At 42.4% G+C, this 72,089-nt stretch overlaps 2 protein-coding genes across 2 annotated transcripts; both read left to right on the top strand.

The window, feature by feature from the left end:
• Positions 1-28,836: 28,836 nt before the first annotated feature.
• Positions 28,837-36,104, top strand: LOC308295378 (C-C chemokine receptor type 3-like; the record flags this gene model as incomplete). The annotated part of the gene is made up of 6 exons (XM_080738433.1): positions 28,837-29,030; positions 30,032-30,157; positions 31,416-31,532; positions 32,702-32,953; positions 35,034-35,208; positions 35,838-36,104. The coding sequence occupies 6 exons, from the start codon at positions 28,837-28,839 to the stop codon at positions 36,102-36,104; spliced, it is 1,131 nt and encodes a 376-aa protein (XP_080594559.1).
• Positions 36,105-40,419: 4,315 nt separating this feature from the next.
• tent2 (terminal nucleotidyltransferase 2) lies at positions 40,420-68,908 on the top strand. Its single transcript, XM_080738264.1, has 16 exons — positions 40,420-40,511; positions 43,227-43,401; positions 47,660-47,812; positions 49,626-49,812; positions 50,503-50,617; positions 52,719-52,798; positions 53,147-53,218; positions 54,079-54,148; positions 57,802-57,868; positions 58,999-59,075; positions 60,174-60,302; positions 60,606-60,649; positions 62,142-62,278; positions 63,489-63,574; positions 66,351-66,430; positions 68,097-68,908. The coding sequence occupies exons 2-16, from the start codon at positions 43,286-43,288 to the stop codon at positions 68,181-68,183; spliced, it is 1,500 nt and encodes a 499-aa protein (XP_080594390.1). The 5' UTR covers positions 40,420-40,511; positions 43,227-43,285; the 3' UTR covers positions 68,184-68,908.
• The last annotated feature ends 3,181 nt before the right edge of the window (positions 68,909-72,089 follow it).

The raw sequence follows: 72,089 nt of genomic DNA, 5'->3' as shown, positions 1-72,089 counted from the left end.
CTCCCCGAGCGCCGTATATGGCTGCTCACTGCTCCTAGTTGTTATAGGATGGGTAAAATGCAGAGATAAATTTCACGTATGTGCAAATGTACGCGACAAAAAAAAACGTCCCGAAGGCGCGGGGCCATATTCTATATTCTATTCTAACATGTTGATCTAATATTGATCTAACTTAATAAATCTACATCTGTAATCTCAGCTGCTGACCTGGTGCTTTGTCCTGCATGTGGCTCAAAGGTTCACTCAATATTTCATGTCAACACCAAAGAGACAGTCTGCGTTTTTCTTACAAAGATATATACATGAATCACTGAAGCTGCTATTTTCCAATAGCCAGGGTTGAAGTGGTTATATTGTTCCTCGTTTTGCAGGGGATATTATTATTCCTGTACATCTGACCACTACTGAAACAGTACATATCCCAATAAACTTCTATTTGTTCATGTAATAAGCTTCATTATTATAGACTTGAGACCATGTTTCTGGAAAACAATGGTCACTTATCAAACCTTTTCACAGTTGAAGGTACTTTGTCTTGTAGAATCAATTCCTGCTTAGGCCTTTTTTGTATTGTGCACATTTAATTAAGTAATTTGCATATTTGAGCAAATCAGTGGAAATAAGAGTAATAAATGAACTTATAATGATACTTTGGGTGTAGGTAGACCAATATAAGTGGTATTTAGGACACAAAATATTCAAATTGTTATCAGATCATGTTTATATAAATACAATAGCCTAATAATGAGGTATTGATGTACAGTAGGAGTTTCTCCTTTTATAAGAATGCCAAAACAAAGTAAATTATTTGACTGAATTAGCCTAAATAGTGTGGGTGTCCAAGAGTGTGCATAGGTAAGGGGGCACACCATAATGCTGTACTTTCTGTAAAACTAAGAAATATCAAAATATATACACTATAACGAACATGTCAAATTAAAGAGGTGGTGCCATAGTTTTGTACTTTTTCTGTTTTTCATGTGTCTAGGAGGTTGAAAGTACTTCATTAGACCCCCTGGTGTGTTTTTTATGAGCAATTATGTATTCTCTTGGTATTTGTTTGTTTTCTCTTGGAGGCTGCCATCTTGTGGTCAAAAGTGTCAGTTAAAAAACACACATATTTATTACATCACAGAATCAATTCCTTCCCTAATTACCATCCACCCAACACTGTGGGGTGTGGCTAACTTCAGCTGGGTCACCACCCACCATGACATCCATGCATACTTAATGAACTGGGGGTGTGGCCACATAAAAACCCAATTTTAACTCTTTCTGTATACTTTTTTGGAAAAAGTCTTCCTCCTAGTATAATCATAATACCTGAAAATCATGTTTTAGAGGGGGGGGGGGGGGGGGGGAATCATGGCACCACCTCTTTAAGCAGTCTTAAAGGAGTAGTTCACCCCCAAAATGACTTTTTTTCTATTGATTAGTCATGCCATGGAGACTAGAGTTTAAAATAGAGGACAAAAATGTGATAACAATAAATGTACCCCCATTCATTCCGGATGGTGACCCATTTCGAAACGGGTCACCATCCGGAATCAATGGGGGTAAATTTACTCGAATCAAATTTTTGTCTTAGGAATGTGACAAAAACCAAAAAATATTATTGAACTCTACTCTCCATGGCATGACTAATCAATAGAAAAAAAGTCATTTTGGGGGTGAACTACTCCTTTAAAGTGGTCAGGGTCTTGATGCCGTTATTGTGTTATTTAGTATTTCTATGGGAAAGGTCTTGGAAGGGATTCTCTGGGAAAAGGCAGAGAGAGAGCTGGATGCCAGATGGTGACAGTACCATTTTATACCTCAGAAGATGCCACCCTTTCTTACCAGTGCAGCCAATGAGTGCAGTCATGAGTGGGATACAGGGAGCAATGACTCTGCATTGGGAATCCCACTGGTAGCGCATTACCTAGATGATGTTCCATTTTACCTTGCTATGGAATGGAAATGGGCCTATCAACATCTACTGCCTCCAGGTTGACACTACATGCACAGAACAGCCATCACAGATTACAGCAGGTGTCTCCTGTCTCTATCCGTCAGTCACAAGAGAGACTGGCGATGTAGAAAAAAGACCTGCAAATATGGATAACCGGGGCACATGTAGACATTGCAACAAAAGTCACTGGTCAGTCTCCTCCTTGGATTGCAGCTTCCTGGGCCTGATATATTATAGCCTGTTATGTGCAAAGATTTGCAGTCAACACCGGCTCCTTACACAGCCTGACACACAATGACAGGCATAGTTTTGGGACAAAACATGCAACACTGGTGCCTTGCATCAGCTATGGAAGGTACTCATTAGAACCTCAGTCTGGGCATATCCTGAGTGATGGGGGCCTGGGTGGCATTGTGCTGTCTCAGGAGGAGGAGAGCGGAGAAAGAACAGTTGGGTACTACAGCTGTTCTCTGAACTTTTCCAAGATAAAGTTGAGGAACTTATGCCTGACCCAACCAGAGCTGTTGGTGGTGGTGCAGGCTGTGAAGCATTTCCACCTGTAGCTTTTCAACTGTCACTTCTATGTCCTGACTCTTAAATGATAGAAATACAGATTACCCGGGGGCATGAAACAATATTAAGATGGCCATCAAGCAGGCCATCTCCATAGCAACACGTTACAGTGACCAATCAGAACCACAACAGCCCCACTGCCCCCTGAAACCCATCACCCACACAACCTGCAATGAGAACAGGACAGTGAACCACATTCAGGCATTGGATCAGCTGGACAGTTCCTTGCATGATCTACAGTGGCACCTTTGGGAACAGACTGCTGTTCGTAGCTACAGTGGAGTCAGTACTGCTGTATGGGACTGAGGCATGGACCCTCACAGCACAACAGGAAAGGGCCATAGTAGGAGTCTACCGGTACATAAGAATGATACAAATGGCACTAGGTGTCACATCGACTGACCACATCAGAAATGTGGTCCTCTACAGAGACCTACCATGGGTCACAGATACAATCAGAGAGAGAAGAATGAGGCTGGCAGGGTACTGCGTCAGGCAAGCAGACTGACACTATGGGAGCCAAGCCAGGACAAAGCCAGAAAAGGCAAGAAGTGCACCACCTATGTAGATTTACTGAGGTGTGACAGCTCAGCTAACAACACTGTAGAGCTCAAGACCCTGATGCTTGATAGGAGAGCGTGAAGGGCAGTGATTCAGGAGTCCAGAGTTGGGTTTGGTTAGACCACACTCTCGCATCACATGGGCAAAAACAACAATATTTACAAGCAAATATTTGGAAAAAAGCCAGATAGATTATCCCACATCAGAGGACAATGGCTGGCAAAAGCAATTTATTCTATACAAACACACTTAAGACTGCTTAACTATAGTAGTAAAATTTGACATGTTCGTTATAGTGTATATATTTTTGATATGTCTTAGTTTTACAGAAAGTACAGCATTATGGTGTGCCCCCTTACCTATGCACACTCTTGGACACCCACACTATTTAGGCTAATTTAGTCAAATAATTTTCTTTGTTGTTTGTTTCTTATAAAAGGAGAAACTCCTACTGTACATTAACATCTAATGATCTAAATTGTATACAAAATCAATACCTCATTCTTAGGCTATTGTGTTAATTATATAAACATGATCTGATATCAATTTGAATATTTTGTGTGCCCTAAATATCACTTATATTGGTCTACCTACTGTACACACAAAGTGTCATTAAGTTTATTTATTATACTTATTTCCACTGATTTGCTCAAATATGCAAATTGCTTAAATATTAAATATGCTCAATACAAAAATGTCCTAAGCAGGAATTGATTCTACTAGACAAAGTACCTTAGGATCAACTGTGAAAAGGTTTGATAAGTGACCATTGACCATTGTTTTCCAGAAATATAGTCTAGAAGTCTATAATAATTTATATACAGAAACTATTTTATGGCCATATTAGCTTATTAAATGGATTATACGTAAAAGAATTACATAAGAGTCAACTGAGAGAAGTTTGATACACCGTTTATTCAAGTTTGTATAGCTTATGCCCTGTCTATATACACAAAGAGGCCTGTAAGTGGCATTGGTTCCACCCACAAGTTTGTACGACAAACGGTTGATGAGTAAAGCCAAATAAAGTTTTGGCCAATCGGAGGAGGGGGCGCGGCTAAGGTAACCCAATTAAGGTGAAGGACCCTTAATCAAGTCAATTGACAGCACCCACAAGTTTGTACGACAAACGGTTGATGAGTAAAGCCAAATAAAGTTTTGGCCAATCATAGGAGGGGGCGGGGCAAAGTTAAACCAATTAAGGTTAAGGACTCTTAATCAAGTCAATTGACAGCACCCACAAGTTTGTACGACAAACGGTTGATGAGTAAAGCCAAATAAAGTGTTGGCCAATGAGGGGAGGGGGCAACACGTTACAGTGGACTGTTGGAGCAGCAGGAGTCGGTGGTCCCCGGGAATTCCCCGTGAGTAGCCCAGTTGGGGTGTTGATTTGGTCATTTTGCACTATTTGGCGGCGGTGGCAGGGGGTCCCTGGGAGGCAAGGAGTGTGTGTGGAAAATTTCACATGGATAGGGGCAACAATGGCGGAGATATGAGTAGGGCAAAAGTGTCACGTGACGTGACGTGACGTGACGTGACAGACAGACAGACTGACTGACTGACGGACAGACGGACTGACAGACAGCCGGTGGAGGTTTTGATAGTAAATGCGACCTGACGGTTGCAACAAATTAAATATTGGCCACATTTTCAAATATTAGAGGCAGAAATTGTGAAAATAGCAGATCTACATGCTCAACAACGCCTCGCAACGCAAAATGTAAGGCCTCAACTCTTAGTGCTCGTCAGGGTTGGGGGGTCCCCAGTTAAAATATGAATATTTTGGGGTGACTGAAGTGACTGCGATCCTCAGGTCCATGGCTGTGTGGAGATGATGGTTCAGGAATCCTGTTGAGACATGTTAGGGGGGGGGGGGGGGTGTGAGAAAGGTTTATCATTTTAGAATCCTTCATGACTAAAAAGCTTTCAGACAGTGACTATATAGGTAACATTTGAAATAGAAACTATTGATTCCTCTATTGAATCAGTCTCAAGACTGTGGGAAAGCAAGATTAAAGAATATATTTTATTGTTAACCCCCTAAAGTACAAGACATTTGATTGCTATTTAATTTTCTATGTTCTCTTTGTTACTACAGCTCAAACCCAACCATTTACTAACAATAGACATAGCAGTAAAATAGTACCAAAATATAATACAACAAATATAAGATATCTTTTATAGGTGCTCTGTGTGTGTGTGTGTGTGTGTGTGTGTGTGTGTGTGTGTGTGTGTGTGTGTGTGTGTGTGTGTGTGTGTGTGTGTGTGTGTGTCTTCCAAGTTCCAACCAGACTCAATCTTTCTCTGTGGTACCAATTCAATTCAATTCAATTCAATTCAATTCAATTCAATTCAATTCAATTTCAATTCAATTTTATTAAAGTGTCAAATCATAACAAGTTATCTCAAGAGTCAAGACACTTTACACACACACACACACACACACACACACACACACACACAGGCATCAATGATGCCTTTTCAGATGTCACAGATAATACCGTACGCCAGATGTTGTTGTTGTTGATAAGGACAGGAGAAAAGTGACCATTTTGGAAGTGGAATGTACATAATGACCACAGTATGGAAGAGGCATTCTTACCAAGGTGCTTATCAACATCTGAAGGATGCTATCATACTTGGTTACAAATGTAAACTTCTTGTGTTCATATTTTGAAGCCTCGGTAATGTCCATAGATCAGTTCTGAGAGGCCTGCAGCTTGCAGGAATGCCCAAGACAAGAGCTGATAAGGCATTGGCAAAATTCGGTTCAGTGTCTGTGATAATTGGCAGTCGCCTTATATGGAGGAGGCGATGCTTCCTGTGATCGGATCCTGAAGTTTGTGCATCTGTGTTCAAGAATTTCTTGTTAAATGTGTGTGTGTGTGTGTGTGTGTGTGTGTGTGTGTGTGTGTGTGTGTGTGTGTGTGTGTGTGTGCACGCGTGTGCGTGCGTGTGTGCATGCGTGTGTGTGTGTACAGTCAAACTCTATTATTCATTATTGACTCTTTCTTTCAACTTTAATTAGTAAAGCAGGTACTAATTTGCAGAAATATATCAAATAATAATAATAAAAATCTCTCTTACTGTCAGTCAGTGGACACAGCATGCAGTTCAGTCATGGTCTTTTCGATCCTTCTTTTTCTTCTTCTTCTTAGCAGGGCCTTCAGTGTGGAGACTAGCAGAATATTGCACAGCACAATAGCATATTAGTTACAGAACATGTAAACAATGTTCCACAGAATATCACAGTGTTAAAGAGGTGGTGCCATAGTTTTGTACTTTTTCTGTTTTGTATGTGTCTATGGAGTTAACATTACTCTAATAGAACTCCCGACCTACAGTACTTGTATTTTTGGTTACTTCCTGAAAGCTGGAAGCCTTGAGTCAAAAGGCCCAACTGAAAAAACTACTGACATCATAAACTCATCCCCTCCCCTTTTACCATACACCCAACACTGTGGGTATGGCTAACTTCAGCTGGGTCACCACGCACCTAGTAGAGAAAGGTATCTGCAATAAAGCCGACAGCCTGCAACACTGCAAGTTAGATGAAGGCTTTTAGGTGCACGGTGCTTTTAGGTGCACAGCTTCGGTCTTCTTCAGCGTTGTATACACTGAAGAAGAGATGGAGGTAACGCTAGCTGTAATGTCCTTTGTCCATAGATTACCCTCTCATCCAGAGTAAGGGCATTTAATAGCCAGGAACCATTTAGACCTGAGGCCAATTAGCCAGTAGCTATGCCCCTCCCCTAAAAGCTTTTGTCCAATGTGAGCTTAGCAACCGGCAGCTTGCAAAAGGCTGTTGCCAAGGCAAACCTTGGCAAGCAGGAAGTTATTCTAAGCTAGCATTGGACAAAAGCTTTTTGAGAGGGGCATAGCTACTGGCTAATTCTGAAAACCTAAAAAAAAGGGTAAAATAAAAGATGTTGTTTCAAAGGTAAAACAACTTATACCGTAGGTGGTGGCACCAGGTCTAAATGGGTCTTCACCCATATTCAACCCACCTACCTTCACTAATGCTCATTATAAGATGGTTTGATTTCTGTTAGGGATGCAACGATACAAGTTTTTTCCATTTCGGATTTTGGATGTTTCCAGACTACTTTACCAATACCCAATACAGTAGGCTACCTAGCAAGCAGACAATTGTACAAGTCCCTCTGATCCGAGTCCAAGTCGAGTAGCAAGTAATTTGGTCCAAGTCTCAAGCAAGTCTCAAGTTTTTTCTGTTGGGGGCAAGTCAAGTCGAGTCGAGTCACAAGGTTATGTCAAGTCAAGTCGAGTCGAGTCACAAGGTTGTCATGTCAAGTCGCGTCGAGTCAAGTCGCGTCGAATCAAGTCACAAGGTTGTCAAGTCAAGTCACAAGGTTGTCAGTTGAGTAAGTCACACGCTTTTCAAGTCGAGTCACAGGTTATATCTCAGGTTTATATCTTGAAGAGAGAAACCTTTCTTCCTAAAGTAAATGTCAAAAAATAGCATGCAGATTAGTCTGCAACTCTGCATGAATTAAACCAGTATACAGCTTAAAAGCTATTCATTTATCCATTACATGTCTGATCATTTAGAACCTAGGTAGATGGCAAAGGATACATTCCATTAAAGAAATGGCATGTTTGACAAATGTTTATTTTCAACATTTTGCAACATTTAATACTTCTACAGGCCTATTGCTTTAAAAACAAAAACAAACAAGACACAATAATCTTAACGTGCATGCTTTGTACTACTAGTACTGTATATTAATGTCATTTCTCATCAGGCACAAATTTAGCTGCCTATACTCCACTACACATGCATTTGTTTGGGGTCCCACCATGTTCCAAAAGGATACGGGGAAATCTCACTTTTCCGAACGGAGATTATTTCGACCATAGAGTCGGGTGTCGAAAAGATGACATGTAGTAACAGCGACACGCTCCAGGGACAAACTGGAAAATAACAGAGAGTGGAGTGAACTAAATTCAACTCTAGCTAAGCAAAACTTGTCGGAGGCTAAATGAGAAGGAATAAAGCTTTTGCGTGGGAGTTATTTAGTGAAGTTCTTAACCCTGCTGACGACTGGATGTATGTTATGAAAAGTGATAAAGTGTTGGAAGACGGAGGCTTGCTACCATGATGGATAATTGGATATTATTATTTATGCAGTCACAGATCAACGTTCGTGACAGTGGTGAGTGACATTGTTGTCTTATTATTAATGTTCAAAAAATTATCGACCGACAGTATATCACCAACACACACATGCACACGCGCACACACTTCTAATAATGTTATGTTCTTATGTTTGGTTTCACTTCTCTTCATGCGCCGTCTTCAAGTGGCGGACAAAGTTTGACGTCGTTCCCTCTTTGTCTTTGAGTTTAGCGTTGCATATCTTGCATTGAGTGTTCCTCTGTTTACCATCGGAGTGGAAGTTTTTATATGGAACTGCAGCAGCAGAACCTGTAGTGGCTGTATTAGGCTGGGGGGCAGCAGTGCCATTCGTGCTGTGTGTGTGTGTGTGTGTGTGGTGCCTCCGTGGCTGCAATCAATCAATGAATAAAAGTGTGAACCTATAGCGTGGCGTTCACGACTGCTTTGGTGGGTGGCGTAGCGGCAAGTCGTCCGAGTCAGCGTGTCTCAAGTCGAGTCGAGTCGGGAGTCATTGTCTTCCAAGTCAAGTCAAGTCTCAAGTTTTTGTCCAATATGTCCGAGTCAAGTCCAAGTCGTCAAAATATGACTCCCAAGTCAAGTCAAGTCGAGTCATCATGACTCGAGTCCAATTGTCTGCTAGCAAGTATAAAAAAAATGCATCACCTTTCAATTAAAGCCATTTATTAATTATAGAATAGGCTAACACAGGCAACACGTGTCTCGTCTCAAGAGTGGAGGAGCAACGAAAAAGGTGTGCTGGATACGATTGTGGGATATTGTTTATTTAATAAGTATATGCTAAAACATTTGGTTATGGGCGTACAATTGCATGATTATATTGCATTATAAGCCAGAGACCTTTTTTATTATAATTTTTTATCTGTGACTTGGATCGGTGACGTCGTGTCCGATATCCTATATCCCCAGTGGTGTGTTCTAGAATTTTTTTGAAGGCATAAGCTCCACGGCTATTTGTGCGGCCCCGGCATACGCCAGTGCATAATGCCTATCATATATGCTACTTTGAAAGGTTCACGAGGGCATACGCTATTCATATTTTTTTCCCCTGACAGCAGACGCCGTATACGTGCGTTAAAGGCAGGGACGTGCTGGCCATTGGGAAAAGCGGGACAACTCCCGAACGGCCGGTTCATTCCCGGCCGGCCCAGGACGGCCATTAGGAAAAAAGGGAAAATAAAATGTCGGCCTTCGTTCCATTTTGGAGGCTGGGCGGCCAACAAAGTAAATCGTCACTGTCGGGCAGAAACCTCGTATCTCCAAGTTTCAAATGTATACATTTTTTCGCAAAGCAAAGCCCTGCTTCATCATACAAGGCCGTTACACACAAGTAGTGAAAACAGCAGATCTACAAGCACACAACGCCTCGCGGTGCGAGGCGTTGTGTGCTTGTAGATCAGCTGTTTTCACTAGTTTAAATCATTTTTAAAATGATAAATACAAAACAAACGGTCTTGGACAAGGTTTCCACCCGACAACGACGAAATTTAACTCATGTAATTGGCCCACTGACTTGTCACTTGTCATGATCTGAAATGGCAAAGTAGCAGCAGCGCTATAGAGAGAGATCTCTCTCCATAGCGCGCAATGAGGGCCTCTCCAACTCTTTTTCCCGGGCTGAATCAGGGGCCCAGCACGTCCCTGGTTACAGGTAGAACACAGCACTGTATATCCCAATATGACTTAATTAAGTCATATCGGGACCCGATAAGATATGGGTGCATCCCTAATTTCTGTCTACTTGTTCTGTCTAAGGAATGCATTACCTGCTGCAGGAAGAAGCTCTGGGCTCAACCTCCTGGTCCTGTGCTGCATCTGACCCTGAAGGACACAGCAAGGTCATTAGAGTCAATGAAAACTGAAACGGAAAGTAGCAATGAAAAGACTGATTTGTAAACTAAACAAGAATGAGAAACAATTGTATCTGAAAAATAAGAATTATGCCCAATGTAAGCATTGTTTTACATGTGATGATTATTATTATTTATTTTTAAGTCTCTCGCTAAGTTTGTGCGACATTGTGTTTTGAAGGTAAGGTCAAATAAATGATTATAGTGAGGGGAAATTTACAATATGACTTCTGGGATTGACTTCTGGTCATTAACAATGGATTTCTCGTACCCCGGGGGGTGACCAGTGTTTCTCAAATGCTGGTAAAAAAAAGAAAAAAGAAAAATGAAAATGGGAATATGTATTTAGTGTTATGGTCAATGATAAAACATTGACAGACCTTTTGTGAACCTGCTCATTTGTAAATGGTCAAACCAAATGACATCAATACCTTGATTAGCACAACTGTTATTGGATAGAAAGCAATGTTTATTTGCCATTATGCTGTTTTATTTGGAACATATTGGCATTTTGATGACCCTGCCCTAGCTAAATCATTAGAGCAAGCCCTGGGCTACATCTGTGCAAAATTTGCTGCTTTTAAGGCCCATTCCCACCGGCAGCGATAACGATGACGATAGCCATAAAATATCGCAGCGATAATTATGCCTTCACATTGATGTCTGATCGGACATCAATGTGAAGAGGCGTCAATTAACAGCCGCTCGCACAGAGCGCATCGCCGTTTGTCAGAGACTCAGTTCCATATCACTGTAACCACATCGTTGTTGATCCTAACGATATAGTTGTCGGCTATTGTTGTCTTTATCGGTGTTGGGTGGATGCTGCCGATCCACTTCAATTGAAAACCCACTTTTTTAAATTGTTATCGTCATAGTTATCGCTGCCGGTGGGAATGGGCCTTTAGACTTATTAGCCCGAAATAACCATTCTATCTCCCAAAGGCAACCAAAAAGGTTTGAGAAGCACTGCACTGACCATTGAACTCCACACCCCTGAGAGAGTGTGTGAGTGAAGTGTCAAGGCAATCAGATGAACCGGATGGAAGTAGGAAGCAAAAACCTGAATTCCAATTATTAAATTGGAATTCTGTGGGACCACCCACCAAGTTTGAGACCTGTAGCATACTGGGAAATGTATGGCTTTTTAAAGCCCAGCCAATAGGAAAACAGAGGAGGCGGGTGGAGCTTAAGCAATTACAGCCCGTCCCAATTAGTGTCCGCAAACCAAGTTTAGATAACCTGACTGCGCCCGATGATAGCAGCAGTGCGTATGCCTGGCTGCATATCGCTCTGCTACCTTTATCTGGGACCTCTCGGGCAGACTCGATGTGTGATTGGATGTGGCCGTCTCTCTATCACAGTCTGGGAGTGCCAACTCCAACCACTCATATTGGCCTGCCTGCATCCACGTGGTCTGCAATCAGACTCTATTGGCTCAGAGCCGCTCAGAGCCCGCCCGTAGCTGCCGCTGATTGGTCCGGCCCGGGGCTTTACGAGCGTTATCAACTCCCCCCCGAGAGATCTCAGATGGTAAAGTAGGGCGGTAGCCTACGCACTACTGCCACCATATGACGCAAGTCAGGTTAAAGTTTAGAGATGTTATGGTTATGGCCCAGCCAATAGGAAGACAGAGAGGGGACCCCTGGGGGTCCCCAGACCACGCTTTGATAACCATTGGGACAAGATGGAATGAGGGGAGAGATGGAATAGCCGATCTACAAGCTCACAATGATGAATGGGTAACGATTCATTGTGTTGATTAAATTTGGTCATGTTGACTTCATCAGATTGTATGACTTTTTACTGTATTAGTGAATTATATATAATGAATGATAATGCGTTTGTTGTGTATGAGACATTATGTTTCAACACAGAAATATGGAAAAGGCATCTTACTGTTCAGCTAAAAGATTTCTCCCCTGTATAAATCTTGTCTTTAGAGTTGCATTTTAAACAATAAAATAAATAAAAAATTCAACAGATTAGACAAAGATATTTTTCTCACCTGTATGAGTTTCCTCATGCCTCATCAGGCAATGCTTCCGAGTGAAGCTTTCTTTGCAGACTTTGCAAGTAAAGGGGGTTTCCGCTATATGAGTATTCATATGTGCCTTTACATTTCCTAACTTTTCTCCACAAAGAGTACATGTATGAATCTTCATGTGGCTGTTGAGACCACCCTTTTGACGGAATCTTTTTTCACAAACTGTACAAGTAAATGGCATTTCCCCTGTATGAATCCTCATGTGTATCTTCAGATGACTCCTAGGATAGCTTTTACCACAAACAGTACACACCAAGTTCTTCTTCGATTTCTGGTCCTGGCACAGTTTGTCGCTCAAGGCTTCCCTGGTTGTCTCCTCCCACTCGTCACTGTCTTCAGTGATGTCAGATTCAGAACCGTGTGAAGAGAGGATCTGGGCATCACCAGTTGGCTGTGCTGCTCCATAGCCCTCTGCCTCGGTTTGTGTGTTCACGTGTTCAGTTGAGGTGCTGGCTACAGGCTCTGTGTCTCTGTTTACATCTTCACTTTTCACGGCTAGTAATGTCAACGTCGACCCAGGAGCCTCCTCTGGTATTTTCAGTAGCTTCTCTGGTTCCTGTTTCATCAACTCTGGACAAAAGATGAAATGAGAGTTAACTACATGTTTCCCTTGTAGTTATTAAAGGGGAATTTCACTGTAAAACAATTCTGGGGTCATGTTAATTAAACAATATTATCAAGGGTGCGAATAAGGCAGACCCTCGAGTGTAATATTGCGATTATACAACAGTTGTCCTTTTAAAAAAAACACGTCAACTTCATTTTGTTTTAATTAAGATATTCAATAGAAATTTGTAATTTTTTAATACCCCATTTAGCTACTATGTCCCTGAACTTGACATAAAAACTGCTAGCCTAGCCGCCTAGCATAGTGTGGGGAGAGGGAGAGCGTCAGCTCTTTCTCAACCAGCCCAGCTGAAATCTTTGTTTGATGAGACCGTGCAGTAGTTCTCATTATTTGCACAGGTAGAGAGCCATTTTAACCAGATTGCTTCGTCGGAACTACCTGTTGTATTAAAGTTATACTATGAAACTTTTTTAATAAAACAAATCTTAAAAATGTCCTAACTATTAAATCGCTTAAGTTTTAGAACACCCACTCCGTTAATTTCAGCCCAGAAAGACTTTTCTTTATATGTTTTCTACTGAGCCGTGACAGTTCCCGGCAAAATTACGTCATCTGCATCATTCCGTATACGTGTCTCCCAGATCATACACTACCAGCCAATCACAGCGCGGATCATACACTGCCGGCCAATCACAGCGCGTCTTGCTGTCTTCTCAGGAAGTAGCTTGCATCAACATAAAAACAGCATTTACTCTGGTGAAGGAGTCCGTATCTCCGGAATGCCTGGACGCACGGGAACCAGGGACCCCTCTAAAGATGCATCTCGCGAGGTACAGGCGGACGTGCTATACCGCTACTGACCACTAGTTGAGCAACTTATACAGTATAGCTTTAATGAAAATGAAAGATTTAAAAAGAAATGAAAAAATTAAAATAAGAAAAAAATCTATGAAAAGTTTACTTGAAACGAACATGGCCCTCGCATGTATTAGAAGTGCAATATCAGACCCCAGAATTAGAGTATAACATGGTTAAAATGTGTTTTGAAGTTCAAATAAATTCAATTTGAGTGTCTGATAGATGAATATCAAATATCTATGGAATCAAGCAACATCACTGTCTGGGTGCACGCAAAAGCCAGAGTAGACGTTAAAATGAGCCCTGAAGTGGTAGTGAAATACCCCTTTAAAGGGCGAGGTCACTTAGGTAGGTATAGGTTTGTGTTGGTTTAGTTACCTTCCCATGTTGTACCCCCAAAGGTGCTGGCGAAATCAAGAACTCTTAAATCTGTCAAAAAAGAACATGAGAACGCATTTACATAACCTGACACTCAGGTGATAGAACGTTCCCTCCCTGGGTAAACGAGGATAATAATAAATCAATAAATGTAATAATATCCTGAAAGATGGGGTGCCATGATTTTGTTTCCCCCTTAAAACATTATGATTAGCTATACTAGGAGGAAGATTTCTTCTAAAAAAGTGTACAGAAAGTGAAAATTACTTTTTTATGTGGCCACACCCACCAGTTCATTAAGTATTGCCTGGCTGTCAGGTGCGTGGTGACCCAGCTGAAGTTAGCCACACCCACAGTGTTGGGTGTATGGTAAAAGGGGAGCGGATGAGTTTATGATGTCATTAACTCAGTGTTTTTCCGTTGGGCCTATTGACTCAGAGGCTTTCAGCTTTCAAGAAGTAACCAACAATGCACGGGGAGGACAAATTTGCACATTATAACCACAGCTGGGGGTCTATTAGAGTAATGTTAACTCCATAGACACATACAAAACAGAAAAAGTACAAAACTATGGCACCACCTCTTTAAGTTGTGTTTCTACTACCCAATCAAGTGACTTTGATGTGAAAGTAGATTTGTTTAAATTCTTCATACAAAATCGTCTTGGAGATTTTGTTATGCCAAGTGCTGATTCTGATGTGGTTTCTCTTGACTCTAATGTAACTTCCATGGCTCTTAGAAATAAAAGTACCTTAACCACAATTTGTCTATCTATGTGTTTCTATAGTAGACTGGTTTAACAAAACCTGACTTCACTCTTGCACGGAAAAATATATCTATATAAAAATCTCGTTGTAATCTTAAAGACGAGAAGCAAGCATTGCTTGATCTCAAGTCTGATAATTCCATTGTTCATTAAGGAGGCTGATAAAAGGTGACGCCGTTGTGTTGCTCAACAAAGGTGTTCAAAGTGCGGCCCAGGGTCCAAATGCGGCCCTAAATTTTATTATAAAAGGCCCGCCAGCACCGTCAAACAATACAATGTTATAGTATAATTTGTCAGGATTCCTTGTTTCATGTTCTGAAGGGGCAAAAGAAAGGCTATTTTGTTGTATGTTTTACCTTTTTACCACATCTGGTTACATTTGGTAATGCGAGTTATTCGTGTTTTGTTCAGCGCACACACCTGACAAAAGACCTTTGATATTAAATATTGATGATAATAGTTAGATAGTGGGCGTGTGCGTGTCCATCGTGCACGATGGTGCTTGGATTTCATTCATGCGCGCGTGGCGTGGCCATCACCGGCCGATGTTTCGTTATCACTTCATTAAGGAATAAGAACGCTGTCAAAATAGGGCCCTTAAGACTCTTGAACATCCATGTTACACTTGTTACAGTAGATTAATACAAATGATTTTATTTTTTTTGTACCTGAGAGAGTATCGCAGCTGGTCTGTGGTAATGTCAATGTTGACACATCAGCCTCCTCCTGTTTAATCTGTGGAGGTTGTGGTTTCACCTGGACCAGACTGGGGCTCCTCTCCTCACGTTGTGGTTCCTCCTTGACCAGACTCTCCACATGTTCAACTGAAACAACTTTACACACAGATTAAAAAATAAAGAATAAAAGAAAAAAAGAAGAAGAAAATCAATAAAAAATTAAAGTTTGAGTTTTCAAACGCTTCGCATAGCGCCCCCCTTTGGCCAATTGGAGTAAGATTACTTTCAGTGATATTTGGACTAACCCTCTACATATTTGCCAAATGCCATGAACGTGTCACTTTGCATGTATGATTTAGAAGGCAGAAGAATAATTTGCATAAAACTGCAATATTGAGTGAATTATTAAAAAATAATGTTTTGCTTTAAAATAAATCCGACCAGACAGTTTGACCGTATTGGTCCAAAGTTCATGTAAAAAAAAGTTTCACGCACGTTATGCGAAAATCCCAGGAGGAGATTGTTTTTCATATAATTCAAAATGGTGGGAGAAGTAAAGGTCAGAGGTCAAAAGTCAGAATGTTAAAGTTGTTCGGCATGAGGAGACGCATAAGTGTATACAGGCTTCCTACAGTGCCACCCTTTGGCCGATTGTTGCGAGCTTCGCGTTTTAGCCGTTTGGCATAGTCCTTTGCCATACTGCCGAGTTTCGTAAAAAGTGACTGCACGGTCTAGCCGCTAGAGAAAAAGTGGTGGAATAATAATAATAGTAATGATGAAGTCCAATATCAATGAGTGGCCATTTGCCACTTCGTGGCCTTGGCCACTAAAAATCTATGAAAAGGTTACTTGAAACAAACATGGCCCTCTCAGAAGTGCAATATCAGCCACCAGAATTAGGGTGTATTCAATGAGTATCAGCATAACATGGTTAAAATGTGGTTTGAAGTTCAAATAAATTCAATTTGAGTGTCTGATAAGATGAATATCAAATATCTATTGAATCAAGCAACATCACTGTCTGGGTGCACGCAAAAGCCAGAGTAGACGTTAAAATGAGCCCTGAAGTGGTAGTGAAATACCCCTTTAAAGAACGAGAACACTTTGTTAAAGTTATACCATGTAACTTTTTTTATAAAACAAATCTTAAAATTGTCCTAACTGTTAAATCGCTAAAGTTTTAGAACCCCCCACTCCGTTAATTTCAGCTTCTAAAGCCTTCTCTTTATATGTTTTCTATGAGCCGTGAGGGGGGGAGAATTTCGCGGCAAAATGACGTCATCTGCATCATCTATATACGTTGTGTATACGTTGGCCAATCATATCGCTGATCATAAACACATGGTACACTACCGGCCAATCACAGGCGCATCTTGCTGACTTCTCAGGAAGTAGCTTGCCTCAACATAACAACAACATATTAGTGATGGGCAATCCCGTTCATTTCAGTGATCGGATCATTTCGTTCACGTTCACGGTAAAGATCCGTTCAAAAGATTCGTTCAAATGATTCGTTCATAGCGTGATTGTCCCGTGAAAAACACAATCGCGGGAGCGTTTTTATTACATCGCGAGTACAGCCCGCCGTCGCGTCCTGTCTGCCGGCCGGGGCTTTTAGGGGGAGGGGCGGGGGTGTGAACGAAAGTGTGAACGACCCATTTCAGGGATTTGAACGAATCGTTCACGAGTCATGCTAATGATTCGAATCTTATGAACGAATCACTCATGAACGACACATCACTACAACATATACTCTAGCATATCCTCGTGTGAAGGAGTCCGTTTCTCCGGAATGCCTGAACGCACAGGAACCAGGGACCCCTCTAAAGATAGATCTCGGCGAGGTGGAGGCAGACGCGGGTGTGTGAGGCCCGGTCCGCGGCGAAAAACAGCCGAAAGACGCGGACGCGACCGCGGTTTGCTATACAGCTCTGACCACTAGTTGAGCAACTTACACAGTATAGCTTTAAGTAGGTTTGTGTTGTGTAATGTGTAGTTACCTTCCCATGTTGTACCCCCAAAGGTGCTGACGAAATCAAGAACTGTTAAATCTGTCAAAAAAGAACATGAGAACACATTTACATAACCTGACACTCAGTGATTACGTAAAATGGTAAATGGTGCATTTATATAGCGCTTTTATCCAAAGCGCTTTACAGAGATTGTGCATTACATTCACCCATTCATACACCGGTGGCGGAGGAAACCATGCAAGGCACCAACCAGCTCACCGAGAGCAATGTGGGGTTCAGAGTCTTGCCCAAGGACCGTTTGACATTAACTCAGGGGGAGCCCGGATTCGAACTGGGAACCCTTCGGGAACCCTTCGTGCTCTAATAACGGTTTCTCTACCCCTGAGCTATGCCGCCCCACTACGACAAGGCATCATCCCCAGGGGCCTGGGATGGCAGATAGCACCTTCCCTCCCTGGGTAAACCAGGACTTTTATGTGAAATGTAATAATAATATCCTGAAAGTACAACAGGCGTTTACCGATAAACTCTCTATTAAAATCAAAGACAGACAAACACAAATTAATGAAGCAGCAGGAGCATTTCTGGACAAATGCTGAACCCCAAAATGCAGTGACACCATCGGCACCTTCTAGAACAGGGGTTCTCAACCAGAAAATAGCCGATCTACATGCTCACAACGTATGCTCGGTGCGCTGCGAGGATTTGTGAGCTTTTAGATCTTCTATTTTTGGCTTCATTTCTCAGAATATGGACACTAGGGTTCAAGTGGTTAATTGCGACCGAAAGTCGCAGTTTACTATGAGAAACGTGACAGCTTGTACAGTCCGTCTGGACGTGTACAGTCTATGCGTTTGCCGCTCTGACATCATGCTCTGATGTCACTGTGATGTCAGGGGAACCACTCTTAACGGAATGGGTTTTGCCGCTCTGACATCACGCTCTGGCTTCACTGTGATGTCACACTAACAGAATCCCTTTTATGCCCATACATGATGTCATCAATATTAAGCCCATATCTAACAGAAATCCATATGGAGGCCTCATCGGCCACATACCACACTAACAGAATCCATATATGGCCAAGACAGATGGCAAAGACAGACCATATCTGTGTGGCTGGTTCTACAGATAGGGATCTCCATGTATGGGCATATGGGGTATGATGTCAGATGTCATAGTGACTTTCACATAACGAATAACTGAGTAAGCATGTTTGGGCTCTCACAGCATAGCTCCATATACAGTACATGGATCTCCATATATGGGTACCAGGGGTCTCCATATATGGGTAACTGGTCCGATATACATCACTGGTCAGATGGTCAAGAATTGGCTTAACCTTGCCCTTTAGGACAGGCGTCTCACTAGTATAAAAATATATAGACAGTATATCAAGGTTCAAGGTTTGTTACATCTTTTGTACAGGTACATAAGAGTAAAACTTATTTTTGTTGTATATATAGACAGTATCACTCAAAGATTTGGAGGACCCCCTGTAGTAACTCTGAGGACCCCCTAGGGGTCCCAGACCCCCTGTTGAAGACCCTTGTCAAAATTGCTGGAAGACACAGCTTACACAAAACCTCCCAGTAATCCTGTTGTTAATTTCAAGGCCACAGTAAATGATATTCTACGAGTCTTCTTACGTTCTAGTTTCTCGTGGACCAGACTGGGATTCCTTTGCTGCTGTTCCTCTTGAATTTGTGGAGGTTGTGGTTCGTCCTGGTTCCTTCCTTCAGGACTAACCTCCGCTTTACACACAGGAGGGAGGGGGAGATCTAGAAGGAGAAGAGAAGAAAGCAACTTAATGTGTTTTCTGTTTGCAGAAGAGTACAATCTTTCATCCCACTTAATAACTCACTTAAGGTGGTTGCACACTGCACTGCGTGTTTTCGTTGCGTTTTGGAAATCCGAAAGCCGTAGGCCAGGGAGAGAGAGAGGAAAGAGAGAGAGAGCAAGGGACTCAGTGCAAAAAAATCGGAGCTGTGAAAATCGGAAAAAATCAACCCTGGTCCGAAAATAAATACGAAACCGGCGGCAGTGTGCAAACGTGATTGACATAACGTGAGGTTGATTTTTTTATTCACGCACTCCGACATTCACTCCGATATTCGTCCCGAAAAACGCAGCAGTGTGCAAAGACCTTTAAACATTTTCTGACCTCTTAACGTGGGCGCGTGCGTGTCCATCGTACACGATGGTGAGCGGATTTCATTCATGCACGCGTGGCGTGGCCATCACCGGCCGATGTTTCGTTATCACTTCGTTAAGGAATAAGAACTCTGTCAAAATAGGGCCCTTAAGACTCTTGAACATGCATGTTACAGTAGATTAATACAAATGATTTTCTTTCTTTTTTTCGTACCTGAGAGAGTATCGCAGCTGGTCCTCCTTTGTAGTAACGTCAATGTTGACACATCAGCCTCCTCCTGTTTAATCTGTGGAGGTTGTTGTTTCACCGGGAACAGACTGGAGCTCCTCTCATTACGTTGTGGAGGTTGTTCTTCCTTCTGGACCAGATTGGAGCTCTTCTCCTCACGTTGTGGAGGTTGTGGTTCCTCCTGGACCAGAATCTCCTCGTGTTCGTGTGAATCAACAACTTTATACACAGACAGATAGAAGAGGCATTCAGCATCAGCACAACAACTTCATTGCATGACATTATTGTCCTACTTATTCATTTGTTTTGTCATGATCACATAATATGAGTTGAGAGTTGAGACCTTCTATTTGCCGAGCTGCATATGGTACCACTTAAACCCTCTATAATTGGTAAAACTGACCTGTAAAGAACATAGGCCTACTTACAGTCTCTTTTTTTTCACTCTCTACCACATCCCTTTGCCAAAGAATGAGTCACAAGTTAACACGACGCGTTGTGAGCTTGTAGATCTGATATGTTTTGGCAAATGTTCTGCCCCAGGATAATGGATGTTGGGGATATTTTGATTATCGCGATAATATTGTAAATCGCAATTGTTTTGTTCACAATAATCGTGACATGAAATGTTTATATTGTCCCATTACTAGTTGTTAATCTGCTTTTAGCTTTTATTAACCTGAACTGCAAAACTACAAAATCAGCCTGTATGGAGATTAATGTTGCTTTAAATTGGTAGTTTAGCCAGCCACTCTAATCTGGTTCTTGCAACTACTTAGGTTTGATTGAAAAGTTTATTAGCAGTTTGCAATAGGAAACATTTGTTTCATGACAGCACAAATCACTGGTACAAGGTCAACTAAAAGGAGATCCTAATCAGCTTTACAGCTTATTTACACAGGAACCACTTTATGTATCTCATATAACACTGAAAGACAGACGGATAGAACATAGTACTTTACATAGGATAACATCAATTACAAAAGCAGAAAAAGGGGAGAGAAAAAGGGAGGGAAGGTGGAAACATGGGGGCTTAGTTTATTTACAAGTCTCGAGTAGCAGCCGCCTGAAAGTGACTTTTCAGACCAATTTTGAAGGAGGCTAGGGATTTGCACTCCTTTAAGGCTTGCGGGAAGGGCGTTCCACATGTTGGTCGTATACCGGTAGCTGGAGAACGAATTAGAGCCTTTTATACTGTAGTGTTAAATCTAGGTTGAACATGATTAGTGGAGCTGCCTCTGGTGTTGCGATGGTGGACATCCTTGACCTTTAGGAAGTACTTTGTCAGGTACATGCCCCAGTGATGTTGCTAGGTTCTCAATGTAATGGGTCCCGGGACCCACAGGTGGTCATTCCAATGGGTCCCAGAATGATTTTATGGGTCCCGCAACGACACACACATTATGTATCAACGGTGAAAACATCACAAAGGACTTTGATTTAAACAAATGGTGGCAAATAGCTACTTGTATGTCGTTAATAAAGGACAGAAGCATGGATTTACAAGATGTTCTCAATCATCTCATAAATAATGCCAGAACGCACAGCTGTGGAGACTCCACCACATGCAGCTCAGCTGGTGCAGTGAAATGAGCAGGAAGGATAGAGTTTTATGCATCCCCGGGATGCAGTGATGCTTAGTTTAATGCGTCCTTTCAAAAAAGTATGCGTCAGGGACGCAGGATGCAGGGCTAGTAGCATCACTGAGTGTAGTGTATCTTGTACACCAGGCTCATTGCAAGATGCTACACTCTGTCAGCTACTTTGAGCCACCCCACGCTTTCATGGTGATGAACGGTAAGGTGGGCCCGAGGAGAAAGACCAAGCACGACCCTAATCAGTTTGTTCTGGGCTGTTTGGAGCTTTAATTTAAGGCAACAGGGGCATCGCGATACCTTACGAGGATTTCGTAATCAATGAGGGGCCCAATAAGAGCACCTCCTAGGGTCTTTCGTGTTTTAATATTGATTAGCAGGGCAACCCTTTGCAAGAAACACATTTGTTGGTTGACTTTATTGATTACCTTGGTACTAATTTTTTCAATGGATAGGTTAGCCTCCAGGATGCAACCCAGGTAGAAGATGTGGTGCCTGGGTACATCATCCTCCCAAAATTCTCCTTGCTGTCCCTCCAACAAATTCACCCTTTGTCACACCCATTGGTTGCTGTGTCTTGGTGGGACACTCGTTGGGACACTATATCCACTACCGCTTTAATTCAGTTGCTTTGTGTTGTTATTCTGTGTGTTCAATTCTAATTTCAAGCTTGGTTTCAGTCAAATGGAGCTGCTCAGTATAGTGACTCAGCAAGTTTTTAAATGTTTGTATTTCTCCAAAAATTCTCTCAGAAAGCCTGGTAGGTGAGGTTAAAAATGTTTTAGCAAATTCAACATAAAAAAGGCGGAACCAGGGCAGGACAAGGCAGATAGAGCCTGCTGGTTGGTCAGTCACCAACCAGAAGGCTAAAAAAGGGTGTCAGTAAAGGCACAAAAGTAAAGGCAGCAAAAGTAATTGGCCCCAAACTCAAACACAATCTTCCATCATACATTAAGTCCTGCTCCACCATTGAAAGTTTTACATTTTTGTGTCAACTACTGTTGTTAAATGTGCTATACAAAATTACAAATAAAGGTGACTTGACTGTGCAACAGGTAGCCTAAACAGTTTTTGGAATAAAACGAACCAACCTCTGTGTAGTTTGATTTGTGGCTTCAGAATCACGTCCAGCAGTTTGTCTTTTGCCTCCAGCAGAGTTGTTTTGGTCTCCAGCAGAGTTTCTAGTTTCTCTATCTCTCTCGTCTGGAAGAGGCTGAAGATGAACCCTGCTGCCAAACGGAGGCGCTCCAACACAAACACTCTGACATCGCCACCATGGTGTTTCTCCAAGAAACACAAGATCTCCTCTCCCACCGAGGTCAGGCGTTCAATTATCGACAGCCGTACAGTCTCCATTTGACACGTTATAGGCCTAACTCCCTTACCAGCCATTTTTCACCTGGTCTTTGTTGCTACAACCATGAAAGAAAAAAGAATTGAAAACACAGGAAAAACAGCACGCTCTTACAAGAAAGTTATGTCTGCAGCTGTGTGTAGTTTGTGTGTGGTAGACACGTTTTTGACGGTGACCTCTGACTGACCTGACAACGGTGAGTTGATGCTATACCGCCGCCTGCTGGTGAAGATGTGTACAAAAGTGGGTCAAACTGAAAGATATTGATCTTTTAAATAAGGTTTTAAATAACATTCAAAACGTGTAATTAATACATTGGAAGAAGAATTATGCTTCTTAAAGGAATTAGAAAAAAAACAAGGCATTGGACTTTTGGTTGAACATATTAACGTTTTGGTATCTTGCCTTATGGGGAGTTACATCCAACTGAATGGTGAAGAATCTTTAACTGAATAAACAAAAGTAATTAAACACATGGACTAGTCATATAGAATTCAGTGAATTGACAAAATATATTTTCTCTGAACCCCAACCAAAATAGCCTTTAGGCCTATTCTGCTAATTCTGCATTGCATTCTCCCAATTATTGCCCACAGTCCCACACATGGTGACATGTGACAGTTCATATTTCACACCCAGAGCGGCAATGAGAGAAATGAGTGCATATATAATCATGGGTGCACAACACATGGCTCAAACAACCATATAACAGCAACTTGCAGCATAGACTACAGATGGAGATTTCTTCTAAGACTATTATTGATCCTGTGGGGGAAAAAAGGGTAGGCATAATACACAGTTGCTGCTGTGAAAGTCAACAAAGACATTTTAGCTTATTATGCCATTAACATAGAGACAAAACCCAGTACACACATCACACACCTGCGTGAAGTTGGCACCCCATATGATGAAAACATATATAAAAATGGTGTCATTATTTAGTGCTGAATTTGTGCTGAATTGTGCCGTAAATTTTATAATTTGTGCTGGTATCATTTTTGAGATATTTCAAGTTATAGTTTTGCTGAGCTTGCACCCCCAATTTTCTGGCTCCAAATCGGGAAAAAAGGGTCTCATTCTTTAGTGCTGGATGTGCTCTAATTTGTGCCGTTGAAATCATCAATTGTGTTTTTATATATATTTATATATACCAGTAAGACTCCCTAATCGGCCGTTGGCGTGGTCATTTGGTCATTTTTGCACATTTGGTCATTTTTTACATCTGGGGGTCCCCCAGGGACCTGGGGGTCCCTGGAGCTCCGGGGGTCCTTGGAGGTTGTAGTTTGGCAGGCAAGGAACGTGTGTGCAAAATTTGGCATGGATCGGGGCAACGGTTGCGGAGATATGAGCAGGGCAAGAGTGTGACGTGTGAGGTGTGACAGACAGAGGGACTGACACTACTTACACTACTTACACTTTGTGGAGGTTTTGATAGTAAATGCGACCGTATTTATATGGTTATGTATTAGCAGATTTAACAACATTACAGTGGTATGGCCAATAGAGGGCGATAGAGATAATGGTAGAACATAGGAGCAGAACAGTGGTGTTATGTAGAATAACTAAAAAGTGATACCAGCAGAAATTATAACATTTACGGCACAATTCAGCACAAATTCAGCACTAAAGAATGACACCATTTTTATTATGTTTTCATCATGGGGTGCCAACTTCACAGAGGTACATCACACACAGGGGTCATTGTCATGCTGGCTTGTTGTGGATGTTTCTTTTAGTATAAATTAGATCTTTGCTACAGACGTTCAAAATGAGTGGACAATAATATTAGCAGAAACACATAAAGAGCTGAATGACCATAACAGGTCTGTAACTCTGAGAGTGTTCACATGGATCCATTCGTAGGCTACACACTCAAGAGTTATCAGGGTCCTTGCAAATAAAATGTTTGAGAACCACTAGTGCTGGAGACTTGACATTCAGTAATTGGGTCTTGTGATCGAAATAAGAACATTATAATGGTGTGTAAAACAGAAAATCTAAAATTTGCCACAGACACATTCTATATGGGCCTTCTTTGTTATCATTGCCTGTTCAATAATGTTTTGTAGGAGGACTAGTCAAGGCCTCTTCATGAAATGAGTGTTTCAAAGTGTCAGTCTGGCTGTAGTGTTGTTTCGTATAAAAAAGACAAAGGAATACAAAGCAATAAACAACAGCAACACACTCTTCCACCATCAAGGTAATAGGCCTATACAGATGTAAGGCAGTAGACCCATAGAGTAGACCAATTGAACCACTAGATGTCACTGTTGCACTGTCTGTTCCACTTAAGAATTCAAATTCAGCTGTAGGCCTACAGTACATGTTGTGTGCTGGTTGTGTGTCCCTTATAGCTTAGAGACACTGTTGTCATGTGTGTATTTCTGTGTGGGCCATAATGTCACGGTCTCACCTTATTAAGTTAAGTCAATTATTTATTCCTTCATTCTCGTGCCATTTCACACCAGAAATGTAGTGCATAACTTAACCATGCTGTGCGTGCCTGTTCAATAGAAATAACTTTTCCATTATTGTCTGGTATCATAAACTATTATTACGTATGTTTTCCCCCTGTATAGTATAGCGCGGTAAATGGTACCCCAACTTCCAGCAGCTGTCAAAAATTCCCCTAGGGTCTTGGTAAGGAAAATATCCTGCTGTATGGTGCTGAAACATGACAATGAATAAGGAGCTTCGGGATGGTCTTGACGGAACATACACAAGACTCCTCATGCGTGTCCAGAACCTTTCATGGAGGAACCATCCAACTAAAGCTCAGATTTATGGAGGCATCATCCCTCCCATCTCAGCTGTGGTGGCACAAAGAAGACTCCGCTCTGCAGGACACTGTCACAGAGCAAAGGACCAGGTCATCTCTGATATTCTTCTGTGGAGAGACTACCCTGCTCATCAAGGGGAACTAGACCACTCACATTTCCAGATGTTCTGAGTAGTGACACAGGACTGACTGTGAATGAACTTGGTGTGGCAATGAGCAACAGAGACCAGTGGAAGCAGCTTGTGTCACAGATCTCGAGGGCATGGGATGATGACGATGATGATGATGATGATGATGATGATGATGATGATTCCCTGATTAAGAGCAGGCAGAAGGTCTTCTGTCCCAAAAGAGGTTTGGTGTGGTATTAAGGGTTAGAGTAACAGGGTTCCCACAGTCAATTCCTGGAAATATTTTGAAATTAGAAAAATATTTTTCCAGTACTGGAAAAGTTTTGGAATTTATCAAGGGTCCTGGAAGGTCCTGGGAAAATAGCTATGCATTGTTTTTTGGTTATTGATTTTGTTAATACCTCTGAAATGACAAATTAAACATTGGCCAAATTGTCAAATATTAGAGGCAGAAATTGTGAAAATAGCCGATCTACATGCTCACATGTAGATCGGCTACATGTGAGGCGTTGTGAGTATGTACATCTGCTATTTTCACAATAGAAACGTGTTATACAAAATTCGTCAACTCTTAGTACTCGTCATGGTGCCCAGTTCAAATATAATTATTTTGGGGGTCACAGCCTGAAAAGGTTGAGAACCACTGTCATACACTACCTGTCTTTAGGCATTGCGCATAGGAGTAAGCGAGCTGAATTATTGTTATATAGTCCTGGAAATTGGGTTAAATATTCTGGAAAAGTTTTGGAAAAGTTTTGGAAATGAATTGGTAAAAATGTGTGGGAACCCTGGAGTGGTGTGTGTCGGTCAGTGGTTTGGTTGGAGTGAGATAGGGCTTGACTTTGAATTCTTCAGCTTTTGTGTCCTGGTTTCTCTCAATAGATGGGGGCAAAAGGCAGAATCACAACCAGGAGTAGAGATACTATCTGTATATGAAACTTTAAATCTTCGTCTGGGAGAAGAAATGTACACAAATACTAATTCTCAACCTTTTTTTTTTTTACATCTCTCAACTGATAAAATTGGCACGACACGTGTCAGACGAAAAAACACAAATAGACAATATGAGTTGAGTCAAGATGTAAAATATGTGCTTTCCTGACGACTTTGTGCTGTAAGGACTCCAATTTAAACAAGCCCAAAGCTTTTTTGAAGTGTCGATCCTTTTAGTTGACCTTCCTACCGGTGAACTGTACTGTCACGAAATTGTACCTTTTTCAACTTCGATTAAAGTCTTCAATCAATCAATCTCAACATGTGAAACTTCAATCAGATGCATACAGATCAATCTCTGCCTCGTAGTTTCTGGTAAATGTCCTGGATGTGACTGTGTGTGTGTGTGTGTGTGTGTGTGTGTGTGTGTGTGTGTGTGTGTGTGTGTGTGTGTGTGTGTGTGTGTGTGTGTGTGTGTGTGTGTGTGTGTGTGTGTGTGTCAGATGAGTTCATGGTGTGGAGGAGAGACCACAGCCATATCTAACGTAACTGTCATATCCAACACACACACACACGCACACACACGCACGCACGCACGCACGCACACACGCACACGCACACACACACACACACACACACACACACACACACACACACACACACACACACACACCCCTCTGGTACTTCCTCTGTGTGGTCTGATTTATCTTTGAGTGACTTGTGCTCATCACTCTGACTCAATCAGTTGACTTGTCTATTATTATCAGAAGCAGACAGAAGCCCTTGTTTATGACTTTGGTAAGTTATGATCTTCATTTCTGCAAGTAGATACAAAACAATACACTCACAAACTTATTAATGAGCTTATGTTGTGATGATTTGTCAGATGCCATGTGTTTAAAGGTGCTGTGAGAGTGATCATTTGGGGGATAAACAAAAGGGGTTTGGTTTAAAAGTTTAAGCTCTATATGCCTATAGTAAACATTGCTATAGAGTGTTTGTTCATTAACAATCAGCTCTTTAGTCATCAAGACAATATGTCCGTAAACCAACAAGTGTGTCCATGGCAAAGACATGGCCTTGTCCATGGAGCATTTGAGATATTCTGTTTTACACACCATTATAATGTTCTTATTTTGACCATAATACCCAATTAGAATGTCAAGTCTCCAGGTTTGCTTCAGAATATGTATGATATGACACAGTATGAGTCCACTAGCACTAGTTCCATTTGTGCACACTCAGTGTTATGGGGCCCCTTGCAAATAAAAGAGAAATAAAACGCTAGCACACTGAGGGCTCATATGCGAATAAGTGCTTTTATTGCACCAAATACAAGTGACGTTTCGAGCACACTGCTCTTCTTCTCGTGTGGCTGAACGCCACTTGTCCCTCTAAGAAGTTAGTCGCCGACCACACGGGGCCGCGAAACTAGTTAACAAGCCGGAGTCTCGTTCGTTATCGGAATCAACCAGACAAATCACTCCACCAACTAAAGCAGTGTGCTCGAAACGTCACTTGTATTTGGTGCAATAAAAGCACTTATTCGCATATGAGCCCTCAGTGTGCTAGCGTTTTATTTCTCTTTTAGTATTCTACCCATCGCTTAGCACCTGCCCAACTTGGGTTAGGGATGTGCATGTCAGCTTCCTTTTTTCATGCCCCTTGCAAATAAAACATTTGAGAGTAATAGTTGGACTCCTAATATTCCATAGTGTTGTAGTAAATTAGTGTCCTATATATTCTGAAGAAAACCTGGAGACTTGATATTCAGTCATTGGTGTAAAAAAGAAAACAACATTCGAAGCGTGCTAGAATTTGCCATAGACAAAACCAAGTCTTGCCACGGACACATTTGTCTGCGTACGGACATGCTGCACCCGCTTCGAATGTTATCAGCCCCTGATCAATACCATGAAATGGAGCCAGTATGGCCATAATCGACATACTGAGCGATTCAGCATGTTGTTATCAGTCATTTTCTGGGTTGATGATGCTTTGTTCCATACATACTGTCGACATACAGTTAGGTTCTAGTTTTCGATGGAGATGACAGAGGCGAAGGTCGCATGAGCCGACTCAGTGCCATCCGAGTTATGTCACGATAGGGACAGAATAGTCCCCCCTAACACACATCATCAACCGAGAAAATGGCTGATAACAACATACTGAATCGCTCAGTATGTGGAATATGGCCATACAGGCTCCATTTCATGCTCCTGATCAGGGCTGATAACAGACATTTCATGGGCTGATGTATTAGAAGCGGCATATTGATGACCCCTGATCCTGATCTTCTCAGAGATGAACAGCACGTCTGCGGCGGCGTACTGGGACTACGACGGGGACGATGACAACAGCAGTGATGTTGAGGAGGAGGTGTACCTGTGTGACCGCAGCGGGGACAACCACCTGGGAGCCCAGCTCTCACACCTCTACTTCATCATGTTTGTCCTCAGCCTGCTGGGCAACGGCCTGGTCCTGGTCATCATCTACAGGCCAGTACATTCATGGCTTTCATTTTGTAGTCCTACAACGGCCATCATCAGGGCCGGACTGGGACCTAAATTCGACTCTTGCATCTTGTCCCAGACCGGCCCACCACAACCAGCGCGAACCGAACATAGAAGATCTACAAGCCCACATTGCGTCGAGTTAGTGATGAGTTGTGGGCTTGTATGCTGTTAAATGTTGAGTTAGTGACGCGTTCTGGGCTTGTATGCTGTTAAATGTTGAGTTAGTGACGCGTTGTGGACTTGTATGCTGTTGAATATTGAGTTAGTGACGCGTTGTGGGCTTGTATGCTGTTAAATGTTGAGTTAGTGACACGTTGTGGACTTGTATGCTGTTGTGTTGGCCAGTGTAGGACTACAAATGCAACCCATGAATAGCAGTGGTGGAAAAAGTACTCCCATTTGTTTCTTAAGTAAAAGTCTCGGTTAAGGTAAAAGTCTGGAATTCAAAATGTGTACTTGAGTAAAAGTACAAAAGCATTGGCATCAAAATGTACTTAAAGTACAAAGAGAAAACTCATTACGCAGAATGTCCAATTTCAAGTTTTCAAACGTGTACAAATATTTTGAAAATAGCAGATCTACAAGAGAGACATGACCCCTTACAAACCCATTGTAATTTCCATTTAACCAAGATAGATTAATCAAAAACACCTAATACACGAGGGTGCTGTTTTGTGTTTTTTAACTTTTTTATTGTAGGCCTATTTTTTACCCAAGAAATTATAAAAAAAGGAAAAAATAAATAAAAGAAAGAGTAATCGATATTTAGCATGGGTTACCATCATATTATGCAGGTGTGTACCATGTATTTTTACATGATTTTGAAACATTAACATCATATGCAATTGAGTGTAAAAAGTAGCAGCAGGTAGGCCTAAAGTTGTTTCTTGAGGTGCTGTTTCAAAGAGCAGTTTGTGCAGGTAAAAAACAACAACACATAAACGTGACCAATAACGTGACCCGAGGCCTCTCCTCCTGCGTAGGTTTGAGAAGCTGACCACCGTGACCAACATCTTCCTGCTCAACCTGGTGATCTCTGACCTGATCTTCATGTGCAGCCTGCCCTTCTGGGGCGTGTACCACCAGCTGTCCAACTGGCTGTTTGGCAGGTAGGGTGACTGACCTTTATGGAATAGCCCTGAAAATATTAAAAAAAATATATATATTGTTGTTGTCGGGTGGAAACCTTGTATGTCCAAAACCATTCGTTTTGTATTTATCAATTTGAAAATGATTTAAAACTAGTGAAAATAGCAGGTCTACAAGCACACAACGCCTTGCGGTGAGAGGCGTTGTGTGCTTGTTGATCAGCTATTTTGACTAGTTTTGTGCGACAGTCTGGTATGATGAAGCAGGACTTTACTTTACGAAAACTTTCAAATGTGATAATTAATAATAATAAGGGTTCCATTCATAGAGGTATACCCCAAAAATCACAAGTTTCATTTTTGGGTCGTTATTATACAACTTGGGGGGGGGGGGGGGGGGGGAATCCTTTTTTTTTTTGTTTTTTAGTATTAAATAGCAAAGATTGTACACTGGTGTGAGCTTGTAGATCGTCTATTTCTACGATTTGGCGTATATAGAGGGCTGAAGTGGTTAACCACTTATGGGTCCATTTGGTTCCATTTCATGTGTACACTTTAAGAGTTATGGGGGTCCTCGAAAATAAAAACCACTGACGTCTTAGTGGACTCCTAATGTGCCATAGTGTCATACTATATACATTATAGTAAATCAGTGTCATACATCTTCTGAAGAAAACCTTATTTTAAAAAGTATTAAAAAAGCAACAACAACAATACATAAAATGACCACGGACAAGGCCAAGTCTTGCCATGCAACAGACATGTTGTTGATGAGCCCTGCTGTCTGTCTATTGGCTCTGCTGTCCTTCAAATGAGCTGTTTTGATTGATTGGCAGGGTCAGGCACGTGCACACATAGACATCAAAGGGGGCTTGAGCTTTTTATCCGTCTGTAAAAAGTGCCCTCTCCAGACCTGCAGTTTTTACTCTGGTGAAAGAAATGCAACCGCCCTCTTTCCATGCCATACCTGAAGGCAGCATTCAAGAGAATTGCCTTGTCCAAACTCTCCTGAACTTGAATGCAGCATCTTATGTTGAAAGAATTGCCCTCTGTGTAGACATCCATGCCTTTACACCACATATCCAGGATTGACTTGATTATGCTTAGTTCAGTATGGTATCAAGCACCGAAAATAGCCGACCTCCAAGCTCACAACGTGTCGCGCTGCGACGCGTTGTAAGCTTGGAGGTTGGCTATTTTCGATATTTCCACCAAAGGCCCTTTTAGAAAATTCTGCATGCCCCTGCCTCTCTAACATTCTCTGCACGTCCCTGGGCAGGGTGATGTGCAAGCTGATTGGCAGCGCCTACTACCTGGGTTTCTACAGCTCTGTGCTCTTCCTGGCCCTGCTGACCTTCGACCGCCACCTGGCCGTGGTTTACTCACTGGCACCAAGGTTAGCATCTAACTATTCATTTAGCCAATGTCTGTCTGTCCACCGTCTGACCGTCTGTCTGCATGCTGACATCACTGATACCAGGGACTTGCTGGCCATTGGGAAAAGCGGGACAACTCCCGAACGGTCGGTTCATTCCCGGCCGGTCCAGGCCGGCCATTAGGAAAAAATAAATAAAAATAAAATTTGTTCCATTTTGGGGGCTGGGTGGCCAACAAAGTAAATCGTCACTGTCGGGCAGAAACCTTGTATCTCCAAGTTTCAAATGTGTACATTTTTTCGCAAAGTAATGCACTGCTTCATCATACCAGGCCGTCGCACAAAAGTAGTGAAAACAGCAGATCTACAAGCACACAACGCGTGCGAGGCGTTGTGTGCTTGTAGATCGACTGTTTTCACTAGTTTAAACCAATTTTTTAAATGATAAATACAAAAGAAACGGTTTTGGACATACAAGGTAATGACAAAATATAAATGACTAACCCTAACCCTAACCTAAACCAAACCCTAACCCTAACCCTAAGCCTAACCCTAACCCTAACCCTAACCCTAACCCTAACCCTAACCCTTCCTCTTGTCACTTGTCATGATCTGAAATGGCAAATCTTTGAGTAGCAGCAGCGCTATAGAGAGAGATCTCTCTCTATAGTGCGCCTATAGTGCGCAATGAGGGCCTCTACAACTCTTTTTCCCGGGCTGAATCAGGGGCCCAGCATGTCCCTGGTCTGACCGTCTGTCTGCATGCTGACGTCACTGATACTAAACAGTGTCGCTGCCATGGTAACAGCCCAAATGCTGAAAAAAACGTTAAACTGTTCCCAAATATGGAGATGGCTGACATCATAGACCACATGAGACTGACACAGTAGACAGTATATGTCCATAAATGGGCTTTCCATGATATGGGCTTAATATTGATGACATCAGGCATTTCCATACAGTATGGCCATTCATTTATTAGTGAATACATTTTCCCCATTAGTTTTTTGTTGCAGTTTTTCTCTCTTCAATTTCAGTTTTTAGTCTTTAAAATTCCTTTTGACCCATTAAGACCTGAGGCCGATTCTACAAAAGCCTTCTAATTCAGTCGTTCTCAAACGTTGTCCGTCCAAAGGGCACCCGAAACGCTTTCAAGATGTTGAAACATCCCTGTCTGTCCCCGTATAAAGGCTAAGGAGACGGAGCTACGCACTGGCGTCGTGCGCGGCGGTGTGGCTGCTCAGCGGTCTGGCGTGCGTCCGGCCCCTCATCCTCTACACCACCTTCGTCAACATGGGCAGCGTGTTCTGCGAGGAGTACCCCGGGGACGTCCTGGTCGACCCCCCCGTCGACCTCACCCTCCTGAGGGCCGCCGGGAAGTACCTGCAGCTGGGCCTCTTCTTCCTGTTCCCACTGGCCCTCATCCTCTACTGCTATGTCAGGTTGGGTGTTTTTTTTTTTTCTGTAATTGTATAGACCAGGGGTTCCCAAACTTTTTTGTGTCTGGGCACCCGATAAATATTTGTTTTAATCCGAGGCACCCCTACATTATAATTTTCACTCCCAGCACCTTCTATTTATAGCATATTGTCGTCGGGTGGAAACCTTGCATGTCCAAAACCGTTTGTTTTGTATTTATCATCTATAAAATGTACTAAACTAGTGAAAACAGCCCTGCTGTTTTCACTAGATTTGAGGGACAGTCTTGTAAGATGAAGCAGGGCTTTGCTTTACCAAAAAACTTACACATGTGAAACTTGGAGATACAAGGTTTCTGCCCGACAGTGACAATATTTTAGTGATTATGTTGCGAGGAAAACGTTGAGATAATAGCCATTTTGGTTAGAACTGATTGAAATTCAAATAAATTATTATCAAATTATCTCGCGACACCCCTGGACTGCCGTCGCGGCACCCCAGGGTGCCCCGTCACCCACCTTTAAAACCCCTGGTATAGACGTCTTGTAAATTAATGGGGCTAATGCAGATGTTTAATAATAACTTTACTCTTGAGAGTTAAAATTAACCCAAATGGACCTTGTAAGGGTTAGGAATTTTTTTTTCCTACTTTTGAAACGTTTTGAAAGTAAGCAATTTACCCCGAGTGAGAGGACATTATGCTCTCATAATGTCCGCAGTGAGTGTGTTATCGGACGAGGCGCAGCCGAGTCCGATAACACACTCACTCAGGACATTATGAGAGCATAATGTCCGACCCCGAGTGGTAAATAGCTTTTCTACCACTTTTTCCCGTATACATGAAAGAAAACACATAGTTGTAACTTGCAAGGATCTTAAGTTACAATTATTATTGCCTATAAAACTTCCGCGAGACAGCAGATAGTTCCACAAACAACATCTTCTACTCACCAACAGATGGCGCCAACTCCATACTAATCCATGCGTCTAGCTTACAGCTAAGCTAACGTCAGTTAGAAGTACCGTTCCGGCCGTAAATAGAGGCTGTTCGCTTCCAGAAAGGCATAGGTTCAGAGAAAAGGGGCTTTAAAGTTGGCGGATTGCATTGGATCCAAATAAATCGGCGACTATAGCATGCACGTTAGTAAACATAGGACCGTTGCCACCGTCATTTGTTGGTTGGGGGAAAGGTGTTCCGACTACCTCCTGAAGTCCCCGGATGTACACTGAGGTGCATTGATCTCGGACAAGTCCTCATACAACTTTGCGGCAGTTGTTTTGTCATAACCTCCGGAATTTAGCCAATCAGAATCCAGTATTTGAACACGTGACTAGAAAAAGTGGTAGAAGTGAATGTTAAAGCTTGTAGATCTGCTATTTGGGGTATTTTTGAAACATTTTAAAAGTGAAATCAAGTGTGTCATGGGTTTCATGAATGTATTATTCACCAATGGAAAGTATTTGTATTATCAAGAGCTTATAACTAAATGATAACATTGGATCCATTGAAACGCAGGCCTTTTCCCCGTTTCCTGAAAAGTAACGGTTTTGGACATACAAGGCGTTGGGAGCCTGTCGATATTGCGACATAACATTTGTTCGGCGTTCCGTTTGTTCGACACGGGTGAATGTTAACCTGGTGAAATGCTAACCTGCCGACGCTGGTGAATGCTAACCTGGTGAATGTTAACCTAGTGAAATGCTAACCTGCCGACGCTGGTGAATGCTAACCTGGTGAATGTTAACCTGGTGAATGCTAACCTGGTGAATGTTAACCTGGTGAAATGCTAACCTGCCGACACGGGTGAATGCTGACCTGGTTAATGTTAACCACTATGCATAAACCTAACCCAAACCCTAACCCTAACCGCAGTAAAACTATGCCTAAACCTATCACTAAAACATAAACCTAACCCTAACCCTTATTCAAACTAATGAGAATTGTCCCAAGGTATCCACTGACAGTGACAATATCGTATGTCGTATGGTTCTCACCCTGTAATCTGTACCTTATACTGCTGTACTGTCTTTGGCGACTTAATTTCTCTCGCAGGATCAATAAAGGTCTAAACTCATCTCCTCTTATTTGACTGTATGTCTCAGGATCACCATCACCGTGCTGTCCTCCATGATTGTCACCAAGTTCCAGACGGTGCGTCTCATCCTGGTCATCGTGCTGCTGTTCTTCGTGTGCTGGGCGCCGTACAACATTGTGCTGCTTCTGTACGACAGCGCCACCACCTGCCAGGAGGTCCAGACGCTGGGATACTACCTACAGGTATAGGGCTGTCACGATTATGACATTTTACATTACAATTAATTGTCACTCAAATGATTGCAATATAACCCATTTAGAACGGGTACACATTATAGTGTATTATTATTTTATGCTTTAACTATTGAAAAATCATGAAAATTAGAATTTTGACCTGATTCTATAAGTGTCTTTTGAATCCTTCTAAGGTTTTTTCGTCAAAGAAAGGGTCCTTTTCACTTAACTGGAGCTCAGTTAGTCTGTTCTTGAGAGACTACTATATGTCAGTGGTGCTCAAACTTTTTCCATGTGAAGGACCCCCAAAATGATATTTATTTGGCCACGGACCCCCATCTCAAAATATCTAGTTCCAGGGACCCCCCCAGAAACAACATTTACAAAACGTTCGCTTTAAAAATACATATATTCAAAGATTTGCACACATTTTCACGACTTTTTCAAAAATAGCAGATCTACAAGCTCGCAGCCGCGCTGTGATCTGCTATTTTTCACTGGTTAAAGCATTCAATAATTCTAGGCCTAAAATCGTGTTTTTGTCATTGACAATTACATTTCTGTTCGGCTTGTAGGTTTTGAAGTTGCACATGGCAGATATGAAATTTAAAATCTGTCAAAATTAACACTGCTTGCAGGTCACGCGCAACATGGCGTACCTCTACTTCTGCGTCAGTCCCATGTTTTACACTTTCGTGGGGAAGAAGTTCCAGCGCCACTTCCGGCAGCTGCTGGCGAAGCGCTTCCCATGCCTGAGGGAGCGCAGGGCCGCCAGTCACACCAGCAGGTCCGTTCTGTCCCGGAGCACGCCCAACGGCTCCACCGCCGCCTTCACGCTGCTGGCGACAACCAAGGATACCAAGCCTCAAAGCGACGCGGCACACATGTCGCAGAGTGGCTGCTGAAACATCACATCTATCCAATAGGCTCTATGCACATGCAGCAGCCACATAGGAGAGAAGTTGGGTCCCTTCTCACTTCCTTGAGTGTTACCAATGACACTAATGAAGGCTCCCATTCTTCTCAAACAGAGTCATTGTTACCAATGATACTAATGAAGGCTCTGTTCCATTCTTCTCAAACAGAGCCATGGTGCTGATATTGTGCATTTTGGCTCACTGGAAACACTCTGCTACACTAGTGTAGTGGGTATCAAAGTGTGGTTCCAATTGGAGGTTCCAAATTACCCCTTAAAAGGTCTGAGAGTGTACAAATGGAACCATACATGTTTGAGAACCACTGTGCTACATGAAATGGAACCATGGCGGATTAACCCCCACGAGGGCCCCTTGACGATATTTTTTAGGGCACTCCCACCCTCCACCATAACCCTCTCCCTCCAGACGCGCACTATCCAGCTCGGATTGATGATCATCTGTGGGCCAAGAAAGCACCTGTAGACAACAGGCCACACATTTGATTTTTAATTAAAATATACCTTTAATTTGAGTAAATTGTCAATGACCACACTGCCCAGTTCCCCCAAGGACCCCTGAGAGTCAAGGGCCCCTGGCAATGGCCCCACTGGCCCAATTGTTAATCCAGCCCTGAATGGAACAGAGTTTCATTAGTAGCCTATCATTGGTAACACTCAAGTAAGTGAGAAGAGACCAAACTTTTCTCTATGGCTGCTGTGCATATAGCCTATTGGGTTTTAATTTGGTTGTAATTTGTTTTCTATTTTGTACTTACATTTTTTATCTTCAACGCAGCAGTTTTTTTCTCATATACTGTTTATGCATTTGAATAGTCAGTTATGATGACTTAGTTATGTTGACATATCAATGTAGTTGTCCAAATTGTTGTCTGATTTGTTGTTATCCATAGAGTATATGGTTTATTAACCCTTGTCTAATTTGGGTAAATAAAATCATTATGATTCTGCAATGTATCCTTGTGTCCTCTTTGCTATTGGCTGCTAATACACGCATACTGTATGCTTCCAAAACCCCAGTATGATTCTTTTGAACGAGAACAGATGCACTGGTTTCTGTGTGTGTGTGTGTGTGTGTGTGTGTGTGTGTGTGTGTGTGTGTGTGTGTGTGTGTGTGTGTGTGTGTGTGTGTGTGTGTGTGTGTGTGTCTCTCTCTCTCTCTCTCTTTCACGTGCCTTTATGCGAGTCTCTCACTATCTCTTTCTTTTTATTAAAGCAAATAATACAGCACTTTACTAAAGTACAAATTTGACTTAGCAGCTTTAACTTGTTGAGTGATATATTTGACCATGAGTATCTATACTTTGACTCAAGTACTGGGGTACATATGTCTACATATATTACATACCGTAACTGCCTTATTGCGTCCTGAAGAATACATACATCACAATGCCACTTTTTGTCTTTAGGTCAATTCATTTGTTAACCAGATCATGGTCATAGCACAATAAATTAAAAGAATACACCTACATGTAGCCTACTATATGTACTAAATACAAATAGCTAATGCACTTGTCCACTACAACAGTGGTTCTCAACCTTTTCAGGCTGTGAACCCCAAAATAATCATATTTGAACTGGACACACCCTGACGAGCACAAAAGCCCATTTTCCACTGGCCCAACTCCACACCACTCCACACCACACCGCCCACTTGTGCCAGGTTTTCCACTACAAGGACCTGGGTAGAGTGGTGTGAAAGTGGTACTAAACAGGGTACTAAAAAGTATCCACTCTAGAGTAGGTCTGAGCTAGGCGAAACAAGGCCAAACACATCATAATGACTGATCAACTTTTCATTTAGACCACCAGGATAGTTGTAATACATGATAATAGATTCTATTATAATCTATTATAGTATATTATAATTATCATGGTAATACATTAATACTTTATAATGTATTATAATCACATAATCCTATAATTTAGGATAGTTGTAATACAAATGTATATTGTATTATAATCACAGTTAAAAGGGTCAATTTGTTTCTTACCGATAGGGGTACTTTTGTGTAATGGAAAATGTAGATATTTTTATGTGGTGCGGTGTGGTGTGGTGTAGTGTGGTGTGGTGCTACAACTGCAGTCGAAAAGGGGCTTAAGAGTTGATGCATTACATTTTGTATATCACGGTGTTGCAAGGCGTTGTGAGCATGTAGATCTGCTATTTTCACAATTTCTGCCTCTAATATTTGAAAATTTGGCCAATGTTTAATTTGTCATTTCAGAGTTATTAAAAAGCCTTAAATTGTCACTTTAGAAATGTGCAGATACCCTCTAACTTTATGTTGTTTTTTTTACTGTTGTGTGAGAAAACAATGTTGCACATTAAGTTAATCATCTGGGGACCCCCCAAAATAATATGGGGTCCCGACCCACAGGTTGAGAACCACTGCACTAAAACAATCCAATGGCAGTTAAATACAGCAACTTTGTTTTAATGTAGCCTATCTGATAGGCTATATTATTAAAACACATATAGCCTATGATAGACCCTATCATTGAGTTCATAAGTTCAGGATTGGTCCCAAGTGCAATGATCACAAGTTCAAGGTCCATGAACAAATAATAATTGCATTCTCTCCATTTGAATAAACAAAGTAACTGTAACTGATCGATTTGTAATACATTTTTATTTGATCCAAGACATACTTTTTTGTGCATGTAAGAACATTCTCTTTAGTTTGAAGAGAAAGGAATTAACATGAGCCATCATGGGCAAGTTAGCAAGTACATATCATTATAGGACTATTATTATTGTTAATGAATATGGAATATTCTTCCAAACTATTTACATTTTCTTTCTATTTTACTTAGAATGTAATAGAACAAGTAATGCTACTCTGTTCTGAGTGCTGCTGAATTCTAGTAAAACTAGAAAAACGTAGAGGAAGTAGAGTTGTGCAATATTCAGTCACAGGGACATTGAGCACTAGCTTCTTCTTTTTGATTTGATTTTACTCTGCTTTGGACCTCACAAGTACAGAAACACACACACACACACACACACACACACACACACACACACACACACACACACACACACACACACACACACACACACACACACACACACACACACACACACACACACACACACACACACACACACACACAATGGAATAATATAGAAGCATGACCAATATCAGCTTCGTAGAGTAAACAGAGTGAGCAATATGGCTTGGCTTATTGTGAACAGTAAAGGTACTTTTAGTATTCAGTATTTCCATATTTTGATACCTTATCAACCTTTACCTTTACATAACCTTATATAGGCTACCTACTGTTTAGATAGATAGATAGATAGATAGATAGATAGATAGATAGATAGATAGATAGATAGATAGATAGATAGATAGATAGATAGATGGATAGATAGATACCTTTATTATCCCACAGGGGAAATTCAGTTGCCCAGAGGCAGCACAGCAGTTAAGGTTACAAGTTACAGAGAAGTAAGAAAAAGAAAAAGAGTACTGTAGTACTTTCCAAAGAGCAAGGTATAGGCTGTTTACCTACTAGCCTATACCATGTTTCTCTGGGTGACATGAAAGTTCCATGAAAGTCTGGATGGAAAGTTGGCAGCCAAGGAAGTTTGGTGGAGACAGATGACCTCCAGGAACGGGTGTATTAGGTCAGTGGTCCTCATTCTCAACCCCCTGCCCCTAATGTGTCAGTCAGTGATGATGTCTGTCAAAAAGCAGTGAAAGGCATTTGATTAATTGATTGAAGAATTTATTAGAAGATTGCTTATTTACCCAGGAACCACTTTATGTATCTCATATAACATTGAAAGACAGACGGATAGAACACAGTATGGCCCTACGCATAGGATATCATCAATAACAAAGGGGGGAAAAGCGTTCAAAAAGAAGAAAAAAGGAAAAGAAAAGAAAAAGAAGAGGAAGATATTCACAGTGGAAAGGGGGAGTTAAGTATGGGCTTAGTCTATTACAACAAATGAAAGAAAGAAAGAAAAAAAGAAAGAAAGAAAGAAAGAAAGAAAGAAAGAAAGAAAGAAAGAAAGAAAGACAGACATCTGCGGGTAGGCCTATTTCTTCCACCACTGGTGAGGGAGGTGGCAGAGTTGAACGAGATACTTTTAAGAAGAGAATTAGAACTCTGAGCTCTGCTGATGACATCACGAAGAGAAGCTTTATTCCTACAAACCTTATTATAGATTTAGCCGATTATTGTGGGACCCTTTCTTTAAAAAAAAACAGAAGGTGGCGCTAACGCAACGGAACAACTCCTGAACGGAGGAAGAAGAAGTGACGTAACGGCCAAGCGGAAGTAGGTCCAGTGCTTTGCTAAATGCTAAGGCTAACAACAACAACACATTTCTCTGACTACTAGTGCATGAAACGACCAACCTACGGTAAGTTTTAAACCTCACATCAACACATTGTGTAGATGTACTATCTTACCACGGACCAGTCTGAACACACATGTTGTTGTGAGACCAGAAGCCGGCGAGGTGATATCTTTTTGAATGGACAGTTCCTGGTAGCTGGAGTTGGCTAGCTACAGTAGCTAAACGAAGGCTATACACGTAGCTATTCAGCAGTGGTTGTCAAGCTCTTTTCATGCCAGGGACCCCCGAATTGACACTTATCAGCCCGCGGACCCCCCATTTGAAATGATACGCCAGGGACCCCGAAAAGAGAAGATTTTAAGGCTCTAGCACTGCTAGACTAGCAGTGATTCTCAACCATTTTAATTTCAAGGAACCCCAGTTTGAAATGCATTAGAGCTACGGACGGACCCCCTTTTAATTGTATTTCTTATCTCTGAGACCCCAATTTATATTGGGTCCATTTGGTTCCATTTGTACTCTCTCAGAGTTACAGACCCGTAAGGGTCCATTTAGTTTCTGACAATTTAGCTGGGGTCGGGGACCCCCTGGATCTGTGATTCTCAACCATTTTAATTTCAAGGACCCCCAGTTTGACATGCATTAGGCTACATTTAAATGGCATTTCTATCTCTGAGACCCCAATTTATATTGTAAAATCAATGTTAATTTAACTCTTGAGTGTACAAATGGAAATGGACCTGTTCGTTCGATTTGTACTCTCAAAGTTACAGACCAGGAAGGGTCCATTTGGTTCCTTACTATCATTTAGCTGGGGACCCCCTGAAACTCCCTCAAGTACCCCTGGGGGTCCCTGGACCTCACTTTGAGAACCACTGAGCTACTGTATATCTGGCTAGCTATCACCAAGTCTGTCAGTTTCTCAATTTTCTTTTTTGACTATCTGATTGTATTAAACAACGTCAAACTCACCAATATTGCGGCTCTATGGAAAGCTTGACGTATCCTCTTGAATTATCCTCTTTCTATCTGCAAAGTGTTTGTTTCATAAAAATCCACCCTAGACATGTTATGACTTAGTTACTTTCTGTCAAAAAAAAAAAAAAATGTCTGCTCAGATTTCTTGATAGAAAGTAGCTCATAACATGTCTACGGTGGATGTTTCTGAAACAAACACTTTGCACAGTTTGCAGATAGAAAGAGGATAATTCAAGCTTTCCATAGAGCCGTGATATTGATGAGTTTGACGTTTAATACAATCAGATAGCAAAAAAAAAACTGTTTTAATGCATTGGCTGCCTATGGGAGGTATTGCAACCCTAGATTCAACAGATTAAAAAAAAAATCTAGTGTTGCAATTTGCGGCTAGGTTCAGCTTGTTGTTATTTTATATTTTTAAGTGTAGCAACAGTGAAAACGGCACATTTTAGGTAAACCGTGCTCTCATTTTACATTCCACAGACCAGAAGACAAAGCACTCTGGCCACACTCAGGTGTTTAGACAGATATCTGGTGTTGTGTTTATATACCTTTGCGTCCCCTCTCAAACGACCACTTTCCCCGTCGGGCAACCCGAAAGCAAACGCCACCTGCCCAAAAGCTTTATTTACTTGAGTCCTGACTGCGGCGGGTGGGCAACCCTTAGTGTCATTGCCTGTAACGTCAACAATACGTGCTCCTGCCGACGTTTCCGACAGGCTGTCCGAACTAGTTTGGAGAGTCAGGAGCATATGGGAGTGCAGGGCTATTAGACCAGTGTTTCCCAGTTCCCACACTATTTCATGTCTTGTCAACAAGGACCCCCACATTGATTTTGGTTGAGCAGACCCCATCTAAAAAGAACACATTATTTTTTATTTTATTTTTATTGTTTTAAATATATTTTTCGAATCTTTTCAAAAAATAGCAGGTGTACAAGCTCACAGCTGGGCACAAAGTGACGTGCTGTGAGCTTGTAGATCTGCTATTTTTGAATAATCAACATATATGGATGGAAGTGGTTAAAATGATTGTGATGGGTTTGTTAACTACTTTCTATGCGAACCCGCTGGAATTTAGGTATGCCATTTTTTCCCCACAAATTCCAAAAAGTAAATAATAATACAAATAATTATCTTATAATGGACGATTTACTTTTCGGGCAAGTAGAACATGACCTGTACTTGCCGGCGTCAACCCCTGCTCAGAGTAATTTACAGTAAACAAGGTAAACACAAGGTAATACATCAAATGCATAGAGACGGTGTAGTGCCTCAGTAATCTAGGATCATGGATGAACCAAGACCTAATCAGTCTAAGGTAATACCGAGGGATGTTAGGTAAACTGTGAAAAGTGCACTTTTTTCCACTTTTCACAGTTTTGGGTGGCCAAAATATTGCCCAAGGAATGTTTTTCATGCAAAACAAATGCTTGCAATGGTTTCAGAATGATGAAGAACCCCTAGTTTGACCCCTCACATGCTACTTAAAGCAGATTTTTCATTTCTTTTTTTTATAGTTCTAGTGGAGTCAATGGGACAGTGAATATACAAATGGCCATAACTTTTTTTTCGTGATGTTTCCGGCAGAGCAGGCCTCTCATTCTGTGGACCTTAATGACCAAACTAATAGATAAAACAGACATAAAAAGTGCGGCAGAACATCACAGGTCCTCTCCCATTTTGAGGGACTGGATCCCCGGTTAATAGCTTATCTTCAGTTTTCAAATTCAGACGCTTCTTTTGTCTTTGACAGCAAACTCAACTAACTCCATCTATCTACTGCTGCGTCTTTCCTCAGACGCCCTGTGTCATTGATGCTGATCCTCCTGTGTGAAGGTCTTCAGTGTCAGGTGTGTGATGTCCTTTCCCCGCAGCAGGGGGAGGCAAGCCAATAACGGCCTGTACCCCATTCCCCCAAACCCCCAGCATCACCTCAGGCAAGCCCACTCAAGTCCACTCAGCCATAACAGCAGGTAAGCTTGGGGGGGGGAAATATGTTTGTGTTCACATGTTTTAGTTTATTTCTTAGAAATACTTAAAGGGCCACTTCACCTCTGGGACAATCCTATCTTATTTTATTGTTGTTTGGGACACGATTATATATATATATATTTTTTATTGCGACCGTAGGTCGCATTTACTATCAAACCCTGCACAAAGTGTAAGTCCGTCCGTCAGTCCGTCAGTCTGTCTGTCACACCTCTCACGTCACACTCTTGCCCTGCTCATATCTCCGCAACCGTTGCCCCGATCCATGCCACATTTTGCACACACGTTCCTTACCTGCCAAACTACAACCTCCAAGGACCCCCGGAGCTCCAGGGACCCCCAGCTCCCTGGGGGACCCCCAGATGTAAGTGTAAGTCCGTCAGTCTGTCTGTCACACCTCACACGTCACACTCTTGCCCTGCTCATATCTCCGCAACCGTTGCCCCGATCCATGCCAAATTTTGCACACACGTTCCTTACCTGCCAAACTACAACCTCCAAGGACCCCCGGAGCTCCAGGGACCCCCAGCTCCCTGGGGGACCCCCAGATGTAAAAAATGACCAAATGTGCTAAACTGACCAAATGACCACCCCAACGGGGCTGCTCACGGGGAATTCCCGGGGACCACCCACTCCTGGTGCTCCAGAACGGATGCAAAAGTGGTGGCGCCCCCAGTGGAGGACCCCCTACACTGCAGCTCACATAAAATGCCGTAACTCCGGCTAGGAGCGACCGGGACAGCCGGGGCCGGTACCTATTCGTCCGCCTTGCCGGCGCGGAGACCCCACCCCTCATTTCTCACATGGCCCTCTTCTAGCGCCACCATGAGGCCGATTCTTGCAAAACACATTTTTGGACACTGCTCCTACAATTTTTGCCCTAAAATCACGCAAATCGGTACACAGTATGTCTACACTCATCCCATCAACATGAATCTCTCCCATATAGCGCCACCTCCAGGCCGATTTTTAAAAACACATTTTTGGACACTGCTCCTACAGATTTCGCCCTAAAATCACGAAAATCACTACACAGTATGTCTACACTCATGTCATCAACATGGATCAGGAAGATTTTGGCAAAACACATTTTTGCCCTATTTGTGGAGATAAGTGACCTATGGTCGCTTATCTCCCGATTAGGGAGCCTTACTGGTAGTTATCTTTTGTGTTCAGTCTGTTTTTTGAGATATTTTAGTATTTCAGATGTACTGGTGATGCGTTTTGCATCATCAGTGATGCGCTTTGCCTTTGCATCATCAGTGATGTGTTTTGCATCATATGATGCAAAATGCATCACCAGTACATGCATCACCAGTACATGCATCACCAGTACATCTGAAATACTAAATACTAAAATATCTAAAAAAAACAGGCTGAACACAAAAAATAACTCAGGATTGTGTTGATCGTGTCCCAAACAACAATAAAATAAGATAGGGTTGTCCCAGAGGTGAAGTGGCCCTTTAACAGGCTTCCCATGGTCATGAAGTTCCTGGGAATTTAGGAAATCAGGTTTCCAGGCCCTGGAAAAGGTTTGGAATTAATCAATTTTTTTTGGAAAATGTTTGAATGTTGTTCTCTCTGTCGGGAGGAGCCTCATTATGTCCAAAACAAAATACAAATAAAAGTAGAAGATCTAGGTTTCTGCCCGACAGCAATGAAATAACTTTGTACCTTTTTGTCCAACATTATACATATTAAAATGCAGTGCTGCCACGTGATACTTAGCAAGTGATGGGGCGCAGTGTTCATTTTGTCGACTAAGACTAAAAGACTACAAGATTTTGATATTTTGTCGATAAGACTAGACTAGACTAAAACAGTCCCAAAAGACTAAGACTAAGACTGTTATTTGTGTTATTCAAAAGACTAAGACTAAGACTAAATCTAAGTCTAAGACTAATGGCTGAAAAAAATTACACTGGCATGTAACTGCAATGAAATTAAAGGCAAATACATATTTTATGTATGGTTTATTTTGACCAAGTAACAGGCAGTAGAAGACAATGACTTGTTCATAATTATGTGGTTATATTAGGCTAAAAAACCTATCCTAAAAGACGAAGACTAAAAGTCTAAGACTAATCCCAAAAGACTAAGTCTAAGACTAAAATGTTTTGATATTTAGTCGACTAAGACTAGACTAGACAAAAATAATTTCAGAAGACTAAGACAGGACTAAGACTAAACGGTGTGTTATTCAAAAGACTAAGACTAAGACTAAATCAAAATTTGCTGAAAAAATTAACACTGATGGGGCGGCATTGGCTCAGAGGTAGAGAAACCGTCATTAGAACACAGAGGGTTCCCAGTTTGATCCTGGGCTCCCCCTGAGTTAATGTGGAAGAGTCCTTGAGCAAGACTCTGAACCACTAGTTGCTCCCGGTGAGCAGGTTGGTGCCTTGCATGGTTTCCTCCGCCATCGGTGTATGAATATGTGTGTGAATGGGTGAATGTAATGCACAATCTAACGCGCCTTGGATAAAGGCACTACAATGGACATCGGAATCGTCCAATATCAAAAATCAGCAGGTATGATATCAAACCGGCCATTTATAAATACCGGTTTTATGCCAATTGACCGATCGCTATGCCCCTCCTAAAGCCGTCCTTGTCCAATGCCAAGTTAGCAACAGGTTACTAACGCAGCAGACTTGGCAAGCTGCCATGGCGGCGCGCATCGGTGTCTGGCTGCTAGATAGAGATGGGATTTATGGTTCTTTGAAGTGAACCGGATCTCTGAGATCCGTTCCTTTCAAAGAGCCGTTCAAAAGACTGGCTCATTTTAGTTACTGGTTACTTTGTAGATTTTGATTATGATTGTAAATCACTTCCACCCATATAGGCCTATACATTTTGGCCATTGGATACATTTCTGGCATTTGAAAATAGGTGATCTACAAGCTCACAATGTGTCACGTTGCGATGCATTGTGAGCTTGTAGATCGGCTATTTGCAAATGATTTTTCTACATTTTACTCATTGGAAAACCTGTGAAAGGACATTCTGCATAATGAGTACGTTCTAATATTGGTACTTTAAGTACATTTTGAAACCAATACTATTTTACTTTTACTCTAGTACATAATAACATTCCAAACTTGATTGCAATTTGCAGTATTGATATGTTTACCTAAGTAAAGACATGTAGTACCTTTCCCACCACTGTTCATTAGAAAGGAACGGCTCCCTACTGTGAACCGAATCATATCGTTCATTTCAAAGAGTCGTTCAACAGACTCGATTCGTTCGCGAACGTCCCACCCACTCGCTTCCGTGTCACAAACACTGAAACAAAAACAGAACGGATTGCACTGACCTACACAAACCCACGGGAATAATTTAGGAGCACTTCATGAGAAAATATAACTGGTAAAACTTGTGTACTGTATGTTAATCTGACTTTAGTATAGGCTATTGTTTTCTTCCTGGACGTGCGTTTGTTTGTGGCAGGTTAGTCTGCAGCTGGGTGCTATTGCTGCACGCCGCCATGGCAGCTTGCCAAGGCACCCGCCTTAGTAACCTGTCGCTAAACGTGGCATTGGGCAAGCACGGCTTTAGGAGGGGCATAGCGATCGGTCAATTGTGTCTATGACACTGCACAGCATGATGCTCTGGTTCTGTGACTAAAGTAAACATTAGCAAGTAGCAGCCAGTCTACTTCGTGGCAGCCTACAGAATACAGATGGTGATGATAACCTTTGCAATGTAAGGATATATTCCATAATCCTGTGTCAATGTCGTCTCCAAAAAGAAGGGAAAAAAGCATGCGTCACCTGCTTTCCTCCTGACTAGTCCAGACGGTCATATTAGACTGGATATTGTCTGTGATTTTGGATATTGTACTATTGTGATTGATTTGGCATTAGTGTTCTTCTAGCTTATTGGTACTCAAATCTGTCTTGTAGGCCTACTTGGCCTGAAAAAAAGGGTATTGGAGCAACCCTATTTTCTAGTTCTTAGCTAAAGAAATCAGTATCGGCTTTGGCAGGTCAGACCTTCATAAAACCGGTGGATCGGTATCGGCCAAGAATTTTGCAATCGGTCCATCTCTACTACAAATGCACCATTCACCATTTACATTGTTAGCATATAGATCTGTTATTTTTGTCACATCACGCCTTTGCTCGAGTCTGTGCATTCATTGGTAGCACACTGGTTTAAGAGTCTCATTATTGCTCCCTAATAATTTAGTAGCCTTTTACTTGAATAACATTTTTTGTGTGTATTTGTTTGTAGCTCCCATGTTCAAGCACCGCCTCATCGACAGTACGACTGGATCCAAACACCATCCACCCCACCTGCCAGGTGGTTCACCAGCTTCGATGAGCCACCCCCACCCCCCACACCCGAGGGTGCTCCCAACACAGCCCATGTAGCCAAAGGACGCAAGTAAGCTACTCCTCCCCCTCTCACTCGTTAGGCCTGTCCCAATTATTATTATTACATAATATATTTGAGAAATAGGCAACTGTTTTGCAAAATAGTCATAACCGTTTCCACGTTTACATTTTTTTCAGACATTTTCAAATATAGGGTTAGATCTAAAAGCTTACAACGCGGCTAATTTCCTGTAAACGTTGGCCCCAGAATCAGGGATCATACAGATGCTGATGCAAATACTTCGGGGCAGTGTTTCATTTGGGACTAACGGCGACGGTAACCTATCATGATTGGTTTTCAAGGCAGTAGGCGGAGGTTTATCCACAGCGTTGCGTTGTTTCCCTCACACTCTGAGGGAACGCGGACATTATTTGTTGGCCGGCGGATCTCGCCGCGTCCTCCGACTTCTCAAAATGACGCAGAGGGGTACACGACTCCTGCTTCTGTCTGCTTTGAGTAAATGAGGAGGGACATGGCTCCCCCTGCTGTCTACTTTGAGTAAATGAGGAAGTGATCTGCGGTGGAAAACGACTGATAAATCATAGTGATTTTATCATTATAATGGATAAGCCTAAACAAACCAGTTCACATGAACAATACTGATGTAAAATAAGATATCTGAACGGCTACATTTATTTATACAATTAAAATGTCATTAGCCAGCACAATTATAGGGGGGTTTGCCCAGACTTCTTTTTCTTCCGATCACCAAAAGAAGTCTGGGTTTCCGAGGCTATTTCCCTCATAACATTACCCACGTGTGGTACCGGTTCAGTCAGCGTCTCAGCGACAAATCATGGAGCGGTTGGTTGTGAAGGAAGGCTCGGAGTGACTGTCATTGACAGCACAGTCAAAAACAAATTGAGGTGAGCTCGGCTGGATGAAAAGGTTGACACAGGGAAGCCGTTCTGGTGTGCAACAGAAAGCTGTTATATGGCAGCAACGGTAAAAAGACACTTTTCAAGCACAGCAACAGCTGCATGGGGAGGGTGGGTCCGCTGTGACAACTTAAGTCACATATTGGGACAAAGTTGGGATTTCTTTTTTTTTTTTTTTTTTTTTGGCTTTAACCCGTGAGATCTACAAGCCTTATGTTGCCGGGCGCCGTGAGCTTATAGATCTGCTATATTCACAATATTTCTTATCTGTGGAAGCGAGTGAATCAAAATGTAATGCCTCAACTCTACAATTCCAAGTGCTTGTCAGGATGGGGGTGGCAGGGTTCCCACGGTCATGAAATTCCAGGAAATATTTTGAAATTAGAAAAATATTTTTTCCAGTACTGGAAAAGTTTTGGAATGTATCAAGGGTCCTGGAAGGTCCTGGAAAAAATAGCTATGCATTGTCTTTGGTTATTGATTTCGTTAATACCTCTGAAATGACAAATTAAACATTGGCCAAATTGTCAAATATTAGAGGCAGAAATTGTGAAAATAGCCGATCTACATGCTCACAACGCCTCGCGAGGCGTTGTGAGCATGTAGATCTGCTATTTTCACAATAGAACCGTGTTATACAAAATTCCTCAACTCTTAGTGCTCGTCAGGGTGCCGGGGTCCCCAGTTAAAATATGATTATTTCGGGGGCCACGGCCTGAAAAGGTTGAGAACCACTGGCATACACTACCTGTCTTTGGGCATTGCACATTGGAGTAAGCGACCTGTTATTGAGCTGAATTATTGTTATATAGTCCTGGAAATCGGGATAAATATTCTGGAAAAGTTGTGGAAATGAATTGGTAAAAATGTGTGGGAACCCTGGGGTGGGGGATTATACTTTGCTAAAATTGGCAGTCTTCTGTGCTGGTGCTCAATGTTTCCAGGAGGCAGAGTGAAGACCATGACACGCAGCATGCCTCCTCCAAGCAGCAGCGCGTGGACTCTGCCCGGGACGTCCCAGCAGCAGCAGGGAGCTCCAGCCAGGACCCCCCACCGCCTCCCGTAATGTCGCCCAAAGTGCCTGCTCCGCCTCGGAGCCACAGTCGCCTCCATCCCTACGCCACGGACAAGGTTTGTCCTGTGTGTGTGGCTGGTATAGACAGGGTTCCCACGGTCATGACATTCCTGGAAATATTTTGAAATTAGAAACATATTTTTCCAGTACTGGAGAAGTTTTGGAATTGATCAAGGGTTCTGGAAGGTCCTGGAAAAAAATAGCTATGCATTGTCTTGGGTGATTGATTTTGTTAATGCCTCTGAAATGACAAATTAAACATTGGCCAAATTGTCAAATATTAGAGGCAGAAATTGTGAAAATATCCGATCTATATGCTCACAACGCCTCGCAACGCAATGGCAAGGCAAAAAAGCTTTTGCCTGATGAAGACGTAAAGTCGAAGCGTTGCAGTTGCCTATAATAAAAGTAAGTTTTTGGAGCATATGAACAGTGTGTGGGCGTTTTTCTCCTTCCATTATCTGATACCTTGATGTCCAGCACCTGGCCTGAATATAGGCTTGAGATGTGCACACAATCTTGTCTATGAATTGGTTCTAGGCTTAACATAATTGTTATAAATATTTTCGTGAAAGTCTATGAGGAAAATGAACTGGAGATCTTTTAGTGGGACCAGTAAACCACGCCCACTGCAATGCTCTGTAGGGCTGTCACGATTATGAAATTTTACTAGTAACAATTATCCCTGCTGTGTCTGTGCGTGTGCGTGTGCGTGTGTGTGTGTGTGTGCGCGCGCGCGCGCGTAGCTGAGCAGTCAGATGGTGGAGGTGTACGAGTCGTGTCACCAGCAGCTCAGTGACCTCCAGCAGAAAGAGGTGTTCAGGACCTGGCTGCAGCGAGACATCAACAGGCTGTTTCCAGGTAACACACACACACACACACACACACACACACACACACACACACACACACACACACACACACACACTGACTAGGGCATTCACGAATAGTGATTTTTAGTATTCGAATTATTCGACCTCAAATTATTCGAATAGTCGAATATTCAACAGGACTGTCCAAACTGTCAAATATTAAGTAAGCAAGAGGCGAACATTGTGAAAATAGGCGATCTACATGCTCACGGCGTTGTGAGCATGTAGATCTGCTATTTTCACAATATTTATCTGTGGAACTGATTCACATTAAATGTAATACCTACAATTCCAAGTGCTTGTCAGGGTGGGGGTCCCCAGTTCAAATATGTTTATTTTAGGGGTCATGGCCTAAAAAGGTTTGAGAACCCCTGGTATAGAGCATTAGCAAATGTATCCACCAGGGGCATTGACAACTCATTCTCATGACTTCCTATCTAGCCAAGCTTTATAAACTATATATATATATGTATTTTTTTTTTTTTAAGATTTGTTTTTGGGCTTTTTATGCCTTTATTTGATAGGATAGTAGACTGACAGGAAATGGGGAGAGAGATGGGGAATGACATGTGGCAAAGGTCGGCCGGATCGGGAATCGAACCGGCGACGCCAGCAGGCATCATAGCCTAGTATGTGGTATGTGCCTTGACCACTAGGCCAGCGGGCGCCCCTAAACTATATATTTTTTAAAGAGAGAAAAAATATATATATTCGACTTCGGTGAACAACGTCGAATAGTGACTTTGATATTCGAATATTCAAATATTTGGTGAATACCCTAACACACACACACATTCCGAGATAAAGCCGTTTCTTTGCATCAGCAATGAATAGGAGCCTATGGAGATTAGACGCTAACTGATGCTGGCGGCTGAGTTGCATCATGGGATATGTAGTGTTTTCGCTCACCAGGTAACACGTCCCTGGACATAACGGGGCTGTGGCACCGCTGCCCCATAATTCTTATCAAGTTCCTGGACGTGTTTAGCAGTGGAATTCTTAACACATTCAATGCCCAAAAATGGCTGTTTTTTTTTTCAATACCTTTGAAAAATCTCAATAAAAATCTAATATTCTCTGTTGCGTGTGCACGAGCACGACTCTCGTAGAATACGAAAATAACCGTTATGTGTGCACAACCCTCTGTGAGGAAAGTGGGCCTGTCAGATTTAGAGATGTTACCGATCAATCTGCAATGGATCGGATCGGGCCGATCAAAGCGTGATCGGCGATAATCGGTGGTTTAGATCAAAAGGTAAATTCACCGATCCGATCGGATCGGTGCATCCGATCAACCAGCCGTTCAGTATGCCCACTTGAGGCCATTTTGGGGTATTGATTTCCACAGTGCTGAAGGAATAATTAGTTACTGCTATGATAATAAATACATAGTAATGCTAGTAAATAACTATATTTAAAAACAAATATATAAATGAATTCATGAGTGAATGAATGAATTAAAGTTAAAACATTAACATTTAGAAAATATAAATAATAACTTGATCGGATCGGTGATTGATCGGTATCGGGTGATCAAACTTTTGTGATCGGTGCTCGCTGATCGGTTCCAAAAAACCTGATCGGACCGTCCCTAGTCAGATTGCAACATGCTGTGATCAGATCACTCCATAGACAAACGTGGTAAGTGTTTTTTTGCAAAGCCCGGGTGAAAAAATATAAAGTAAAATGTGATGCTTCCGATCACGTCATGTCGTCATCGGGCGATGTCCCCCTGAGTAAAAAATACTTTCGGGTCATCCAGTGTGGCCAATTATCGCCTAGAATAGCCGAGAACGCCATCAAGCACTTGGGCACTGAAAGGACCACAGTATAGTTCTTATTTGTTTTCATTTTTTTCATTTCATTTTGATAGCATGTTCTCACTAACACTGAAGTGTCACATTATCACATTTCCGAACTTCATATATGTGACCCAGTACGAGAAGAAAAGAGGGTCATTGTGGGGCTGATGGTTAATATGAATATTACATCATTATATTGCAACATCATACATTGCTGTGACTCCATTATCATTTTTCCTTTGGTGAAGTGACGGGCTGTGTATGATTCTCTCTCTCTCTCTCTCCCAGAGGCTCGACTCTACCTGACTGGCTCCTCCATGAGCGGGCTGGCCTGCAGGAGCAGCGATGCAGACCTGTGTCTGGTCCTGGTTCGTACATACTTGTCTCTCAGAAATATTCACTAGTCGTAGTCTGTCCAATGTGTCCATGCTTGTTTCTTTGAACCAGGATGTATTTGGTTATTATTTTAAGATTAGCACGTTTGCTTTAATCTGTGTATTCACTAGCCATGGTTTGTACATGCTTGTTTTTCTGAACTGCTCACTAGGCCTGGTATTTACTGAAAGTATGGACTTGCTTTCTTGCCATAGTGCATTTCTAGGAACGGCAGATCTTTTCTTTAAATCCTTTAAATGATGTTAGGTGATATGATGAGCTAAGGAGTGTTGTCTTTACGTGGTTTGTGGTAAAAGTGTGATTGTTATTGCTTGTTATAGGATTCTTGGGAGCCTCCTGAACGCGGATTTCTGGGATTCATAAAAAATGCCCAGAAGAGGTGGAAACAGCAGGTCAGATAAAAATATGTTGTAGAGTTCTGAAATGTAGCCCTCTAGTCCCAGTGTGTTTTAACAGTATTTATTGACTTCCTGTGTTTCTGCATCAGAGATCTCGACCCCAAAAGAAGGCTTTTGTTCTGCTGGTTTAGTTCAAACAGTGGCTTAATTGTATTAATCAAAGGAACTGTTAACCTGTTTTTTTATATAATCCTTCACTGGCATATTGTCCCGCAATAACCAATGCCCACGGCTTTGGAAACCAGGCCTGATACCGTTATAATGTGAAGAACTAGCGTCGCAACCACAGATATAAAGAGCTAGATGCCTCGTTCGCCTCTGCAGTTCATTGGAGCGACGTGCAACAGTTGTAGTCCGGACATCCTGGAAAAACTAAGGGAACGTGACTACAGTCAAAGTCAAAGTGACTACTGGCCAATCACAGCGCGACTTTTCCGGGACTTATCCAAGGACTACAATTCAATTCAACAGAGCCAGTTCCGATGTTGCGCGGCTCAGCTGTTCTTACAGGCTGCGTACGTAAAGACCCGCCCACACCTACCTCTGATTGGCCTAGCAACTTCCCTATGTGTGACGCACGTGGAAGCAATGCACACGTGATTCCCTTAGTCCCTTGATGCACATGCATCAGAGTCGAAGGAGGCGTCTACCTTTCTATGTCTATGGTCGCAACTGCCAGACTCTCCAAGGGAAGCACATTGGTGATGACGTAGCTCGGGATGGCCTGCGAGGCTAGTGAAGAACTGCCCTAGTCTTCATTTGCATTGGTTCTGAGAAGCTGTTAGTATTTTTACATCCACCCAGTTGTAGCACATATGTTGACTGTAGACGTCTCCATGACCATTGTGTTTCAGATGGGACGCATGGGACGTCCTGATCCTATATCCGTACTGAGTTCCCTTCTAAAGCTGTTCCACACGCTACGTGAGTATAGAGTGATAAATAAATCTATAAGCATAATATATTCAATCCAATCTTTATTTCAGACCCAGGAAGATCCATATCTGTTTCAATACAATAAAAGAATACAAAAAACTAATTATAAAATAATTCAAAAATAAAAGCACCAAGCCCAAATGTTCAGTTTCTGACATACAGACATGTGCGCCAATGGTTCCACAGTCTAGATGAGAACCTGACAGAACTGCGTGTAGGGACCGTTATAACAGCAATGATGTCATTAACTGACTCAGATGCCCTACACATAAACCTGTACATAAGGTTGCGTAGTACAGCAGAGCAGGTGGGAACCCCGACACTGACACACATCTGGCTCGCACTGGAGCTTCTCTGAGCTCTCAACAGCAGCCTCATACATAGTCAGAGCGTTTCGCGCCACTTTACTATACAGTAAAATAATACAAAAAATAAATATGCTTTAAGTAGCATGTGAGGGGTCGAAAAACATTCCTTTCCGAGAAACGGACCCCACAAAACTGTGAGAAGTGATGACTCATCACTAAACCATATTATTTTACTGTCTGTCTACAGTCTATGAGAGCCAACTTTGATTGGCTCCCACAAGTTTCCCAAGACAAATCTGCGATGTCCCTATAGCCAAAAATGTTCCATGTGGCATATTCTAACTGTGTGCCAAATTTCATGCTTCTATCATAAAGTACACGATTCCATCAAAATACTGCCCGAAATGCCTGGACTAACAGTCGTCATAGGCCACTGTGAGACGTCTGATGCTGCCTTGTCTGTAGCGACACCAAAGGTGGGCAGTGTACAGTGATGTACAGAAGGATCTAAAAAGAGATATCTTCACAGGTACTGAGCACATGCTACATTTGCGACACAGCATGTTGGCTTGGACGTACAGCTTCCGCCTCTGTCATAGATCTGAAACATTGGAAATAACGTGACCCATATAAGTAATCTCACTGCACACACTTAGGGCAGAGCCAGCCAGATAGAAGTCAGGGAAGGTTGATTGTCTGTCTTCCCTACTAAATATAAATTAATATACTGTACATTTCATCTCTAGGCTAACTGTTTCATGTCATGGACCCCCAAATTAATATTTGTGTTTTCTTTTTTTAAATCAGTATTTATCACAAGCCAGGGCTTTTTTTTCTTTTTCTTTTTACCGATCCACAAGTTCACAACATGTCGCTTTGCAATGTGTTGTGATTTGCGTTGGCTTTTCAAACAGCCTTTCTTTGATCCCAGTCAGAGGTTGTTGTTCTTTGAGGTCTCCTGTAGGGGGAGCCATTTACCAAGTATAGACAGGAAGCCACAGGCTAATGAATGTGAAGGATTAGAAACACTAGAAAGGCTTCGTGCCCTGTGGGTGCTCAGGCAGGACTGCTCTATATTTGATCAACATAAGGGGTTTAGGGGCGCTCAGGCAGGACTGCTCTATATTTGATCAACATAAGGGGTTTAGGGGCGCTCAGGCAGGACTGCTCTATATTTGATCAACATAAGGGTTTAGGTTTTAGGTTTTAATTCAGATTAAAATGTTTTCAATACCTTATTGTCAATATCTATCATGAACAAAAAGGCACACTTGGTCGGACACCAATAACTCAGGAAACAGGAACAATTGTGTAAGGTGTCCAGTGTAGTCTGGGCTGACAGTCAATACTTTTGTACTTTTACTGACGTAGCCTATATGTTGAATTGAGGACTTTTGAGTGGTGTGGGGGTGGGGGGGGGCTGTAGGCAAATTTGCGAGGTTGTTGTATCTAGACTGATTGATTGATTGAAGAGTTTAGCACTGTTTGCAATAGAAGACGCAGTTACAATACACAACATTGGCACACACACACAGTCCCATTTCGCGAGCCACCCGTGGGTCGAGACCCACACAGTACTTGGGAAACAATGCTTAAAACATCATACTCACGCAGCTTTATAGACGCTGTCTGTATCTGTGCTCTCTCTATCTCCGAGGCATGAACGCACACTCACTCATTCACTCACTCACACACGCGACGCAAGCGAAAAGCGGTTGTCCGTGGTATAACCTACTTATTATAACTCTATGGGTGTAACATGTTGAAAATTTAAAAATATCCGTGCCGTGTGGCAAGCGACGTCGCAAATGCATCATCCCAATGAGCAAACCTTTGTTACAGAGGTTGAGTAGGTATCGGCGTTATGTCGCTGTACTGTCTGGGTATATAGGTGAAGTGAATGAATAGGCTATCAGCCTCTCACCAAATCTGTCATGTGTGCGCACTATAGCCCATGCAGGGACTCATGGGTTACGCGAGGCTACAGCAAGAGTGGACACTGTCTATTGACAAACTATTGGTCCCGTTTGAGCTACTCTGTTCTGTTGTGCTGGTCTCACTCTGCTCATTGATACTTTTACTTCAGTCTAAAATGTCCACCACTGATTTCACACGTTACGTGTTCACTTTCAACATCAAGGCAAATGAAATGGCAGCTTTTAATCTATGCATAAGGATAACACTTGTCGAGTTACGTTCTAGACTCGCATAGAAACACGACACATATTCGGTAACACTTCCCAACTTCAGGTCTCAAGTAAAAGTACAAAAGTATCGCTACCAACGTACCATGCTTGTTATTAACGGACTACACAAACACACGTGTGTCTCGTCAAACATCGCTGTTTTTAGGTGATTCACACATCCAGCATAGAGGTTAATGTTGTACTTGGATCCATTCCACGCGCAATGTAAGTAGTGGGAGAGGGGTAGCCTATATTCCAGCTCACTGTCTCCCTCCCTCCCTCTCCCTCTCCCTCTCTCTCGGAGGAAGGGGGGGGGGGGCAGTCTCGCTGCGTCTCTGCTTGAGGCTTGAAGCAAACTGTAACCTGATACTTTCGTGACGAAAATTGCGTAGGAGAACTTCCGGGAAAGATATGCTCAGTAAACTTACACATTACTTTTGTACAAAGTGTACATCGTGCAAATACCATAGCTTCAGGAGAAGCAGCTAAGAACATTCGGGTAAAAATGCGCGATTTTTGTGCAAAAGGTGGAGTCTTTAGAAGCAGTGTAAATGTGATTCTATCGCGGAATAATCGAAAAATAATCGCTCTGAATTAGTAGTAGGGATTATGGAGGATTCCTGGACAGCCAAGCAGAACTATTAACAGGACTACAAACAGGGTGATGATTATGATGATGATCATAACAATGATCATAAATAATAACACTATGCAAATGAAACAATGAAACAAATCAACAATCATTAATTTGATAAAGTAATTGCCAGGAGTTAAAGTTCTCAGTCCTGGGGACTGTCTTGAGGAGTCCATAGGGCAGGGGTTCCCAAACTTTTTTGTCTCAGGGCACCCCATAAATATTTTTTTAATCCGAGGCACCCCTACATTATAATTTTCACTCCCAGCACCTTATATTTATAGCATATCGTTGTTGTCGGGTGGAAACCTTGTATGTCCAAAACCGTTCGTTTTGTATTTATCATCTATAAAATGTACTAAACTAGTGAAAACAGCCGATCTACAAGCACACCATGCCTCTGATGTTGCGGCTCTACACAACCCATTGGCACGATAGAGATGTGTTACACTGGAGTATTGTTAGTGAAAGATGCTGTCAGTGTGACAACGTGTGTTCTGTGTGTGTTGACAGCATACCTGCAGAGCACCCACCTGATCAGAGCCAAAGTCCCCATCCTGCGCTTCACAGAGACAGTCAGGTGAGCTTTCTTCACAGAGACAGTCAGGTGAGCTTCTTCTTCACAGAGACAGTCAGGTGAGCTTCTTCACAGAGACAGTCAGGTGAGCTTTCTTCACAGAGACAGTCAGTCAGGTGAGCTTTCTTCACAGAGACAGTCAGGTGAGCTTCTTCACAGAGACAGTCAGGTGAGCTTCTTCACAGAGACAGTCAGGTGAGCTTCTTCACAGAGACAGTCAGGTGAGCTTCTTCTTCACAGAGACAGTCAGGTGAGCTTCTTCTTCACAGAGACAGTCATGTGAGCTTCTTCACAGAGACAGTCAGGTGAGCTTTCTTCACAGAGACAGTCAGGTGAGCTTTCTTCACAGAGACAGTCAGGTGAGCTTCTTCACAGAGACAGTCAGGTGAGCTTCTTCTTCACAGAGACAGTCAGGTGAGCTTTCTTCACAGAGACAGTCAGGTGAGCTTCTTCACAGAGACAGTCAGGTGAGCTTTCTTCACAGAGACAGTCATGTGAGCTTCTTCACAGAGACAGTCAGGTGAGCTTTCTTCACAGAGACAGTCAGGTGAGCTTTCTTCACAGAGACAGTCAGGTGAGCTTCTTCACAGAGACAGTCAGGTGAGCTTCTTCTTCACAGAGACAGTCAGGTGAGCTTTCTTCACAGAGACAGTCAGGTGAGCTTCTTCACAGAGACAGTCAGGTGAGCTTCTTCTTCACAGAGACAGTCAGGTGAGCTTTCTTCACAGAGACAGTCAGGTGAGCTTGTCCTCAGCAAGGCTGTTGGCCCAGGAACACAGTGGTTCTCAACCTGTGGGTCAAATTATTTTGGGGGGTCCCCAGATGATTAACTTAATGTGCAACATTACAACATTGCAACATTTTCTCACTCTACAGTGAACAAACCAACATAAAGTTTAAGTGTATCCACCTCTTTCCGCGTGAATTTACAGGAGATTGTTTTGCACCACACTTCCGGTTAACAGCTGACATACAAGCTCACGCCGTTGTGAGCTTGTAGATCACACTCGGCTGCAGCGCCGGAAGCTCTGTGCAACTTCTGCGCAATGCACGATGGGATGTTGGAAAGACAAGGGTATCTGCACATTTCTGAAGTGACCCTGAACGTCTCTGTTTCTCTCTCTCTCTCTCAGCGGGGTGGAGTTTGACCTGAACGTCAACAACACGGTGGGCATCAGGAACACCTTTCTGCTGAGGAGTTATGGTGAAGGTGCGTTCGTTATCTCCTCCTGCCACTGCACACAGCGTTGTTTGATTTCACACAAAAACACCCTACCTGGACTGGACTAGGGATGGGACGATATGAACGTTTCATATCACGATTATTGTGACCAAAGCAGTGATGTCATTACGTGCGCATCCCGCATCAAAAACTCATTCAAGTTGCCCAGGGACTCATTCATGTCATGGTCCTGGGGTCCCGGGGATGCGCCTCCATTGGAGTCCATGTTAAAATAATTTACCGGGTCGCGGTAAAAGAAAAACATTTTAAAATTCCACAGACACCACCATTGTTCATGGGTGAAATCATCCTACTTTACCCTACGTTAACACAAATACAATCCACGTAGAAAGTCTTAAACAGGCGATAGAAACGTCAATGTTTTGATTCCACCGACGTCCGACGCCATTTTGCGCGCCCGAATTCATTAGGGGCACATGTTTTAGTAGTTTTAGTAGTTCTAAGTTCAAACATTAGCCAAATTGTAAAATAAATATAAGAAATAGGCAAACATTTTGAAAATAGCCGATCTACAAGCTCACAGCGCTCGAAAACATTGTATTGAGGACTCATAAAACTTTTCTGGGACCCATTTGAATGACCACCTGTGGGTCCCGGGACCCATTACATTGAAAACCTAGTAACATCACTGCCAAAGAAATAGCGATTTACGATATTATCGCGACAAACAAAATATCCCCAACATCCATTATCCTGGAGCGGAACATTTGCCAAAAAATATCCGAAAAAATATACCGCTCACATTGCGTCATCTTGTAGATCGGCTTTTGTTTTGGCAAAGAGATTTGGTGGAGAAAAAAAAGACTAGGAGTCTACAAGTATGTTATAAGTACGTTTTAAGTACCTTTTACCAATAGAGGATTTAAATGGTACTTGGATATGCAGCTCGGCCAAAAATTATTTTCACAATAAACGATAATATCGTTTGTCGTCCCAACCCATAACCTGGACACCAAGTGAGTTAATGAACTGAGTGTGTGTGTGTGTGTGTGTATGTGTGTGTGTGCGTGCGTGCGTGCATGCATGTCTGTGCGCGCGTGTTGTGTGTGTCTGTGTGTGTTTCAGCTGACGTCAGGGTAAAGCCCATGATCCTGGTCATCAAGAAGTGGGCGCGGCATCACAACATCAACGACGCCAGCAAAGGAACGCTGAGCAGCTACGCCCTGGTGCTGATGATCCTCAGCTACCTCCAGAGTCAGTGCACGTGCACACACACACACATCGTATTGTTTACTCATTTACTGCCACCACCTCACGACTTTAAGGGTTCCCTGCCACACTGTTGTATGATTTTCTTACCTTTTAACATGGTCGCGGCGTGTCCAGCGTGAACGATCGTGCACGATTTTGTATTATTTTTAATTAAATTAAAGTAAAGAAATATCTCAGGAATCTCGGGCGTGGCGGCCTGGAACATGGGGAATATCTTTGTAATCTGTTTTTTAATTTAGTGGTTAGCTGGCACATGTAACACGTTAAATGTTGTTGTATTTGCAGTTCTTCACAAGCCGGTCCTTCCCTCCCTACAGACAGATTTCCCAGTAAGTACTCAGTCCTGCATACCTCTTTTGAACCTACTTGTACATCACCCTGACTCGCTCCCGCTTTTTACCCATTTAGGCCTAGAATTATTGAATGCTTTAACCAGTGAAAAATAGCAGATATACAAGCTCACAGCACAGCACCGAGTGCTGCGCTGCGAGCTTGTAGATCTGCTATTTTTGAAAAAGTCGTGAAAATGTGCGCAAATCTTTGAGTATATGTATTTTCAAAGCGAACGTTTGTAACTCAAATTTTGCTTCTGGGGGGGGGTCCCTGGAACTAAATATTTTGAGATGGGGGTCCGTGGCCAAATAAATATCATGTTGGGGGTCCTTCACATGAAAAGGTTTGAGAACCACTGACATAGTAGGCTCTCAAGAACAGACTAACTGAGCTCCAGTTAAGTGAAAAGTACCTTTTCTTTGACGATGGCTGGCCAGATTTGCTGACATAGAAACATAGGTTTTTCAAAAAACCTTAGAAGGATTCAAAAGACACTTATAGAATCAAATCGGGTCAAAATTCTAATTTTCACGATTTTTCAAAAATAGCAGATCTGCAAGCTCGCAGCGCGGCACTCTGTGCCGTGCTGTGAGCTTGTATATCTGCTATTTTTCAATAGTTAAAGCATAAAATAATGATACACAAAATGTGAACCCGTTCTGAATGGGTTAACATGGACAGCAAAAGAAGCCTGATGACCTTAATTTTACTTGATTAATTTTCACTCAATTCTGTAAGCGCGTAGATCGGCTATTACTGTTACTTCTTTTTAAATGTTTGCAAAATGTATGAAACATTTTCAACATGGAGATGAGCGTGACAAAGGCTGAGGATGCACACATAGTTGCGATGTTCTCAATTGATTGTGATCGGCGATTATGGCAGGGGTTCCTAAACTTTTTTGTCTCAGGGCACCCCATAAATATATTTTTTTAATCAGAGGCACCCCTACATTATAATTTTCACTCCCAGCACCTTATATTTATAGCATATTGTCGTTGGGTGGAAACCTTGTGTGTCCAAAACCGTTTGTTTTGTATTTATCATCTATAAAATGTACTATACTAGTGAAAACAGCAGATCTGCAAGCTGTGTGCTTGTAGATCGGCTGTTTTCACTAGTTTTGTGTGACAGTCTGAGTCTTGTATGAAGCAGGGCTTTACTTTACCAAAAGACATACACATTTGAATTGAAACTTGGAGATACAAGGTTTCTGCCCGACAGTGACGATATTTTAGTGATTATGTTGTGAGGAAAACTTTGAGATAATAGCCATTTTCATTAGAACTGATTGAAAATAACGTTGTACTTCAAGTTTAAAATGAGACTAAATATTTTTTCAAGTGTCCAAATAAATCCCAAATATTATCAAATGATCTCGCGGCACCACTGGACTGCCGTCACGGCACCCCAGGGTGCCCCATCACCCACGTTGAAAACCCCTGGATTATGGTATAATTGTGACCTTGCTTGTGGTTTTGCCTGTAGGAGTGCTTTCACCCGGCCATGGAGATAGACATGGTTCCCCACGGGCCCCGGCACATCCCCGCCTACCTGTCCAAGAACAAGTCCTCTCTGGGAGAGCTGCTGCTGGGCTTCCTGGAGCACTACGCCACCGTCTTCAAGTTAGTCTGCGTTTTGTAGTCCTCTTGTCATGCTGTCTGTGTTGTAGGGACGGGACGATATGAATATTTCATGTCACGATTATTGTGACCAAAATAATAGCGATGGATATTATCGCTAATGGCTAATATCCCCAACATCCATTATTCTGGGGCGGAAGACAAAAAAAATCGCATATTTTAGATCTGTTATTATTGGTAAAAAGATTTGGTGGAGAGTGAAAAGAAATTACTATCGAGTATATTATTTACAGGTCTGTTACAGGACCAATTATAGAGGGTTTAAGTGGTACCAGATATGCACTTCGGCAAATAAAAGGTGAATTGATCCCAGTGATGGAGGACAATGTCACGATAAATTCAATCTCCACGATACAATTATCTTTATTTTATTATTATTATTATGTTTTATCACGATAAACGATAATAGCACCATCTCTACTGTGGTGTCATCCTCCTCTCTGACTGTCTGTCTGTCTCTGTGGTGTCGTCTGTCATCCTGTGACAGGCAGCAGCAGGTGGCTAGGGTATGGCAAAGATGGGAGTCCTCATGGAAAATAGGCATTACATTTTGGATAACATGGTTCTATTGTGAAAATAGCCTACATGCTCACAACGCCTCTGCGAGGCGTTGTGAGCATGTAGATTGGCTATTTTCACAATCTCTGAAAAAGAAAAACAGGTTTACACAGGTTTCTACGGTTTCTTGGGCTGGATATGGCAGCCTGGAATGGTTTTTCAAGTGCAGCTAAACTTAGCATGTAAACGTGCCACAATTAACAATAATGCATTGCACCTGTGCAGCTGACCTGCGGAACCTGGGAATATACCATGTTGTCAAGCTGGGGAGAATACAAGTGTGGAGAATATAATTATAATACCTTGTTAAAGTCACCATGTTAAATTTTGCATTTGTAGTTATTTTACTGTAATTTAACAACATAATAAGCAGCACAGATAGACAAAGAGACATTCATGGATTTATATTTAAAAGTAACTTTTATTTTCCCCCCTGGACCCAGGGTATGGCAGCTGCATACCCCTGCCATACCCAATTGACGCCCCAGGTCAGGATAAACACATTACACAGTTGAACTTCCAGTGGCTGTAAATAGCCGATCTGCAAGAGATTGTAGCAAGGGGATTTTCAAATAGTTTTTTTTTTTTAGGCTGAATGGTCTCTCATTGTGGTGTCTCTCATGGGCTCATGCAGGTGGGATAAGCAGGTGATCTCTGTGCGAGAGGCACGCAGGCTTCCAAAGGACCGCTCTCGTGCCAACGAATACATCTCAGTGGAAGGTCAGTACCATGGAGCAGAGGTTGATCGCCTATTTTCTCTACTTCTAAGACACTTGTTGGCCACGGGGTGGCCGTAGCTGAGTGGTTAGGGAGCCAGAGCTCCTGGTTGTCGCAGGTACGATTCCTGGTCAGGCAGCTATGTGCAGGGTTCCCACGGTCATGAAATTCCTTGAAATATTTTGAAATTAGAAACATATTTTTCCAGTACTGGAAAAGTGTTGGAATTGATCAAGGGTCCTGGAAGGTCCTGGAAAAAAATAGCTATGCATTGTCTTTGGTTATTGATTTTGTTAATACCTCTGAAATGACAAATTAAACATGGGCCAAAGTGTCAAATATTAGAGGCAGAAATTGTGAAAATAGCAGATCTACATGCTCACAACGCCTCGCAACGCGAGGCGTTGTGCGACATGTAGATCTGCTATTTTCACAATAGAACCGTGTTAGGCCACATTCTCATAATATAATTCGGTTTAGTCTTGCGAATGGGAGGGGTGAAGTTGCTACATTCTTGCATATTTAATTGATACGTTTGCGCTCGCACTGCACTTTGTCATCCGAAACGAACAAGGAATCGTCCACGTCTGTCCATGGGACATGTATGTATCCAAGCTGCATAATAATGCCTCCTTCATCTCCCTGTGTTTATTAATTCTTCAAGTTCAACTCACAATGTACCCGCAGGACCGCCGCAAAATTGAGCAGGCGTTAGCCTATTTATCTGCGGTCGTCGGTCACTCGTAAACGGGCGATCAAAAAATAAAACCAGCGGCGGCCGGAGGGACTCGCAAAATCTACCAGCAATAAACCAGACAGCAAATACATTAGCAAGATATGAATATCTACGAAGAGTAGAGCGCCAACGTCTCTCTCTCTCTCTCTCTCTCTCTCTCTCTCTCTCTCACCCTCTCTCACCCTCTCTCACCCTCGTCTTGCCCTCCGCTGGCTCCCTCTTTGCGCTCCGCGCATGAAGTGTCTCCATTTGGACACGATTTGGCACAGAGAGCCGCGCGCGCGAGCAAAGGCGAGAGACCCACACATCGGCCTATATATTATAAGCCTATTATGCCTATAGCCTATATATGATATACAGCTATACAAGTGACTCCTGTGGCACTTTCCTTTTATCTAACTGTGAGCAACAACTCCTCACAAATAATACACCATGTGCGATCGAGGGAGCGGTGATCAGAAATCAATGAGGGGAGGAGGCGGCCAGAATCGTCAGAAATCTAATGAGAACAGATGGGGGGATTTAACCTTTTATAAATAACTATGGATTTAACCCGCACATGGCTCTATATAGCCTACCACAATGTTTCATTGCCTGTATTTGAGACGGATGGATTCACACCAACAGGGAAGCGTTTGCGGTAGCGCATCGAAACCACCGTTTTTTTGTGGATTTGCATTCGTTTCTTTTATTCGAAAAAGAATACGGATGCGTCTTCACACATGCCCAACCGTTGTGTATTTTCCAACAATACGTTATAGGATTCGTTTTAATCGTCATAAAACGTGCCTGTGTGAATGTCGCCTTATACAAAATTCCTCAACTCTTGCCGGGGTCCCCAGTTCAAATATGATTATTTCGGGGGTCGTGGCCTGAAAAGGTTGAGAACCACTGGCATACACTACCTGTCTTTGGGCATTGCGCATTGGAGTAAGCGACTCGTTATTGAGCTGAATTATTGTTATATAGTCCTGGAAATCGGGTTAAATATTGTGGAAAAGTTTTGGAAATGAATTGGTAAAAATGTGTGGGAACCCTGTTCTAAGACACTTGGCCACGGGGTGGCCGTAGCTGAGTGGTTAGGGAGCCAGAGCTCCTGGTTGTCGCAGGTACGATTCCCGGTCAGGCAGCAAGACCATTAACCCCTAATTGCTCCCCGAGCACCACATATGGCTGCTCACTGCTCCTAATCGTTATAGGATGGGTAAAATGCAGAGAATAAATTTAACGTATGTGCAAATCTACTGTGACAAACAAGTCCCCCAAGGCGTGGGGCCTATATTATTATCATTGTTTTATAATTCATGGAATTTCTTAGATTTGTCTTCTATATGCTATTATGTGTGTTGTTTTATATGGGGAATGTTTTTTGAAGTAAGGAAGTTTATCCCCCGCATTTTCCCTCTGATCTATAATGTGCTAACTATTGTATTCAGAAGCTCTGTCAACCTGGCGGTCGCTAATCGCCATTAGGGCATTTACTTGTTTAATTGGTAAGACCTGTGAACGGAGTAGGGTAGAGGCCCAATTTCTTTGGAATATGGCTTCTCTGCATAGGTCCTAAATAGGCTATATGCATATACACCATTTTGTTCTACTTCCGGGTGTCTTTCGAATTCCTTCACAGGTGTTACCGATGATACTAATGAAGGGTCTGTTCCATTCTGGTCAAACAGAGTCAGGGTGCTGATATTGTGCATGTTGGCTCACTGGAAACACTCTGCTACACCAATGTGTCTCAAAGTGTCCTTGAGTGGGTTCCAAATGTCCCCATACAGGTGTGTAACTCTGACAGTTTACAAATGGAAGCAAGTGGACCCACACGGGTCCATTTGCTTCCATTTGTTGATTCCATTTGTACAGAGTTATGGGGGTCCTTGAAATTAGGGAACCACTGTACAATACATCAAACAGAGCCTTCATTAGTATCATCAGTAACACCTGTGAAGGAAGTCGAAAGACACCCGGAAGTAGAACAAAATGGCGTATATGCATAGAGCCTATTGTAATTGTGGTGAATGCTAACCCTCTGTTCTGTTCCAGAGCCTTTTGAGAGGCAAAACGTTGCCAGAGCCGTCCACGAGAAGATGAAGTTCGACACCATCAAAGCTCAGTTCTCTCAGGTGAGATCAGATGTAACCAGTGGTAAAGTAAAGTAAAAGCTGCACTGTGTAACATTCCACTTCTACCCCGGATTCAAACCCGTTTTTTACCATTGAGCTAACGGAGCCTGCCTGCTTGATCAGGGGATAAATTGGATCTTGCAGGGTTCCCACGGTCATGAAATTCCTGGAAATATTTTGAAGTTAGAAAAATATTTTTCCAGTACTGGAAAAGTTTTGGAATTGATCAAGGGTCCTGGAAGGTCCTGGAAAATAGCTATGCATTGTCTTTGGTTATTGATTTTGTTAATAGAAATGACAAATGAAACATTGGCCAAATTGTCAAATATTAGAGGCAGAAATTGTAAAAAATAGCCGATCTACATGTGTAGATCTGCTATTTTCACAATAAAACCGTGTTATACAAAATTCCTCAACTCTTAGTGCTCGTCAGGGTGGGGGGGTCCCCAGTTAAAATATGATTATTTCGGGGGTCACGGCCAGAAAAGGTTGAGAACCACTGGCATACACTACCTGTCTTTGGGCATTGTGCATAGGAGTAAGCGACTTGTTATTGAGCTGAATTATTGTTATATAGTCCTGGAAATCGGGTTAAATATTCTGGAAAGGTTTTGGAAATTAATTGGTAAAAATGTGTGGGAACCCTGATCTTGACAATCGGGTCTCGTGTCTAGGTGAGACATGATTAGCAGGGGTGTCACACCAAATTCTGGGCCCTGGGTACAAGGATTCACTGCGGGCCCCACATGAATGTTCTCATAGTGGGAGGGGGTTTAAACAACCAACCGCAACGCACGTCACACTTGCAAATGCATTCCGTCCTTGTCCCGTTTATGCCCATACATAGAGATCCCTGATGTTTAAGAATATTAAACCCATATCTGGGAATGCCCATATATGGACATAATTGTGTCAGTCTCATGTGGTCTATGACATCAAACACATATGATGTCAGACGTCAGTCATCTCCATATTTGGGAAAATATGGCCACATTTTGGCCAACTTAACCCATTCAGGCCGGGTACACATTTTAGTGTATGGGAGGGGCTTACAGTACATGTACAGTATGTATCAACATATTTGTTTTTGTAGGCTAATTTCTGATTTGGGCCTAACTATAGGTTAGGCCTAAATGGGTTAAACAACCAACCAGGCCTGCAATTATTTTGGTCAAAGTTGATCCCATTAATAGTCTTTAAAAAACAAAGAAGTGGCCGCACACAAGTAGCCAAAGTGCCAATATTTATTTTAGCACGCGCCCATGTGTGCGACCTCTCCCTTTGGGGTGAGGTCGCTTCTTGCCCTTAGGGTGTCTCACTGGTATCGTATTATCATACTCTACCATACAGATTGGACAAGATCACATTTCATTCTAGTAATTGGCATTTTCAAAGCATTGTTACTGATAATAAATATCATTTCTTTGCACAGTGATCTGCTCTGTGCGATTCTTCTTCACAAAGCCTAACAGAAAGGCAATCTTTCTGTTCAACGACAAGACGCAATTGTGGCAATTATTCGGCAAGTAAAATGTTGTGGCTGCAACCAACCTAATCTTCCGGCGTGTGTGTGTGTGTGTGTGTGTGTGTGTGTGTGTGTGTGTGTGTGTGTGTGTGTGCGTGTGCGTGTGTGTCCGTGTGCGTGTGCACGTGTGTGTCCATGCAGTCTTACCAGAGACTCTCGGAGAAGAAGGACCTCAACTCTATCCTGCCTGTCAGTGAAACCATTAATTACGAGCTGTCTGGAAAATAAACAAACATGGGGTGAAGGGGGCGAGGGTATCCCTCTCCCGCGGAACCTTCTTATACCTACCTCCGACACACACAGGCCTCCTGGACCCCCAGAGTGGATGGAGCCTTGCTGCCTCCCCTCCCCCACTGCGGAAGGAGGGTCCCTGGAACCGGCACCTCCGGAGCGCCCCCTGTCTGTCTGTCTGTCTGTCTGGGAGGGAGCGGACTGACACTTCCTATTCTAGAACTTTTTTTCTTTTCTTTTTTTAATTTTGATTTTTGAGGACCTGCTCCGGTTTGATATGCGTTAGGCCACGGACCCCCACCTAGGGTAAAAATATGGAAAAATACAATATCACAATATTTGTCCGAGCTGTATCAAGATACACGATCTTATCACGATTCTTTTTCATGTTTATGGTTATTTTTCAAGTTACTTAACAGTACAACCACCTACATGGTAACAAAAACTAAAATAAAAAGGAGTAACAGACCATTTAGACCAGTGGTCCTCAAAGTGGGATCCAGGGACTCTCTGGGTTCCTTTTGGGAGGCCTAAAGTTGACCCTTACAAGTATGTAACTCTGACAGGATACAAATTACGGGTCCATTTGGTTTCATTTGTATCCTGTCAGAGTTAAGGGGAGACCTTGCCATTTTAAAGTTTGAGAACCTACTGAATTAGGTGGATCCCCACTGCGGAGGGAGGGTCCAAGGAACGGAACCTTGGGAGCGCTCGCTGTCTGTCTTTACACGACCACCATGTCTGGGGGGGGGGGGGGGGGGGGGGGTCTGACACTTCTTACGCAAGAACTTTTTTCTTTTCTTTTTTTTAATTTTGAGAACAAAACTTTCATATGCGTTAGGCCAGTGGTTCTCAACCTTTTCAGGGCGAGCACGAAGAGTTGAGGCATTGCCTTTTGTATAACACGGATACACGGTTCTATTGTGAAAATGTCACATCTACATGCTCACGACGCCTCGCGTTGCGAGTTGTTGTGAGCATGTAGCTCACAATTTCTTGCCTATAATATTTGACAAAATTTGACCAATGTTTAATTTGTGAGGCCAATGTTTAATTTTAGAGGTATTAAAAAGTCCTTAAATTGTCACTTTGGAAATGTGCACGTGCCCTCTATACTGTTGAGTGAGAAAACAATGTTTCACATTAAGTTAATCCTCTGGGGACCCCCCCCAAAGTAATTTGGGGACCCCCCTGGGGATCCTGACCCACAGGTTGAGAACCACTGCGTTAGGCCACGGACCCCCACCCCCCATTTGATCAGATTGGTTTCTTTGGGACCTCAAATCTAGACCAAAGTGTACATTTAACTCTGTACAAATGGAACCATTTGGTTCCATTTGTTACACTCTCAGACGTACAGACCCGGTGCTTTGAACCTGAGAGGGTCTGTAACCACATACAGACCCGTGTGAGGGTCCATTTTGGTTCCATTTGTCGCACTCTCAGAGGTACACCACAGACCTGTTAAGCTTCCCTTTGGACCCCTGTTGGTCCCCGGAGCAGAGGTTGAGAACCAATGCTGTCCAGACAGGTGTCGACAGCCTCGTTGCGTTGCCACACTTCTGCTTTCCCTATAATTCATTATGGTCGTCAGCTTGTGCTAAAAGAAATGGACAAACATTACCACGGAATATATCCTTAAAACGCGTGTTGCAAGCCGAATATTGTCTAATAACCTGTCATGACAAAACAGTTGTTGTTTTGTAACGTGTGGCCTGGGAACAATGAGTATTGTCAACAGTTGACAGGGCAGCCAGTTATTAGAAGTACATTTTACTTGTATATTATTTAACTTTCAAATACCTGGAACGCGCCCGAGTCGCGATTTTAACCACTTTAACCATTATTTTATGCTTTAACTTTAGAAAAATAGCAGATATACAAGCTCACAGCGCGGTGCCGCGCTGCGAGCTTGTAGATCTGCTATTTTTGAAAAATCGTGAAAATGAGTGAAAGTCTTTAAATATCTTTGACCCGATCTTTGACCCCGACTTCTAAATCCTTCCTTTAAATCAGTGGTTCTCAAACTTTCTCATGTCAAGGACCCCCAAAATTGCAGGTATTTGACTGCGGACCCCCATTTCAAAATATGTTGTTCCAGGGACCACCCAGAAGCAAAATTTGAGTTACAAACGTTCGCTTTGAAAATACATATATTCAAAGATTTGCAAAAAAAATCAAAACATTTTCAAAAATAGCAGATCTACAAGCTCGCAGCGCGGCACTCGGTGCCGCGCTGTGAGCTTGTATATCTGCTATTTTTCACTGGTTAAAACATTCAACAATTCTAGGCCTAAATGGGTTAAAAGGGTTATGCTTTACCTGCAGCTGTACACTATTGGCGGTGCAAACCTGTTTTTGACGACACCGTAGATGGGCCGTATTGAGGCCACTGGTCCTGCTTTTGCTGATGACGTTTGACTTGGAACACGTCACCCATTTTAAACCCCTAACTTCATATAATTGGTCCTCGCTAGCTGGGACCTGATTAATACAAGAGAAACACGTTATGTTTTTATGCCAGGGGTCTTCAACGTTTTCAGGCCAAGGACCACTTAGTCGAGAGAGAGATGAAGCAGGGACCCCCACAACCCATAGATACAATATAAATTGGTTTCATCGTTTGACAGCACAAATCATCAGTGTATTTTGGATTCAAGTAAATGTTTCCAGATATTTAACCACTTGAACCGTCAATACTTAATAAACTTGACCTTTCACTTGGTACTTAGTCTGCGCTTTTTCTCCTCTACACGAAACCTCTGCCGAAAATAGCCGATCTACAAGCTCACAATGCCTCACGCTGCGAGGCGGCGTGAGCTTGTAGACCTGCTATTTTTGGCTAAAGTTCTCCGAATATGGATGCTATAGGGCTCAAGTGGTTAATATAGAAAATGAGAAAAAAAAAAGATATCGCACAAAGATTTGGAGGACCCACTGTTGTAACTCTTGAGGACCCCCCAGGGGTCCCGGATCCCCTGTTGAAGACCCCTGTTTTATGCTATCCCATTTATAACGATTTCCCATTTGTGAACGAATAACGCTCCTCTGAGACACAGTACCAAATAAACAGAAATGATGAGAATCAGTGAGGGCCAATTATATGAAGATCTGTGAAGTTGTACTTTTAATTTGACTCCTACTACTGCTAGTATGGCCACTAGCACATCAATACACGTGAAATAGGATTTGACGAGAGAGAGAAAAGGCCAGCATTCCTTTCCTGTACAGTATATTTTATGTCTTGGTGGCAACTCTCCAGACGGTAGTCTCAGGTAGCCCTGGCTGCTCTTCGGGTGAGATCTAAATTCAATGAATGGGCTAAAACTGGCAAGGAACGAGATTGATTGATTTCCAAAGAAGCAGTCGTAGATTTGTTGCCGATAATATTTTGTGAGCAGGAACCCATATGCAAGATTGGTGGGGTTAAAATGAAAATTAATTTCTCTTTTTTTTTTTTTTTTTTTTTTTTTTGAAAACCAATAATAGAATATAAGGTTAAACTGATTTGGTCAAACAGACCTTATATTAACATATAGTTGTCGAAGGGTGGAAACCTTGTATGTCCAAAACCATTAGTGATCATTAAAAAAAAAGAAAAATAGTGAAAATAGCCGATCTACAAGCACATCGCGTTGTGTGCTTGTAGATCGGCTATTTCCACTACTTTTGGGCGACACTTTCGTATGATGAAGCAGGGCTTTACGGAAAAAAAAAGAAAACACCGAAAGTTGAAACTTGGAGATACAAGGTTTCTGCCTTACAGCGACGATATTGAGAACCTCTGTTCTAGCCCATGACATTGACTTTAGTTGAAGACCTACAGTAGGTGAAGTAGATCTTGGGATGGTCTTGCTACGTGAGACTACATGTAATAAGCATCGTTTCCAGATGGTTCCTGGC

The sequence above is a fragment of the Nannobrachium achirus genome (assembly GCF_963921795.1).
Source record: "Nannobrachium achirus genome assembly, chromosome: 12".
Classification (NCBI taxonomy): domain Eukaryota; kingdom Metazoa; phylum Chordata; class Actinopteri; order Myctophiformes; family Myctophidae; genus Nannobrachium; species Nannobrachium achirus.
The sequence above is the reverse complement of the archived record's forward strand: the minus strand, read 5'-3'. Positions and strand labels throughout refer to the sequence as shown.

Coding starts and splice junctions, on each gene's coding strand:
- tent2 (XM_080738264.1), top strand. CDS start 43,286: ATGTCCTTTCCCCGCAGCAGGGGGAGGCAAGCCAATAACGGCCTGTAC. Junction 53,219..54,078: donor AGAAGAGGTGGAAACAGCAG/GTCAGATAAAAA, acceptor ATTGTGTTTCAG/ATGGGACGCATGGGACGTCC. Junction 57,869..58,998: donor CGCTTCACAGAGACAGTCAG/GTGAGCTTTCTT, acceptor TCTCTCTCTCAG/CGGGGTGGAGTTTGACCTGA.